The sequence below is a fragment of the Arachis hypogaea genome, chromosome 5 (assembly GCF_003086295.3).
Source record: "Arachis hypogaea cultivar Tifrunner chromosome 5, arahy.Tifrunner.gnm2.J5K5, whole genome shotgun sequence".
In the NCBI taxonomy this organism is placed as follows: Eukaryota; Viridiplantae; Streptophyta; class Magnoliopsida; order Fabales; family Fabaceae; genus Arachis; species Arachis hypogaea.
This window is the reverse complement of record NC_092040.1, coordinates 8,609,569-8,681,657: the sequence shown is the minus strand read 5'-3', so window position 1 is coordinate 8,681,657 and position 72,089 is coordinate 8,609,569. Positions and strand designations below refer to the sequence as shown.

Below are 72,089 nucleotides of genomic sequence, written 5' to 3'. Positions count from 1 at the left end.
CAATTCATTACTTATATTCCATAAATATTATGAATATTAGTGAGTTCTAAAAGGATAATAACTTAAACATTGAGATCAGATAATATAATACTCATGTTTATTATAAATCCTACGTTTCAATTGGTGTACCTTAAAATTTATATGAGTAAATTAATCATTATAAACACTAACTATATGATAACTTTTTTATTTTTTTATATGCAATTCATCACTACATTTTATAGATATTATGAATATTGGTAAACTATATAAAAAATATTAATTTAAACGTTAAGGTTAAATATGATAATAGCTTAGTATGGTTTGAATTATTAAATTTACATATATTCTAATTGATTAAACCATTTTTCTTTACTAATTATCTAATGTGAAGATTTTATGGCCTGAATCCAAAATAAAAAATATTAAATCCTATAATTGAATACTAAATTATTTAAAGATAACTTTAAAAGATAAGTTTACCATAAAGATAATAAAATTTATAAATATCACGTGGAGCTTAAGAAAAAAAATTCACTTAAAAACAAAATTTATCCTATGTCTCAATTAATGAATCTTAAAATTTATATGAATAAGTTAACCATTGTAAATACTAACTATATGACGATTCTTTTATTTTTTTATATGCAATTCAACACACACACATAAATTATATGAGTAAGCTAACCATTGTAAATACTAACTACATGACGACGTTTTTATTTCTTTATATACAATACAACACACACACAAACACACGCACACACGTACACACGCATACACAATGTTATTCTTTAAACTAAGTTCATCATTTTAATTTTTAATAAATTTTAATTACTAAGTTATTCTTTAAATTTTTATTTTGTTAGAAAAATTATTCTTAAATTAAACAACTAAAAGTTATGAATTTAATTTTTATGAAATACTGTAGTTCTAAATAATTTTAATTAGTGAAGTTATATTTTTTTTTGTAAAAATGTATATAATTATAAATTAAAATAATTAAATTAGCAATCCATTATTTCTCAATCAAATCAATATTTATTCTCTATCTAAAATTCATCATCATTTGTATCTAAGAACAATAATAACTCACCAATCACTTATTTTTTAAACTAAGTTTTTTATTTTATTTTTTAATAAATTTTAATTACTAAGTTATTCTTTAAATTTTATTCTGTTAGAAAAATTATTTTTATATTCAATCACTAAAAGTTGTAAAATATATTTTTATGACGTAGTATAGTTCTAAATAATCTTAATTAGTAAAGTTGTATCTTTTTCTAAAAATGTATGTAATTATAAAATAATTGAATTAGCAACCGATTATTTGTCGGTGAAATCAAATTTATATTGCTAATGGCACATGTTTACCTATTTTTAAAATTAGTTCTATATATCGTACTAACTTTGAATTGTTGGAAATGAGAGTTTGTACCACCTACGCCAGGATGGTGATTTTTGGGAATTTGATATTGAAGAAGAATACCTAAGTGTGGCTTGGTGTCTGAAAAAAATAGTTACACTTGGGATAGTGGTGCATATGTAGTGATTTCAAAGTGGTAATGCGGAATAAATATACGGGATCGTTTTGCAAAACAATTTTGTGGGGGTACAAAAGATAGTCCTTAATCCAAAATTTTTAGCTTTTTGTTTTTTTTTTTTCAAGCCATATGTTATAGAATAAGTTGAGTCATACTAAGTGTGAAGTCACCTTTTTTAATGACCCTTTTAAACAAAAATAAATATGCAACTATTATAAAATTGAGAAAAGAATATTTGGTTATTTGGACAATTAAATAAAAAACATAATAAATCAAATTGAATAATTTTATTTGAGTTGGGTAAGTGAATTATGATAATATAACGCTGTCAAGTTTATAATGCTAGATTTTAAGTATCTATAAGTTCAATAATTCATGCTATATATAGATAATATTAAAATTTATAAATTTAATTTTTTTAATGGTGTCAATTACATGAATTATAACTTTTGTAATGTAAAATATATATATATATATATATATAACACATATAATACGTGTTGTTCTTTTTTATTAAGTTATTAAGACTTAAAAATATTGATTTTAACATAATTTTGAATTAAAGTGACATTATTTAAATTTGAAATTAATATTTCAGTAAAGATTTTTCTTTTAACACATTCAAAAAATTATACATAATATGTAACAATGTTAAATTAAACCATTAAATATATTTTTAAAGAATAAATAATACTATTATTTCTATTTTTAATAATATAATTTCATATATAATTTACATTGTATGTTTGCATAAAGTCGTAAAAAAGAGTGACAATATTAAAATAGAAATCACGATATTCATTCTTTAATTTTAACGTTTAATCAAATATTTATATTATCTTATTTTAAAAAAGAAAAAGAACAAGATCAATTCAAAATTAATAAACAATTGTGAATATGTTATTAAAATAATAGAGCACCATTAATTACTATTGAAATAATAGGTTTCTAAGTAACTTGAAAAAAATAAAGTTTAACAACTAATTTAATTACTAACTTATTCTATAAACTAAGTTCTTTATTTTAGTCTTTAATAAATTTTAATTACTAAGTTATTCTTTAAATTTTTATTTTGTTATAAAAATTATACTTATATTAAATAACTATAAGTTGGGAAGTATATTTTTATGAAGTAGTGTAGTTTTAAATAATTTTAATTAGTGAAGTTATATATTTTTCAAAAAAATTATATAATTATAAAATTTAAAAAATTAAATTATCAATCCATTATTTCTGAATCAAATTAATATTTATTCTCTATCTAGAATTCATCATCATTTGCATCTAAGAACAATAATAACTCACCAATCACTTACTTGGTTGTATCATATATATATTGTGTCTAAAACATCTTAGTATAACGATTCTAGTGCATTCTAACATATAACTAGTGATGGTTCTCCTAATCTCTTCTCATTTCAGCCACAGATTATTAAGGCCAAAATCAAATTTATGTTGCTAATGGCACATATTTGTCTGTTTTTAAAATTAGTTCTATGTATCTTACTAACCTTGAGTTGTTGGAATGGAGAGTTTGTAGCATTTACACTAGGATGTCGGTGATTTTTGGGAATTTGACATTAAGAAAAAATACCTGAGTGTGGCTCAAGATTAGTAACATTCGGGATAGTGGTGCATGCGTTGACAGTGATTTCGAAGTGGTAACGGGGGAGAAATGTACAAGACAATTGTCTTGAAAAACAATTTGTAGAGTACAAAGGACAACCCTCAATGCAAAATTTTTAGTTTTTTATTTTTTTCTCAAGCTATGTATTGTAGAGCAAGTTGAGCGGCTCAGGATTCGGTGGTCCAAGAACCTTTGGACCACTTAGTGGTCCAAGTAAAAAACATGTTTTTAGAGTTTTTTTATTAATTGCTATGTAGTCCTTGAACTAATTTTAATTACAAATTAACCCCATATATTTTATTTAATTATAAAAATAATTTTTTATTTTATAAATTATTATTTTATCAATTATCTATTATATTTATTAACAATCAAATACAAAAATAACAACCAATTATATCCTCCATTCATCCTAATAATTCCAATTGATTAAAAAATTAATTTTGATCTCGTTACGTTCGTCCATGGCTTCCAAATTGTGTTTCCTTGAAATTCAATCAATTGGTTTTTCAAAACAATCGATTGAATGATAACTCAATCGATTGGTTTACACTATATCATAAAACAATCGATTGAAAGTTGTAAGGTAGAATGGTAAAAAGCTTAAACCAATCGATTGTTTATACTTTCCAATCGAATGAATGCCTCAAAACAATCGATTGTTGTTGTTACTCAATCGATTGAGTTCACGAAAATAACATGGATTTGCCAAATACAATCGATTGGAAAGTGATGACATTGGAGTTTTAGCCAAATTCAATCGATTGGTAATGTAATCCAATCGATTGGAAGGTGATGAAGTTGAATGTTTTGCCAATTTTAATCGATTGATAATGGTACCCAATCGATTGAAATGTGATGACTTTGAATTTTTTCCAAATTCAATCGATTGGTAATGCAATCCAATCGATTAAAAAGTGATGACATTGAACTTTTTGCCAAATTCAATCGATTGGTAATGTAATCCAATCGATTGAAATTTGAAAGCCATCGTATCTTGGTCACTTACTAGCTCTTCTTGTTGGTTAAAGTCATCGTCCTCCTGGTATTTCTCATTCATCTCAGTATCTGTAAATATATCTGACATCTTAAAAATGTCCAATGAAAAAAATTATTTAATACACACAAAGTTGTGGTAAAAATTAAAAATTAAAAGTAAATAATATTTAAACTTTTTTGTTTAACAAAATTAAAATAAAGTACAAAAATAAGAAAAAATGTGTATAGGAGTACATTCATTATGTTATAATTTTAATAATTAATGTAAATTTTAAAAAATTGGATAAATTTATATTTCTTGTGATTACAATCAAAAGTGAATTATATGTATTCTTATAATCAAGAAATATACTTAACTTCTTTTATAATAAGTAAGTCTGTCAATAATTTAATTTATTAAAAAAATCTCATTTTTTTATTTATTCTACAAAATAAAATTTCATATTAATAGTTTTGAATAAGACAATTAAAATAAAACTTAAAAATAAAGATTGAATAAAAAAATACAAAGTTTTTAATCTAAAAATATAAAATAGTTAAAAAATAGAATACTTATTTAAATATGATTTTTCAAGACACTCTATAACCTAGATGAATAAATATTATTTTTAAAATGAATCATGATATATTTATACAAAACTTATTGTATGTATTTTTTTAAAAAATTAATAAACCTCTCTCGTTAATAATAATATTGGAACCTAAATTTGAACGCTAATTGATATTATATATTGTGTAGGTACTTAGAGTATATTAAAAAAGTACGTTAATAATTTGAAGAGAAAAATTATTAGTGTAAATTTATTTTTTTAAAAAATTAATCCTTATTGAACTATTCTATTTTTATTCCTTCTAAACATATCTTAATAAAAATATTTGTAACAATAATTTACATCCAATAAGAATATCTTAACGAGTAGTTACATCATTCTATCATGGGGTAAAATAGGGGTAAAATAGAAAAAAATAATCGACACCTAACTCTCTGTATTCCTAATATAAATTGTTATAGATAAGTATAGTTTCTTAAAATTTTGGGGTGTCCGGGCCACTACTCACCCCCTCTAGGTCCGTCGCTGATTGCTAACTAATTAATTAATAATAAAAAATAATAACATCTATTTACTTTTTAGTATTTCTCAATTTCTATGCATTAATAAAAGATATTTTTAATTTTTTTTCTTACACAATCAATTTCACGAATAAAGTATCGAACAGAATAATTGCAAAATTAGAGATTCTATTCACTGACCTCGATTTTGTAATCAAAACGATGATTTATTTTTTGAACACTACAATGAAAAACTTGATTGGACCTTTGCTGATTGTTGTAACGGTGATTAACGATGAAGAAATAGTGGATATTAAATAGACGGATGAAAATTAAAAAAAAAATTTGGATATTGAGTAGATGGATGTTCCAAAGAAAAACAATTAATTTTTTTATAATCAAAGAAAATGATACACGATTTTAATGGTGGGATTAAATAATTAGTGATGGATTATTCACCAATTTATAATGTTAATATTAAGGAAAAGATAAGATTAGTTTATCTACATAAAAATAAAACAGAAAAAATTGAAGATAGAATTTTAAAGATAAGATAGATGAATAATAAGATAATTTCTAAAAAGATAACAAGATTGAAATAACCGCAGATCACATTTCAATCGATTGGGTACCATTACCAATCGATTGAAATTGGCAAAACATTCAACTTCATCACCTTCCAATCGATTGGATTACATTACCAATCGATTGAATTTGGCTAAAACTTCAATGTCATCACTTTTCAATCGATTGTATTTGGCAAATCCATGTTGTTTTCGTGAACTCAATCGATTGAGTAACAACAACAATCGATTGTTTTGAGGCATTCATTCGATTGGAAAGTATAAACAATCGATCGGTTTAAGCTTTTTACCATTCTACCTTACAACTTTCAATCGATTGTTTTGTGATATAGTGTAAACCAATCGATTGAGTTATCATTCAATCGATTGTTTTGAAAAACCAATCGATTGAATTTCAAGGAAACACGATTTCGAAGCCATGGACGAACGTAACGAGATCAAAGTTAATATTTTAATCAATTGGAATTATTAGGATGAATAGAGGATATAATTGGTTGTTATTTTTGTATTTAATTGTTAATAAATATAATAGATAATTGATAAAATAATAATTTATAAAATAAAAAACTATTTTTATAATTAAATAAAATATATGAGATTAATTTATAATTAAAATTAGTTCAAGGACCACATAGCAATTGATAAAAAAACTCTAAAAACACGTTTTCTACTTGGACCACTAAGTGATCCAAAGGTTCATGGACCACCGAATCCCGTGCCAAGTTGAGCCATATTAAGTAAAAAAGATGTTTTTAATTGTATTTCTTTATTCAAAATTAAAAAAGCATATTAAAAAAATATTTGAAATAATTAAAGAAATCAATTCCAATTTTTTAATTATTTTATCAAAAAAATTATTTGAAATAAAAAAATTAATAAATATATAACTATTTGAAATTTATTTGGCGATATTATATATAGTTATGTAGTTTCAAATCTAACAAGTTTTATCCTTTCTTAAATTGTATTTTGTATTGTACAATGACAATGAATGAAGGTAGTTTTTTTTCCCACACTTTTTTTCTCATCATAATATATTTAATTAGTTTACATACACAATAATTACATCGTATGAACATAAAAATATAAAAACATAATTAACGAAAAAATGAATTAAAATAAAAATGAGAATTCATATTGTTCAAATAAAATTTGGTGTATATAGTAGTAATTATTTATTTTTTATTTAATTTCAGAAACATGCTACCACTTTATTCTTTGTGTTAGTTTTAGTGTGTCTTTTAGTTGGGATTATAGTTTATATGAAAGAGAAATTTAAGGTTAATTCTACAAAAAAAAAATGATAGATGCTCTTTATTTTATATCAGTTACATTAAGTACAGTATGATATAGAGATGTTATCCCTCGTTATTCATGGAATAAAATAGGAACTATTTTTTATCTCTTTGTTGTCCTCTTACTTTTAATATTTTTCAAAGTTTCATAAGATGCTTTCTTGAAATGTTAGAAATATGCTCATTACAAAATTTGCAGAAAACATACCAAATGGGTGGATAGTTGAGCATAAGATAGTCCATAAGATAAAAATTTGGTCAGCCCTTATTATTGTCCTCTTAGTCATTGGCATTGGAACAATTATATCCTATCTTTTAGAGGATATAATTTGGTTTGATAGTTTTTATTTGGTTGTAATTTCCATGATAACGGTAGGTTTTGATGATTATTCATTTAGTACGGTTGCAGGAAGATATGTTTAAGCTAGTTGGATTTTATTTGATGTTGTTATATGTTAGGGAACCAAGAGGGCATTCAGCCAAGAACCTGCCAATTGCTCTTGGGCCGGGCCTCCAAATCCCACATCACTTCAGCAACATCCAAAAATTCACTCAGATAAATAAAATTCACCCTATCCAAAACCTCTCCTTTTCTTTTCCCCTTTCACCGAAGCAGACATTCAAAACCATCCACCGCGCGCCAGAGTACCAGTAGCATTGGATCAACGTTATCTCTGCCTTCATCCGACGCCACGCCACCGTCCACCACATGAGGGCAACAGGCGACCGCTGTTAACCGTTCCAAAACGCCGCGACGCTCCCATATTCTCCATGTGCTTCTTGGCGCGTTACCCAGAGCTTCCCCAATCTCGGCCGCGGCGACGTCGTTCCAACCAGGTGCGAGGGACAAGGTGTTTCTCCTACTCACGGAAGGCACGCCGCTGCTGTTGCATGTCCGTGTTTACAGCGCTGTTGGAGCCCCTGCTCTACTCCACCGAACGCTGAATGACGTCCACTGTCCCAGTATCAAAACCCCCTCACATAACTAATTGGTAAGCATTTAATAGTTGGTTTTGATTGATTTAGGGTTTGAGTAGCGTGAATGATACTTGTTGGATGTTGCCTCTGATTTGGGTACAAGGTAGGAATTGTTAGATGTTGCTTCTGATTTCATATGCAGGTTTCTATTCTGAAAAAAGGATTTTGGTGTTGTATACTGTTTCTTGTATCTTTTGTGTAACTTAAAAGATGCTACCAGTTTGATGATGCTTTTGGAAAACAAGAATCTTGAGTGAACTGGTTCTGGAGGATTTCCTGTCACTCTTTGTTTATTGTGATATCTGATTCACCCAGTGATTAGGTTAAGACTGAATAGATTACTTTCCTCTCTACGAGTAGTGGGGGTCGTGTGGTGTCTATGTCGTGTGCGTGGGGGGTTTTGTGCTCCCTTATATTTTTTGGAGAATAGATGTTTCTGTTCTGGTTTAGAGTTCAGATACTAGTATTGGTATTAATATGAGATATTCTTTGATTTTGCTGACTGACTGGACTTTTTGTTAAGTAATTTTAGATATTTGAGCGCATGATTTCAACTGTATTTTTCATGTTTCTAGTTCTGTGAGCTTTGCCAGATTTCTCTTGTATACGCTAGCTGTGTTCTTCTGTGTGGATTGGTAGTTTTGGATCCAAAAAGCTTAGTTATAAGGAAGTTTTTTTTCTTCAAATTGAACTTGGATTTGAATGTGAGTATTTAAAATTGCCGGTCCAAAAAGTGATCTTTTGGACAGATTTGTTGGACTTTTAACTCGATTTATTGTTAGCTATGAGATGATTATCTAGTTGGACAACTGTATGGTTCTTTTATTATATTTTGGATGTTTTTTTTTTGGTATTTTAAAACGGATGGTCTTTTCAGTTATGTGAACTGTCTTTTTCATTCAAAAAGTTTACATCATTGGTCTTTCGTTTAATTTGCTGAATTCTATTTGCACATGCTACGTTAGTTTTCTTATGTGGTTTGGGAGTTAGGGAAAATTATATTATAATTTGATATAATTTTGTTTGCTAAACTATGCTAAGGTTCATGAATTGTGGTTGTAGTTGATGTGATTTACTTTTGCTAAATTGTTGGATGTTGTTGAGTTGCTGTAATTAGAGATTGGATGTTGCTGAGATTAGTTTTGAATAGATATGTATCTGTTTCTTTTTTTCAAACCCTATATTGGAGGGAAGAAGTAATTGAGATTTTTTTCTATTGTTCCTTATCTGAATTGGTAGATTCCAGTAAATTTTTATGGTGACAATGTATGATTATTATATACATTTTCATGGAATCATATTGAAAGTTCTGCTTGTGTGAAGTCTTACACAAAGATCTTTGCAGATTATAAAATCACCTGATTTATGTTGCTGAAAAGCCTCACTGCCGACCATTGCACACAACCATCAAGACATTCACACATGTGGATTCGGCTATGGAACGTATCCTTCTCTTTCTTTTTTCCTTCTTCACCATCCATTGCAGAAGACATGAAATTTTAAGGTCATACCACAGATGAAAAAGGATACCTAGAAAACTCATGATAATGTATACATGAGATGTCGTCACCATTTGAGACACTTTTGATATATTTTTTTTTTATTTTTTAAATGCCATTCAGCATGTTTCTCTGTGTAGATACCTCATTGTTTTTGGAGAGATCTAAGTGGATGTTACTTCTGTTAAGCATCAGGATGTTCTTTTCGCATACTAAATAGAAGTTACTTTATACATGTTTCGAGTTTTCTTGTGTTGAAGTTGTGAATGTCTGTATTTCGATAAGAATTTTATGGCTTTTTTAAAAAAAAATCCTGCTCGACATGTTTTTCAATGTAGGTACTTAGTTGTTTTTGCATAGATATAAGTGGATGTTATTTCTGTTAAACACCAGGATGTTCCTTTTTCATACTAAACATCAGAATGTTCCTTTTTCATACTAAATGAATGTTACTTTAAACATTTTTCGAGTGTGTTGTAATTATGAAAGACTGTATTTCTTTAAGAATTGCATGGTCTTTTTTTTAAATCCTACTCGGCATATTTTTTCGTGTAGGTACCTGATTATTTTCGCAAAAATCTAAGTAGATGTTATTTCTGACAAGCATTAGGATGTTCTTTTTTCATATTAAAAGGATGTTACTTTATATATTTTACGAATTTCCTTGTGTAGCAGTTATGGATGCCTCTAAATTCCTTCACTACCTTTCCAAGCAAAATGCCATCTTAGTTTAAGAAAAAATCTCTAAACTACTTTTACAACAACATAATGAAAAGATTAATTCCATACAATGATACAAACTTCATTCAATTTGCTTCTGAAAATTGAGATACCTTCCAAATATAATATAACAAACATAATGAAATTGTTAATAGAATTGGCATTTAGGCTATTACAAATTTAATGGGATCAAGGCCATTATTTAGTTAAAAATTCATGCTCATTGATAGTCTCTAGCAAGATTTTTATTTTTTACACTCTCTGATGCACTAAACATTTTTTATGCTGATGGATCTATCTGACTCTTCACTAACTTGATAGTCATTTAAAATTTTTTCCTTGTACATCGTCCCTTTTAAAAATCTTCACTGCAACATCTTTCCAATCTTGTATGCGTACACGTCTAGGCAGGGTTGTTGTGTCGTCGGTGGTTGCTGCGACAACCAAAATTGTATTAAAAGCTCTTCGAAGCATAATTACAAACATTTGATGTATAACAACTTAAACCAAATCAAATAACATATCCAAGTATTTTCACAAAATCAGTTATAACATAGAGGATCAAATAATCTTAACAACTCTAGCAACAAATTCAGCAAAATAGCAATAAAACAGGAAATCTCTACACAACCCAACAATATTCACACTATGCTAGCAACAATTCCTCCATTAATTCAATAGAAAGTCAATTAAACCAGTTCAAATGAATTTAGTAGCATATTCAATCAATTCAACCAACAAACTCATAATAATTCCAAACATTTTTAGCAGCAATTTTTAAAAAAATCGTCAGTAAACTCAGAATATTTCCAATTTCTCAACAAAACCATCAGCAATTTCTCAACACAATCACACAATTAACCCAAGTGTTTCAGCAACATATTCTCGAAGTCGGGCAGTAAAATAATGAATCTCCAAATAATTAAACAAGTTTCACACAATCTCAACAGCCAATTCTTCATTCATTTAGCACAAAATAGCAAATCATGAATACAGTTAACCATGTCCAAATAATTCTAGCAGCAATTATAGCAAATCAACAATTTTAATGCTTCAACTCAAACGAATTTAGTAGCAATTTTCAGTAATACAATTCAATCCAAACACTTTTCAAAATCTAATAACCTAAACTAATCCTATCATACAATCTAGATCCACTAAAAGAAAATCAAAAACTAAGCTGAACTAATCATGAAATAGATTAAAAATTAAAACTGAATTCTAATTAAAACTAAACCAAAATAAACTGAAATAAAGGAATTAAAAAATTGAATTTGTTCAAAATCTGTACAGAATAACAGAGTAAAAAATTAGGGAAAATGTGAAGGTTGCAACGGTGGTGGAGAAAGCCAGAGTGCATCTCCAAGCTCGCTAGAAGGAGGAGGAACAGGGATTGTCTTCTGTTGTGTTGAAGCTTGGCTGAGATCAGGGAGCTTCGACTGTTCTACTGGTTCAGTGTTGGAGAGTGAGACAGAGGGGCACAGAGTGAGGGGCCGGAGCTAGGGTTTGATAGCCCTGAGGTTGCTGGTGGCGACGAAGCAGGGGCAGGTGCAAAGGTCTGGTTCGCGGAGAGAGGAGAAGAGGGTTGGTGTGGCTGAAGAGGATAGAGATGGCTTCGCGTTGGGTGGTTCAGTGACGATGACAATGGAGATGAGTGTGGACGGCGCTGCTCTGGGAGGGAAAAGGGAGAGTGGGAGAAGGGTTTCTGTGCGGCTATGGGAATGTGAGAGAAAGGGAATGATTTCTGCATTTTTAATTAGAATTTATTTAATTAATTTTTAATTATTCAAATTTTAAATTTAAAAAAATTTAAAATTAATTATTAAATAGAGTTGTTTAAAAAATTAGCTGATTAATGTTGGTTTCTTATACTTTTCCTTAAATGAAAAAGTATACCCACATATATAGATCATAGAACAGAGGACAAAAAGCGTTTGACAAATTAAACATACACAACCATATAGTTGCAAAACAAAAATAACCATAAAAAATTGCAATACCGATAACCATATAGTGCAACAAACTTATTTACTAATTAAGGGATATGTAGCTGCGTTTAACTTGGATTATTATTTAGTAAATACTAATTAATCATCAATAGGGGTGACCATGGTTACCCGGAGGGTCATAGTAACAAATAACAATGGTGCCTCGTTATTCATGGAATAAAATAAGAATTTTTTTATCTCTTTGTTACCCTTTAACTTTTAATATTTTTCAAAGCTTCATAAAATGCTTTTTTTTTTAAAGTTAGAAATTTGCATCATTACAAAATTTGCAAAAGAAACATACCAAATGCGTGAATAGTTGAGCATAAGATAGTACATAAGATAAACGTTTGGTCAACTCTTATTATTGTTCTCATAGTCATTGACATCGGAACAATTATAGTTCATCTATTAGAGAATACAATTTGGCTTGATAGTTTTTATTTGGCTGTAATTTCTATGACAACGGTAGGTTTTGGTGATTATTTATTTAGTACGGTTGCAAGGAAGGTATGTTTAAGTTAGTTGAACTTTATTTGGCGTTGTTATGTATAGTTATGTAGTTTTATATTTAACTAGTTTATCCCTCCTTGAATTATATTTTGTATTGTATAATGACAATGAATGAAAGTAATTTTTTCCATATTTCTTTATTTTTCTCCTCATAATATATTTAATTAGTTTACATACACAACAATTACATCGTGTGAACAAAAAATATAAAAACATAATTAACGAAAAAATGAATTAAAATAGAAATAAGAATTCATATTGTTCAAATAAAATTTTGTGTATATAGTAGTAATTTTTTTTATTTAATTTCAGGGAAATGCTACCACTGTATTCTTTGTGTTTGTTTTAGGGTGTCTTTTACTTTATTTTTTGGTTGAGATTATAGTTTATATGAATGAGAAGTTTAAGGTTAATTCTACAAAGAAATTTGTAGATGCTCTTTATTTTATATCTGTTACATTAAGTACAGTAAGATATGAAGATGTTATCCCTCGTTATTCATGGAATAAAATAAGAACTATTTTTTATCTCTTTATAATCCTTTCACTTCTATTATTTTTCAAAGCTTCATAAAATGATTTCTTAAAAAATTAGAAATATACATCATTACAAAATTTGCAGAAAATATACCAAATAGGTGGATAATTAAGCATAAGATAGCCTATAAGATAAAAGTTTGGTCAGCCCTTGTTATTGTTCTTTTAGTCATTGGTATCGAAACAATTATAACCCATCTTTTAGAGGATATAATTTAGTTTCATAGTTTTTATTTGGTTGTAATTTCTATGACAACAGTAGGTTTTGGTGATTATTCATTTAGTACGATTGCAGTAAGATGTGTTTAACCTAATTGAATTTTATTTGACGTTGTTATATATAGTTATGTAGTTTCATATCTAACTAGTTTTATCCTTCCTCGAATTATATTTTGTATTGTACAATGACAATAAATGAAAGTAGTTTTTTCCCACATTTTTTCTTTTCTTATAATATATTTAATTAGTTTACATACACAACAATTACAGCGTGTGAACATAAAAATATAAAAACATAATTAACGAAAAAAATGAATTAAAATAAAAATGAGAATTCATATTGTTAAAATAAAATTTGGTGTATATAATAGTAATTATTTATTTTTTTATTTAATTTTAAAAGCATGCTACCACTTTATTCTCTGTGTTAATTTTAGTGTGTCTTTTACTTTATTTTTTGGTTGGATTATAGTTTATATGAATGAGAAGTTTATAGTTAATTCTACAAAAAAATTTATAAATACTCTTTATTTTATATCAGTTACGTTAAGTAAAATAGGAAATGAATATATTATCCCTCGTTATTCATGGAATAAAATAGGAACTATTTTTTTTATCTCTTTGTTGCTCTTTTACTTCTAATATTTTTCAAAGTTTCTTAAAATGTTTTTGTGAAAAGTTAGAAACATGCATCATTACAAAATTTGTAGAAAACATACCAAATAGGTTGATAGTTGAGCATAAGATAATCCATAAGATAAAAATTTGGTTAGCCCATATTATGGACTTCTTAGTCATTGGAATAGGAACAATTATAGCCCATCTTTAGGAGGATATAATTTAGTTTGATAATTTTTATTTGGCTTTAATTTCTATGATAACGATATGTTTTGGTGATTATTCATTTAGTACGGTTGCAAGAAGATATGTTTAAGAAAGATGGACTTTATTTGGCGTTGTTATATATAGTTATATAGTTTTATTTCTAACTAGTTTTTTTCCACATTTTTTTCTTTTCTACTCGTAATATATTTATTTAGTTTACATACACAACAATTACATCGTGCGAACATAAAAATATAAAAACATTATTAACGAGAAAATGAATTAAAATAGAAACGAGAATTCATATTGTTCAAATAAAACTTGGTGTAAATAGTAGTAATTATTAATTTTTTTATTTATTTTCAGGAATATGCTACCACTTTATTTTATATCAATTATATTAAGTACAGTAAGATATGAAGATGTTATCCCTCGTTATTCATGGAATAAAATAGGAATTATTTTTTTATCCCTTTGTTGCTCTTTTGCTTCTAATATATTTCAAAGCTTCACAAAATACATTTTTAAAAAGTTAAAAACATGTATCATTACAAAATTTGCAGATAACATACCAAATGGGTGGATTGTTGAGAAAAAGATAGTCCATAAGATAAAAGTTTGGTCAGCCAATGTTATTATCCTCTTAGTCATTGGTATGGGAACAATTATAACCCATCTTTTAAAGGATATAATTTGGTTCAATAGTTTTTATTTGGCTGTAATTTCTATGACAACAGTAGATTAGGTAATTATTCATTTAGTACGGTTACAAGAAGATATGTTTAAGAAATATGGACTTTATTTTTCGTTGTTATATATAGTTATGTAGTTTCATTTCTAACTAGTTTTATCCTTCCTTGAATTGTATTTTGTATTGTATAATGACAATGAATGGAAGTAATTTTTTTTTACATTTTTTTCTTTTCTTCTCATAATATATTTTTTAGTTTACATACACAACAATTACATCGTGTGAACATAAAAATATAAAAACATTATTAACGAGAAAATAAATTAAAATAGAAATGAGAATTCATATTGTTCAAATAAAACTTGGTGTATATAGTAGTAATTATTTATTTTTTATTAAATTTCAGGGACATGCTACCACTTTATTCTTTGTGTTCGTTTTAGTATGTCTTTTACTTTATTTTTTTTGTTAGAATTATGGTTAATATGAATGAGAAGATTAAGGTTAATTCTACAAAAGAATTTGTAATTATTCTTTATTTTATGAGTTATATTAACTACAGTATGATATGAAGATGTTATCCTTCGTTATTTATGGAATAAAATAGAAACTATTTTTTTATCTCTTTGTTACCTTTTTACTTCTAATATTTTTCAAAGCTTCATAAAATGCTTTTTTGAAAAGTTAGAAATATGTATCATTACAAAATTTCCAAAAAACATACCAAATGGGTAGATAGTTGAGCATAAGATTGTGCATAAGATAAAACTTTGGTAAACTCTTGTAATCCTCTTAGTCATTAGCATCAGAACGATTATAGCCCATCTTTTAGAGAATATGGTTTGGTTTGATAGTCTTTATTTGATTGTAATTTCAATGACAACGGTAGGTTTTGTTGATTATTCTTGTAGTACAGTTATAGAAAGATGTGTTTAAACTATTTGTATTTTTTTTTGACGTTGTTATGTATAGCTATGTAGTTTCTTATCTAACTAGTTTTATCCTTCCTTAAATTGTATTTTGTATTGTACAATGACAATGAATGAAAGTAATTTTTTTCCCACATTTTTTTTCCTCATAATATATTTAATTAGTTTACATACACAACAATTACATCGTATGAACATAAAAATATAAAAACATAATTAACGAAAAAAATGAATTAAAATAGAAATGAGAATTTATATTGTTCAAATAAAATTTTGTGTATATAGTAGTAATTATTAATTTTTTATTTATTTTCAGGGACATGCTACCACTTTATTTTATATCAATTATATTAAGTACAGTAAGATATGAAGATGTTATCCCTCGTTATTCATGGAATAAAATAGAAATTATTTTTTTATTCCTTTATTGCTCTTTTCCTTCTAATATTTTTCAAAGCTTCACAAAATACTTTTTTGAAAAGTTAAAAATATGTATCATTACAAAATTTGCAGATAACATACTAAATGGATAGATTGTTGAGCAAAAGATAGTCCATAAGATAAAAGTTGGTCCGCCAATGTTATTGTCCTCTTAGTCATTGACATGGGAACAATTATAATCCATCTTTTAGAGGATATAATTTGGTTCGATAGTTTTTATTTGGCTGTAATTTCTATGACAACAGTAGATTTTGGTGATTATTCATTTAGTACGATTGCAAGAAGATATGTTTAAGAAAGATGGACTTTATTTGGCGTTGTTATATATAGTTATGTAGTTTCATTTCTAACTAGTTTTATCCTTCCTTAAATTGTATTTTGTATTGTATAATGACAATGAATAGAATTAGTTTTTTTTCACATTTTTTTTCTTTTCTCCTCATAATATATTTATTTAGTTTACATAGACACCAATTACATCGTGTGAACATAATATAAAAACATTATTAACGAGAAAATGAATTAAAATAAAAATGAGAATTTATATTGTTCAAATAAAACTTGGTGTATATAATAGTAATTATTTATTTTTTATTTAATTTCAGGGACATACTACCACTTTATTCTTTGTGTTCGCTTTAGTGTGTCTTTTACTTTTTTTTTTGTTGGGATTATGGTTTATATGAATTAGAAGTTTAAAGTTAATTCTACAAAAGAATTTGTAATTACTCTTTATTTTATGAGTTATATTAACTACAGTAAGATATTAAGATGTTATTTCTCGTTATTTATGGAATAAAATAGAAACTATTTTTTTATTTCTTTATTGTCCTTTTGCTTCTAATATTTTTCAAAGCTTCATAAAATGCTTTTTAAAAAGTTAGAAATATGTATCATTATAGAATTTTCAGAAAATATACCAAATGGGTAGATAGTTGAACATAAGATAGTGCATAAGATAAAACTTTGGTAAATCCTTGTAATCCTCTTAGTCATTAGCATCCGAACGATTATAGCCCATCTTTTAGAGGATATAGTTTAGTTTGATAGTCTTTATTTGATTGTAATTTCAATAACAACGGTAGGTTTTGGTGATTATTCTTTTAGTACAGTTGCAGGAAAATGTGTTTAAGCTATTTGTATTTTCTTTGACGTTGTTATGTATAGCTATGTAGTTTCTTATCTAATTAGTTTTATTCTTCCTTAAATTGTATTTTGTATTGTACAATGACAATGAATAAAAGTAATTTTTTCTCATATTTTTTCTTTTCTCTTCATAATATATTTAATTAGTTTACATACACAACAATTACATCACAACAATTACATCGTATGAACATAAAAATATAAAACATAATTAACGAAAAAAATAAATTAAAATAGAAATGAGAATTCATATTTTTCAAATAAAACTTGGTGTATATAGTAGTAATTATTAATTTTTTTATTTATTTTCAGGGACATGCTACCACTTTATTTTATATCAGTTATATTAAGTACAGTAAGATATGGAGATGTTATCCCTCGTTATTCATAGAATAAAATAGGAATTATTTTTTATCCCTTTGTTGCTCTTTTGCTTCTAATATTTTTCAAAGCTTTACAAAATGTTTTTTTGAAAAGTTAAAAACATGTATCAGTACAAAATTTGCAGATAACATACCAAATGGGTGAATTGTTGAGTAAAAGATAATCCATAAGATAAAAGTTTGGTCAGCCAATATTATTGTCTTCTTAATCATTGGCATGGGAACAATTATAACACATCTTTTAGAGGATATAATTTGGTTCGATAATTTTTATTTGGCTGTAATTTCTATAACAGCAGTAGATTTTGGTGATTATTCATTTAGTATGGTTGCATGAAGATGTGTTTAAGCAAGTTGGACATTATTTGGGGTTGTCATATATAGTTACGTTGTTTCATATCTAACTAGTTTTATCCTTTCTTAAATTGTATTTTGCATTGTACAATGACAATGAATGAAAGTAATTTTTTTTCACATTTTTTTCTTTTTTACTCATAATATATGTAATTAGTTTACATACACAACAATTACATCGTGTGAATATAAAAATATAAAAACATAATTAACAAAAAATAAATTAAAATAGAAATAAAAATTCATATTGTTCAAATAAAAGATGGTGTATATAATAGTAATTATTTATTTATTTTTATTTAATTTTAGGGACATGCTACCACTATATTTTCTGTGTTAGTTTTAGTGTGTCTTTTACTTTATTTTTTATTGGAATTATGGTTTATATGAATGAGAAGTTTGAGGTTAATTCTACAAAAAAATTTGTAAATGCTCCTTATTTTATATCAGTTACATTAAGTACAGTAGGATATAAAGATATTATTCCTCGTTATTCATGAAATAAAATAGGCACTAGTTTTTTATCTCTTTGTTGTCATTTTGCTTCTAATATTTTTCAAAGCTTCATAAAATACTTTCTTGAAAAGTTAGAAACATGCATCATTATAAAATATGCAGAAAACATACCGAATGGGTGCATAGTTGAGCATAAGATAGTCCATAAGATTAAACTTTGGTAAACCTTTGTTATTGTTCTCTTAGTCATTGGCATCAAAACAATTTTGGCCCATCTTTTTTAGGATATAATTTGGTTTGATAGTTTTTATTTGGATGTAATTTCTATGACAACGGTAGGTTTTGGTGATTATTTATTTAGTACAATTGCAGAAAGATGTGTTTAAGCTATTTGGATTTTCTTTGGCATTGTTATATATAATTATGTAGTTTCATATCTGACTAGTTTTATCCTTCCTTGAATTGTATTTTGTATTGTACAATGACAATGAATAAAAGTAGTTTTTTTTCCACATTTTTTCTCCTCATAATATATTTAATTAGTTTATATACACAACAATTACATTGTGTGCACATAAAAATATAAAAGCATAATTAACTAAAAAAATGAATTAAAATAGAAATGAGAATTCATATTGTTCAAATAAAATTTAGTGTATATAGTGGTAAACTGGTTACAACTTAAGATAATATCAGTAAAACAATTCATAAGAGGTCAATTTCAGCCATTTGCATGAAATGTACTGTCACCAAACTTATGTCTCTGTCCTAGATCAAATCTTAGATGAAAATAAACTCCCACAGATAACCCAAACCAAACATATAAGAATAGTTAAAGAGTGGTTACGAGAAACAGATGAGGCATGTGGTGGACAAGCAATTTGAATAACTGGAGATTAGAGTAACAATGATCTGGTAGAAGACAAGGCAGAGGATGATACAGATGTTGGGCATGGCAAAAGCAAAAGTGTGGATTCAGAAGGTGGAAGTTCGCTTAAACCGGTTTTCTTATCACACTTACAAACTGGACAAAATGTTTTTCATGTGGTAAGCCAAGAATCCACGCATATAGCATGAAACTCTGCAAATAACACATTATACACAATGGAATGAAACCTAAACGCAATAAGCGTCATATAAGCAATGTCAAAGAATAATGCTGAAATAAAATTGATCAATTTATAAAAAGAATATTTGATTTAATAACTCATGCTATACCTAGATAATATTAAAATTTATAAATTCAATCTTTTTAATCGTGTCAATTACATAAATTATAACTTCTGTAATGTAAGAAAAAATATATATATAACACATATAATGTGTTGTTCTTTTATTTATTAAGTTATTAAGACTTAAAAAGATTGACGCTAACATAAATATGAATTAAAGTGACATTATTTAAAGTTATAATTGATATTTCAGTAAAGATTTTCATTTCAACCCATTCAAAAAGTTATGTATAATATGTAACAATGTTAAATTAAACTATTATGTATAATTTTAAAGAATAAATAATACTACTATTTCTATTTTTGATAATGTAATTTTATATATAATTTACATTGTATGTTTGCATAAATTCATAAAAAAGAGCATAACGCATTTTGATGAGTGAGTGTGGGGGGTTTCGGCTATCATTCCTATCGTCAAAGGCAAAACCGTAAGGCCTTGTGTGCCAAAGCGAATAATATCGTGCTAGCGGGTGGTCTGAGTTGTTACAGATGGTATCAGAGTCGAAGCCTAGATCGATGTGCCAGCGAGAGCGCTGGGCTCCTTTAGTGGGGTGGATTGTAAGGTCCCACATCAGTTGGAGAGGGGAATGAAGCATGCCTTATAAGGGTGTGGATACCTCTCCCTAACATGACGCGTTTTGACGAGTGAGTGTGGGGGGTTTCGACTATTATCCCTACCGTCAAAGGTAAAACCGTGAGGTCTTGTGTGCCAAAGCGGACAACATCGTGCTAGTGGGTGGTCTGGGTTGTTACAGATAGGTACTGGGCTCCCTTAGGGGGTAGATTGTAAGGTCCCACATCGGTTGGGGAGGGGAACAAAGCATGCCTTATAAGGGTGTGGATACCTCTCCCAAGCATGACGCATTTTGACGAGTGAGTGTGGGGGGCTTCGGCTATCATCCCTATCATCAAAGGTAAAACCGTGAGACCTTATGTGCCAAAGCGGATAATATCGTGCTAGCGGGTGGTCTGGACTGTTACAAATGGTAAGGTCCCACATCGGTTGGAGATCGGGGAACAAAGCATGCCTTATAAGGGTGTGGATAGTGGATACATCTCCCTAGCATGACACGTTTTGACGAGTGAGTGTGGGGGGTTTCGGCTATCATCCTTATCGTCAAAGACAAAACGGTGAAGCCTTGTGTGCCAAAGTGGACAATATCATGCTAGCGAGTGGTCTAGACTATTACAGATGGTATTAGAGCCGAAGCCCGGATTAATGTGCCAGCAAGGGCGCTAGGCTCCTTTAAGGTCCCACATCGGTTAGGGAGGGAAACGAAGCATGCCTTATAAGGGTGTGGATACCTCTCCCTAGCATGACGCGTTTTGACAAGTGAGTGTGGGGGGTTTCGGCTATCATTCCTATCGTCAAAGGCAAAACCTTGAGGCATTGTGTGCCAAAGCGAACAATATCGTGCTAGTGGGTGGCCTGGGCTGTTACACGTTCACCCCTTACTAATAGTTTGTGGAGGTTTAAAACCCCCCCCCCCCACAAAATACAAATAAAACCCTCACAAAACTAATTTTTGTTATTATTTAACAGATTTTTTAACAGAGGGATCATATTGTCCCAAAATAAAAAGGTTGAGGGTCGAAGTGTCCCTTTTTTTTACAGGGATCGCTTTATCCTTCGTGAAAATGGACAAGGACTGGATTGGGTGTTTACTCTAAATTTTTATTATGTCGAAACTCTCTCATCTTGAATTTAATGCTCTTGATATATCTGGAAACAACTATTTATCATGGATACTAGATGCTAAAATACATCTTGATTTAATAGATCTTGAAGATACCATTAAGGCTGAAAATAATGCATCCCAGAAGGATAAAACCAAAGCCATGATATCTCACATTAAAAGATCCTGCAGATATGTGGAAAGACCTTGAAGAAAGGTATAATCATCAAAAAACGGTGATAGTTTCTCAAGCCCAATATGAATGGACGCACTTGTGTCTACAGGATTTTAAATCCATAAATGAATATAATTTAGCAATGTTTCGAATCATCTCACGAATAAAATTATGTGGGGAAAAGATAACTGATAATAACATGTTAGAGAAAATTTTTTCGACCTTCCATGCCTCGAATGTGCTCCTGCAACAGCAGTATCAAGAAAATGATTTAAAAAATATTTTTAGTTAATTTCTTATCTTCTTGTTGTTGAACGCAACAATGAGTTGCTTTTGAAAAATCATGAAGAGCGCCCAACTGGCGTCGCCCCATTTTCTGAAGCAAATGTGGGAAATCACTACCCCATAAGAGGTAAATGGCAAGGTTTTAATAACAAGAAAAATTATGGAAGAAAGAAGAATTATGTTCACAAGAAAGGATCTCACCAGAAGTGGGATAAAGAAAGAAATACTGAGCAAAATAAATCAACAAAGGATAAGTGTTTTCGTTGTGGTGGAAAAGGCCATTAGTCGCATACCTGTCGTACCCCAAGGCACCTAGTCAATCTTTATCAAGCATCTTTGAAAAAGGACGACAAAGAAAAGGAAACGAATTTTGTTTCAAATGATGCTGAAAATTATACCACTCATTATGATGTATCTAATTGCTTTGAGGATCCTGAAAAAAATATTGGTCAGTTGATCAATGATGGAATAATTTAATATGTGAAATTGTTAAGTATTCATGTAAATAAATAATGTAAGAAACTTCTTATTAAGTTTTATGCATTTAAACTTCAAGTGTAATGTATATGAATAATGTTTGATAAAATATTTGTTTATGAATTTCAAAATTAAAAAATGTGCAAAGTTCTAAAATAATAATAAAATTTTTAGTATATGATACTATATACAGTATTTTTTAAAAAAATAATCAAGAAAATAATTTTATGTGCATATACTTCTACTCATTTTATTATTTGTCTTTGAAGAAAATGGCAAGGACATATAGTGAAGATGTTTGCCTTGGGGATAGTACAAGTTCGCATACTATTCTCAAAAGTAATATATATTTTACTCATCTTGTGCCAAAAGAAGAATATGTTAATACTATTATTGACTCAGGCAATGTGATAGAAGGCTCTGAAAGAGCTATAATTTTGTTTTGTGGAGAAACAAAATTAATAATAAATAATGCACTATTGTCTACTAAGTCTCTAAGGAACTTATTGAGTTTCAAAGATATTCGGCGAAATAGATATCATATTGAAACAATGAATGAGAAAAATCATGAATACTTATGTATCACAACTCATGATTTAAATAAAAAGGTTATATTAGAAAAGTTATCCTCACTTTCATCCGGGTTATATTATACTAAAATTAGTATAATTGAATCACATGCCACTGTAAACCAGAAGTTTACTAGCTCAAATGAATTCATAACTTGGCATGATTGATTGGGTCATCTGGGAACAACCATGATGCGGAGAATTATTGCAAACTCCCATGGACATTCACTAAAGAACCAAAAGATTCTTAAATCTAGTGAATTTTTTTGTGCTGCATGTTCTCAAATAAAGTTAATTTTAAATTCATCTCCAGTAAAGATTGAATTTGAGTCCCCTGAATTCATAGAAAGGATTCAAGGCGATATATGTGGACCTATTCATCCACCATGTGGATCTTTTAGACATTTTATGGTCCTAATAGACGCATCTTCAAGATAGTCACATGTGCTTATTATCTTCTCGTAATCTAGCGTTTGCGAGATTACTTACTCAAATTATTCGTTTAAAAGTACAATTTCCAAAAAATTCAATCAAAGAAATTCGTCTTGATAATGCTCATGAATTTACTTTCAAGGCCTTTGATTCTTATTGTATGGCTAATGGAATAATTGTTGAACATCCAATAGCTCATGTTCTCACACAAAATAGGTTAGCAAAATCACTTATTAAACGCCTCCAATTAATTGATAGACCTTTACTTATGAGAACAAATCTCCCAACCTCGGCTTGGGGCATACTATTTTACATGCTGCAGCACTTATTCGTTTGAGGCCAACAAGTTATCATCAGTTCTCTCCTATGCAATTAGCTTTTGGCCAGCAGCCAAATGTTTCCCATTTAAGAATATTCGGGTGTGCGATATATGTTCCCATTGCACCACCTTCTCGCACCAAAATGGGACCCCAAAGAAAATTATGGATATATGTTGGATATGATTCTCCCTCTATAGTGAGGTATCTTGAGATACAAAATAGAGATGTATTTAAAGCCCGATTTGCAGATTGTCATTTTGATGAATCAAAATTTTCAATATTAGGGGGAGAGAATAAGCTTCCTAAAAAGGAACTTAATTGGAATCTATCATCCTTTATGCATTTAGATCCTCGATCAGGACAATGTGAACTAGAAGTTCAAAAGATTATACATTTGCAAAGAATAGCAAATGAATTACCTGATTCATTTTCTGATACAAAGAGGATAACAAAATCTTATATACCAGCGAAAAATGTCCCAATTCGGATTGATGTCTCAGTAGGACAAGTGGCCGCTGAAACAAATTCACGCCAGAAGCGTGGTAGACCAGTTGGTTCTAAAGAAAAAAATCCTCGAAAAAGAAAATAGGTAAATATTATTTCTGTTGAAAAAGATATAGTAATACTCCTACATATGCATTTAATGGATGTGGTAACAGCCTATTTATACGAATCATTAGATCGAGATATCTATATGAAAGTCCCTAAAGGACTAAAAATATCTAAACCATCCAATGAATATTCGTAGGGGTTATACTCAGTTAAATTGCAAAGATCTTTATGTGGTCTAAAGCAATTTGGACGAATGTCATACAATCATCTTACTGAGTATCTGGCCAAAAACGAAATCAAGAATGATGATATCTATTCATGTATTTTCATAAAGAAATCTGCATCTGGATTCAATATAATTATTGTGTACGTTGATGATTAAAATATCATTGGAATTCTAGAAGAGATTCCAACAATTATAAAAGCTCTAAAAGAAGAGTTTGAGATGAAAGATCTTGGAAAGACAAAATTTTGTCTCGACTTGCAGATTGAGCATACAAAAAATGGAATCTTTATTCATCAAACAATATACACAGAAAAGATCTTGAAGAGATTTTATATGGATAAGTCGTATCCATTAAGTACCCCAATAATCGTAAGATCTTTGGATGTGGAAAATGATCAATTCCGTCCTAAAGAAAAAAATGAAGATATCATTGGTCTTGAAGTACCATATCTGGGTGTCATTGGAGCGCTAATGTATCTTGCTAATAATACATGACCCGATATATCATTTGCTATAAATTTACTAGCAAGGTATAGTTCCTCTCCAACCAAAAGACATTAGAATGGAATCAAACAAATTTTTCGATATCTTCAAGGAATAGTTGATATGGGTTTGTTTATCCATATGAATCCAAGTCATAATTAGTTGGCTATGCAGATGCTGAATACTTGTCTAATCCACATAAAGATAGATCTCAAACAGGATACCTATTCACATATGGTGGTACAACTATATCATGGAGGTCCACAAAATAGACAATAGCGGCAACATCCTCTAATCATGTCGAAATACTATTGATTCATGAAGCAAGTCGCGAGTGTTTTGGCTCAGGAGTTTGATCCAATATATTCTGTCATCATGTGGACTGATTGATCAGAAGATAGCTCCAATTGTTCTGTTTGAAGATAATACAACATGCATTACTCAACTTAAAGGTGGATACATCAAAGGTGATAGAACAAAGCATATTTCACCCAAATTCTTCTTCACTAATGATCTTCAAAATCAAGGGACAATTGATGTCCAACAAATCCGCTCAAGTGATAATCTCACAGATTTATTTACAAAGCCTCTCCCAAAATCCTCTTTTGAAAGATTAGTACATTAGATTGGGATGCATCGATTTCAAGATATTAAATGATGTCGACAAGAGGGAGAGACTGTACTCTTTTTCCCTTGGTCAGGTTTTTTTCCATTAAATTTTTCTTGACAAGGTTTTTAATGAAGCAGTCTCCATCACAAAGGATTTTGTATTCTTTTTCCTTCACTAAAGTTTTTTCCTATTGGATTTTTCTTTAGTAAGGTTTTAATGAGATATAATCTTAAATGGACATCCAAAGGGAGTGCTGTGATAAGGATCAATGTGGATGTCTATTCTCAGGAGAGAATGAATTTAATGAAAGTTGAAAACAATAAATTTTTGCATGTATAAATAGAGGATAAATCATCGGGCAATATACAACAATAACAATAACAAATATTCTCCTCTCTTTCTCTACGATATAAAACTCTCTCCCTTTTCTATTTCTCTCTGTGGGTTTTTAAGTGGCAATATACTAGTATCTATATAAATTACTTCTATTATAATGAGATAATTATATTGGCAAATGTCAATATTATAGTTTTCTATTTATACTTATTTATTTGATATTTATTATATCTTCCTTATTTATTTTACAACAAAATGGTTCAAAAACATTGAGATTTTTGTTAGTTACTTTCGAAAAACTTTAAAAACTCAATAAATTAATACTTGAAATAATTTTTAAAAAAAGGTGTTGTAATTTAGAAAAGAGTAGTGCTAGGGAGCCAATGGCCTAAGTGTACAATGTGTACAATGGGCTAAATCTTTGATCCATGAATAGAATGAACATCACACATACTATCCAAAATAACCATCCGGATCACCCATACTATCCAGAATAACCATTCGGATACCAGGATAAATAAACATCTCATGTCATAAAACCACTCATCTCAAAAACTTAAGCTGATTTTGGGGTTCACCAAGGATCGAACCTCTAACCTTTTGAATCTAGAACTCTAATGTCATATCATGAAACCACTCATTCCAAAAGCATAACCTGATAGGATAATGTAACACTAATGATTATATCTCTAATACTTCCTAAACCTTCATTGTACGCATTGTACGCTTAAGCCATTGGCTCCCTGTACTTTCCCTTTAGAAAATTGAGAGTATTAAATAATTTTTTAAAAGAAAATTTGTTTAATTGTATACAAAATTTTAAAATTTAAATTTAACTTTTTATATGCACCGAGTTTAATGAATTGAAGTGCTTCTAAACTCACTTCCAAGTTCCATGTTGATATCATATGCATAGTTTCTACAGCAGTCAAACAGATTAGTTTGGCTTAATGGACTATGCTGTTTATTATAATTTTTTGCCCTTATCGAATCAATTGTCAATCAATTTTGATAGCCATCTTTATATATTATAATCTCTTACTTATGTTTGATCGTGTTAAGTTCTATTATAGCAATTAATATTGGATTAATAGTCAAAGTAATCTCATAAAAATTATGTGCGTCAACTTGATCTTTCCGTATGTTAAATAATGTGTCACAAAATAATTAAGCCATGTATCATCTTCTAACTGAGAAAAAATCAATTTGATTCATGGTTGTATCAGGATTAATTTGAAGCATAGGATTCAATGATAAATTGATGCACAAATGATCATTTGATGATTATTTTCACTATTAGCCCAAAGTGAGAAAGCAAAGATCATAAAAGCTGATATTGAGTAAAAGCAAATGCTCTTGTTTAGTTAAAATAATTAAGTGGTAATGGCATATACATGTTTCACTCAGCAAGGGGGTTATGAACAATCAACAGTGTTGACTTGATCAGGAGGTAGTGACACAGAAGGCAACAGAACACAGTTTGGAGTGTTCTAAGCCAAAATCAAAACTCTAGAACAAGATTTTTCCTGGGGGCAAAAAGATCAGTGAAGTTGGTATTTACACCTTTGGAGCAGTTAGAGGAGATTACCACTAGTAGTCAGCTTCGAGGAAACTCTCGTATGCGGTTCCTCGCAGTGTCTTGTTAACCTCATCCCAGTTTTGAATGTGGTCTGACAATGGCCCCTTGTGTATCTTAACCTGACGGCTCGATAACTCCATCGGAGGCAATCCTAGAAACTCTTGCACATCTTTTAGCTTCTGCTAGAACAGAACCAGTAAATCCTATGTAAGGCATTGTAAAGTAATATTGAAGAAGGAATAAGACGGTTACTCTTGACTTTACCCTTAACATAGAGACCAGGAAGACTCTGAGAACTTGGTAAAACAATGTGGTACAAAAAGTTCATATTCTTCATATTTATATTTGACACATTTGCAGCTAAACTCAATTCTAGTAACAGCGATAAATTAATTTACGGTTTTGATAAGCAAAAGTATTGAGTTCGTGGTGAGATCCTTACAGTGCGATTTCTCATGAGATCCTCATAGTACAATATCATATGCCGAGTGCTGTTGAAGTATTCTAAAGCGTTTGTGGCTCTCTTCTCCATGTCCTTTAAGTCATCCAGCAATGATGTAGAGTTTATGGTAGGCTTGTACCTTGAAAGAATATCAGCCTAAAATAAATGCGGATATGAGTGTCATTTCATTTATGTAACAGAAATCATGGGAAAGGAAGAAGGAGATACCTCTTCTGGAGAGTGTACATGAGATTTATGAGTTCCATTCAAAAGCTTAGCATAACGGTCATATGAATTGGCATGCATCGATACCATCCTTCGTAGTAAGTTTCTCCGGAAAAGAAATATGACCGAAACACTTCTTCTATTGAAGTATTCCACTACTTCCTTATGGTGCTCCATTACTCCCTGCACAGAACCAGACCGTGCCATGCCGTCAATGGTTTAACTCAAATCCTCCTCATCCAAATTCCAAAATAAAAGAAAGGCTGATAAATTACAGTGCAGCCTAAGCCCATTGCAGAACTACAGTATGGTGTAATTTTTTCTTCTTGTTGGATCATATATAATAAGAACGCAATTCTTGCTTGTAATTTAATTTGCAGCCAATTAGTCAATGATGCAGAATATATTTAATGATTGATATGTCATGTCGGAACTGAATCCGGGCGTCAGTAATGAGTGACTATTGAAATGTTTCATGAGAAGTATATAGAATCTTCCAGGCCAATATATCTAAGAACCTCATAGTTTACACAACAGCACAAAATTGAAGCAAAGTCTTATAACAGTTCGTTCAGCGTAACAAGCCAGAAATTCCATAAGCCATTGACCAACATTAACAACAATCAATGTGTGACTATTTTGGGAACAAACATGTACCTGATTAAGCATCCACTTTAATCCGGTTGCAGCAGAACATTCATTCTTGGAAGCACTATTGAACCAGTCTAAATTGTAAACTCTATCCAACGTCTGTATAATAGAAGAAGCATTTTGCCTTCTCTCTTTAGCAGAAAAGACTTCCCCATTTGAGCTTACATTAATGTGACTATTTAAAAGGGTCTCAAACCACCCGCTGCCTGATCTCTGATTCGACAATATGGCAAAGAATAGTACAGGATTATGAGAACACTCATTCCTGGAAACGAACTAGGTGATTAATAAACCAAACTCGAAAATCAACTGATAACGATTTAACAGTTTAACAGAAAGTTCCTATTACCTGTTAAATGATACAGGTTTGGGATAATGTAAGTACGAAATGTTGATTAGCCTCATTCTGCTCTGATAAGGCTTCTCAACTACATTGAACTCCACAAAGTTGGTCCTTGCTTGGGTGCTTATCTGCTTTAGACATACCGAGAAGATAAAAATGCCACAAACCACGGAAAACACCAAGACTGCCATCCTTAATAGCGTTGGTGATTTCATTGGAGGCTTTATAACAAGAATGTCCTGCAATGGGGACAAGTTCCATTCCTAGTAAGGGCATCAAATAGGTAAAACGGTGGAACCTACCCTTTTGCAATCCCCAAACCCCACTCTCCAAATCCCAGAATAAGAAAAAATATAAACATTGGAGATTATCAAATCGGAACTGAATCTAGTACTAAATATCCAGATTTCAAAAGCCTCAGCAGAATATAGACAAACTTCCTATATAAACATACATAATGAAGAATTAGGAAGCCCACAATATTCAGATAGAAACACGCAAAGGATTCAACTTTAATCCAATAAAAGTATGACTTAATTCTTCCCCGAACTAAAAATGGAACCCGCTTTCACCATCTCTTCCCCAAGTTGATCGAGTCGAAAAAGCACCCAAATTTAAGCATAAAGAATCGAAGTTAAATAGGAAAGAAAAAGAGCAGCACATTGTTAGTGAGAGTAAAAATAGAAGGTGGAAGTAGTGAAGATGGTACCTTGTGGAAGAAACACACGTCTTCTACCATTTCTGTAGGTGAAGAAGAGAGAAGAGTGAAAGGGTTCAGCTTTGGGACTTGTTTGCCAGAGAGAGGTAAAACCCAGATGGCATTCAAGGCCCTCAAGCCAAACCCCAATCTAATCCCAATCTTAATCCAATCCTCACCGCCAAGTACCAACACAGCTACAAGCCAACACCAACAACAACAACCACCAAGGTACCCTTTTCCCTATGCTGGGTTCTCTCTCTCTCTCAGATTATTATTACTAAGCAAAATGATGATACAAGTGTTATTATTGTTAGTGTTGTTTTAAGTTTTAAAAATGGAAACAAAATTGCCGCGTGTAACGGCGGTGGCGTAATGCAATTAAATGGAGAGAGAAAGTGAGCGGGGAGACCCACCAAGCTAAAAAGACCGGAGAGAGAGAGAGAGAGAGAGAGGAAAAAAAGGAGCTAACTTTGGAATTCGTTTCTTTCTTCACTTTGGTTTCATCATCAATAACCATCATGTTGTTGTTCTAAGTATATTATTCATTAAACTAAGTTCAATTTGAATTAATTACCAAAAAAAAAATCAGAAATGACTAAGGATTAACGAGTCAAACAAGAAATAAGGATTAGTATCCGAGTAATGGAAGTAGAAATGGATCTCTCCAATCTTTTAACACTTGAGGAAATAAAATTTGATTTTTTATTATTAATTTTATAAATAGAATCAAAATTAAATATGAGAGGAAATAATAAAAAATAAAAAATTATAGTTAACACTATCTAATTTTTTTTTTATTAAAAAATATTCACTTTTATGCAACTAAAAAATTATAAATACTAAATAAAAATATATTTAATAACATTTTTATTTATAAGAGAATATATATTATTTCTTTTAATTAATTGATACAATTAATTTTTTTGTAATTATTTTTTTATTTAATTACATCACGAATCAATTCAAATTTATGTAAATCAAATTTTAAAAATCTCTCTTTCATTATATACACAATTATACCATCTTTATTTCAATTAAAAGTCTTTAGGTCCAGTTTAGATAAAATACTTAATTAAATTTTTTTAAAAAAATAGCTTAAATAATAAATAACTATATTAAAAGTAGTTTATAAATAAGTTATTTTGTGTTTGAGTTTTTAGTTCTAAAAGTAATTATTTTATAAAAATATGATAAAAAATAATAATACTACGAGAGAAGTCATTTTTTTAACTTCTCTATAAGTTCCTAAATAACTTCTTAAAAAACTGCTATTTAATTTTAAAAATTACACCAAACATTAATACTACAACTTTTCACAAGTCAAAAGCTCAAAAAAATTATTTTTAAAACTTCCCAAACAAACCCTTAATCCTTTATCATTAACCCTAAAATTTTTTCAAATCATCACATCACATTTTATATAAAAAAAGATCAAAAGTTCAAATTCAATTAGTCTTAATTTATTAAAAATAAAAAATTAAAAAAATATTAGTTTAGGACGACCTGCAAAATAAAAAATTACAATTCATTAATTATGATGTTATCCATATCAAATTATAAATGTTAAAATAGAAATATTTTAACAACTTCTATTATATAAATATATTTTTACATATAGATTATACATTATAAATTAAAAAATAAAAATAAAATATAAAAAAAATCATGAAATAAATTTTTAAATATAATTATTAACTAAACAGATTAAAATCAATAAATAACCATATATATGAATATCAAATAAAAGATATTAAAATAATTTGAAAAATACATACTTTGAGAATGGATAATATTAATTATAAAAATTTGTTAATTATAGATATTATGTAAATAAAATTATGGATGTTATTTGTGTGAAATTATAAATGTATGTGTGTAAAATTATATAGATATTAAATTAATAATATTTTTACAAATTTTATTATACAACTTATATTTTTGATCAACTGTTATAAAACAAAAAATAAAATATAAAAATTATGAAACAAAACTTTAAATAATACAAAAAATGCTAAACTGATTGATATTTGACAAAAGTTGGAATACAAAATATAAAATTAAGAATATAAACTAATAAATTAAAAAAAATTATAACACGAAAAAAGAATAAGTACATGCGCAATATAGTTGAATGTGAAATCAAAAAAAAAAGTGTGTTGTATTATTTTAGAATTTTAAGGTTGAGAACACTGTATAACTCATTTTCTAAAAATAAGCATATATGTAAATAATTAAAAAATATAAAATATATATTTTTGATATATTAATACAAATTAAATATTATACATGAATACATCATGAGAGAAATAAATGTATAATACTTTTCCTATATGATATATGTTATTAATGCAATTAATGTCAATTATATATGTATGCGCGGGACGTGTATCATTGTGAATATATTATATTGATATAAATAAAACTAAAATAAAAAATATTTGGCAGTTTTGAGCTGAAAATTCTTGTTTTCCAGACATTTTTATGAATATACATAATGAAATGAAATTGGGTGAGGACTTTGGAGAAAATTTCCTCCAACAAGCATATAGATAGATATTGCAGAATGTCACATTCAAAGGTAATTGGTCTACACTTTAGAAAAAATAAAATGTGGCTGAACATTCAAAGCATAAGACACACACGCGCACACACACACACACATATATATATATATATATATATATATATATATATATATATATATATATATATATATATATATATGTGTGTGTGTATGCTAGACAAGGACATGATACGCATACGCGAATTCAATAATGGGATCGTTGACAATACATTTAGAACTTACAAGAGATCGTGTCAACGTTGTAAATGCCACAGGAAACTAGTATTCATTAAATAGATTTAGAGAAGGTTTGGTTAAATTAGTTATAACGATGATCGCGTTAATAGACTAATAGTAATAGTTTGCACAAATTGGTTGCTATTTTTAAAGGTTATAATATTTAATTTGATCTCTATACGAAATTTAATTTAATCTTTAAAGTTTTAGTTTTTTTATTTAATTTTCAAACTTTACGAATATCATTTATGTTAGTTTTTTAAATAATTTTTAACGTATAAATATTAATGAAACGTTATCATGGACAGTCAGATGTCATGTTAAATTCTGTAAAATAATATTATTTTGATTTTAACACTTAAATAATCCAAAATCAACATCATAAGTGGTATTTATTAAAATTTTACCTAATAAAATTAGTGATATAATGTCGTTTTTGGACTATTTAAATGTCAAAACTAAAATTGCATCATTTTATAAGTTTCAATATGGCAAATTATCTATATTAATGCTCCATTTAGGTTGTACTCAAAATCATCTCAAAGACCATGTAAGGCATGTTTATAAAGTTTAGAAATTAAATAAAGGCAATTAAAATTTTAGAAACTAAATTGAGGCTGGCGTGTAAATTCAGACAATAAATTGAATATTAACTTATTTTGAGTATTTTTTTCAACACAGTAGATCCTAAAAAAAATTTCTTGAATATGATGAACGCCGGACACTCGCTCACACACTGAAAAGATCCGAGCTCTAAACCCACCCGACCAAATTATCCTGAATTTAAACTACCTCTCCCTTTTAACATTCATCTCTCATCTAACACACTGAATTAGAAGAAGCTAATTCCCCAAAACTAACATCTTAAAAGATGAAAGATGTTGTCACTGTAGCGATGACCAAGCTTGCGCCTGCATTCCGGCGGATGGAAGACGGAGATCGCATCATTTCAACGCTAATGAAAGGTATGTTTATGTGAAGTGCTACTTCGTTTTACTGTTTCAAAATTGTTGGAAGCGACTTGTGCTGTTACAGCTCCGATATCATCAATGTTTAAAATGGTTGTTGAGCCTAGTTTGATTTTGGGTTGATTAATGATGACAAACATTCAGTTGGGTTGAAAGTCCAATATTGTCTAATGTGTGTCTTATTGTGGCAGGCCCATTAAGTTTCTCACAACCAAACAATGTTGCTTGTTTATTCCTTTGAGGTTCCAAATAAATGCAGGAACCCAATACCTCATCCTTGTTGCAAAAAGAAAAGGAAGAAAAGGACATCTGTCAACATCAAGGATAGTTGGGGCTCTAGCAAAGCAACAAGACACAAGGACCCCCACTAACCCAAGGACATCAGCAATGCACTGCTGTGGATAGTGGTTGTGCAAAACACAAGCTTGCAAAGAGCAGTAGCTGCAAGAAAATGGAGCAGAATACAAAAGAAGAAGCATGTCAAGGAAGAAAGCAAAGAAAAGACCACAGAGGTGGTGGACGAACTCCTCGGACAGCAGAGGTAGTGGAACAAAATGAAAAAAGGACTGCATGTCAGGAAGGACAACTCAAACGAGCAGCTGGTACAAGAAAATGGAAGAGGCAACAATGAAGCAAATCTGAAGATATATAACAAGCTTCATTCCATCTTCAAAAAAAAATAAGAAAGAGAGCACACACACTCAGAGCACCATCTCTCACACTGAGCTGGAATCTCTTTTTTCTACTCAAGCTTAATTCTGATCTTTGTGTTATGGATGTCTTGCGTTATTTTCTGTTTTGAGAAAAGGCAATTATGTGAGGTTTAAAAGCCAAGAGAGAAAAGGCAAGAGTGATGCAAAATAACCACTATTTTTCTGATGTAATTTGGGTGTATGAACTATGATTAATTCCCCTTGCCTAGTTGGGATAGCACTGGGTGAAGTCTGAATCTGTTTGATTCCCCTTCCAAGTTGGGACAGTACTTTGGGTTGCTAAGCTTTGGAAAGAAAGCTTAGGGGTAGATACTAGTTAGGAATTAATTCAATAGTATTGGTGTATGTAACTTGAGAATTATAGTGAAAATTCCACCATGGTTTGTGGTGGAGACTGAACGCAGGATTCATGGCACTGAGAATCCGAACCAAAATACATGATGGCCTCCTTTTTCTCTTCTCTGCTCTTTTAATGTTCTGCATATGAGATAATTTCAAATAATCTCCTGCAACTTAAGCTTCCACTGCAACAAAATTTGAAATTCTAAATTTTAAACTAACTTGATTCAACTCCCACTTCTTAAGTTCATCTAGAACCATCAATAATGACTCTGCTCCAACAAAAATGGATTCAGATGGAGTTACTACAAACTTACATGGCTGAGACAATTCTGTACTAATAGTGTCTTTTTCTTTTGCCTAATCTATTCCTTAAGTACTGAGTCTACCAATTTAATTTTTTTTAATGTTAATTAGTTAAGTTCCATTCTGTTTTATGTAATATTTTTTTTGGTAATACTATATATATATATATATATATATATATATATATATATAACCGTGACCAAAGCTATGCTAGCGAGTAGCGAGGTGAGCTCTAGGCAGTAGATCGAAAACAAAAAACTTGTATCAATCTCACTAAAATCTTGAAAGTGAAGTCCTGACCCAAAAGATAGGCCAAGCCTAATTCTTATTGGGCTTTTGGAGCCCAATTATTTTGTGGACTATTAAGTACCCACACAAGCTTGTGGGCTATGAAAAAAGCTAAGAAGTTTTTATTTTGAGCTCATTTTATTTTTAGAGTAAAGTATAGTTTTTGTCCCAACGTTTGGGGTAAGTCCTAAAGTTGTTCCTAACGTTTCAATCGTCTTATTTAAGTTCCTAACGTTTCAAAATTGACTCAATATTGTCCTGCCGTCAGGGATCCGTTAACAGAATTGACGGCAGGACAAAATTGAGACGATATTGAAATGTTATGGACTTAAATAGAACGAAAACGCTAGGACAAAAATGATATATAGAAATAAATTTTAATTTTATCCTTTAATAATATCAATTTTTACTATACATAGTATTCAATTACTTTTTAATCACATCTACGTAAATTTAACTTAATCATATTACTTTCGTTTTAAATAAATTAATTTTCTTTTATAATTTTACTCTTAAAAATTTTTAGGTATCATGAAATGTTTGTAGAATGATTATTATATAAACTTGTAGAAAAGAAAAAATAATATATATACAATAAAATATAAATTATATCTTTTGTCTCTAATGTATCAAAATTATTTAAAATTATAAAAAAATAAATTTATTTAAAATAAAAGTAATGTGATTAAATGTAATTAAAAAATAATTGAATACTATGTACAGTAAAAAAAATTAATATTATTGAAAGATAAAGTTAAATTAAAATTTATTTTTATGTATCGTTTTTGTTCCTAACGTTTCAAAATCGTCTCAATTTTGTTCCGCCGTCAATTCTGTTAACGGATCCCTAATGGCAGGATAACATTGAGTCAATTTTAAAATGTTAAGGACTTAAATAGGACGATTGAAACGTTAGAGACAACTTTAAAACTTACTCCAAACGTTAGGACAAAAATAATACTTTACTCTTATTTTTATTATTGTTTATTGTTGTAATAAAATATCGTTTATTATTAATAATATTATTCGAGAGGGCATCGCATCACGTCAGCGCTATTTCCATAATCCCGTTTTATAGATTACCTTGGTTTAAGGAAGATCTCACCAGGATAAGACACCATTGAGGGGTTAGTTAAGAGTGAATACAGCCATACAGGGTTTAACATTAAATTTTAACAATTACATGTAATAACTATGGCTGTCTTTAGTTGCTACATTTCCAGAGACAGAGACATAGGCTTTGGTGAATATCTTCGCTGTTTATTTAATAACAACACGAATTTTAGAAAATACTATTAACACACGATAATTCATAAAATACATGTATTAGAGTTTTATCAGAAAGTTGGGGCGCAAAACTTAAACACGAAACATATATTTTTATTTAAAATTTTAAAAAATTCACTTTCTCCCTCATCACTTTCATAACCAACCACAATAGGGTAAAAATTGATTTTTAATGACAAATGTACTTATATTTTTTTATTAGTGTCTTAACAATGAGGATATGTTTATAGTAGAATAAAAAATTTAAGATTAAATATATCTAACTCAACCTTAAAAGTAAACTCAATGGATGAAGGATGTTTTTTGTTTTACATATATAAACTACTTAGAGGTCATATTTTAAGAAAGATGCGAAAATTATAATAACAATTTTAAAGCATATGATAGCAAAATTTATAATTTATTTTATATAAATATAAAATATTATATGATATTTTTTATGGTAGGAAATTTGGTGTTTAACTAACGGATGCTGTATTTTGGTGTTTTAGGAAGTGTGTAGTGCACTGCAAAAATTATCTTCCACGATTTTACCTTGTCAATTTTTTGAATAACACAGATTGTCTCCGTAGATTTGGCTTTTTAATTTTTTTCTTCTAACCCCAAATCGCCCCTATCGTTTCCTGTAGGAAAAATGTCCCCACATATAAAAAAAAGACTGCCGATATTGTAAGTTTGTAACTTACTTCAATTCTCAGTTCTCCGTGGCTTGCACTAACTTCTATTATTTATTGACCATTAACTTCCCTTAATACGTTGTTATAACTAGGGTTAAGTACGATTTTAATCTTTAAAATATAGACTAAAAATTTTATTTATTTTTTATATACAAAATGGTACTTTATTTTAAAATTGTCCATAAAATTTAATTTAGTATTAAATTTTTGGCAGTAAAAATAAAAACAAAAATAAATCATAAACAGATTCTTATTATTTTTTTCCTACTTTTTTTTTATTTTTTCTTCGCAAGAGCAGAAACATTTTTTTATTTTTTTATTTTATAATTATTTTTGTTATGAGTAATTTGGTCTAAAATTTTAAAATTTAAGTAAAAACGAAGATTTTAAAATTTAATTTTAAATTTTAGGAACGATTTTATATTAAAAAAATTTAAGAATGAAAAAAAATTTCGACCAATACCTTAGATACCAAAATTGTACTTAACCTGTAATTAAAACTCATTCATTCGAAATTCAGTTTGTCGTTTATCATTTTTTCACTGCAGGGTCACCATTGCTATATTTAGAAAACATAAGCCCTACATACTACATAAGTACATATATGGTGAAATATAATGAAACTATGAAATCAGACATGATTTTACACTTTAGTTACAACAATTTGTACCACTTTTATATGTTCATAACATTTGCTGGTGTTTGTGAATTTTTTGTTTAAATTATCTAAAAATAAAGATAAAAACTGTTAGAATTTATCCTTTTATTTTTAAATTTTATGTATAAAATTTAGACACAATAGAAAACACGTTTATGTTATCTTGATAATCATGTATGTCGAAATATATAAAGAATATAATAATAAAAACTGACGATAAGTTTCCAGTCAACATAGCTAGAAACGTTTCAAGATAAACAAAAAAGAGGCAAAGGATAGAAATTAAACCCCGAGCTGGCTGCTATTAATTTTTATATATTAAGTTAAAGTACGCAATCTCAGTAACATAGTTAGACGTACGTGCAAGTTTATAGAAGATAAAGATATTATAAATTAAGGGAACATACTGCAGATATATACAAAATAAGATCAATGATAAAAAAATATGATCCACCATCTACGACTAATTATTTAGCAGCCCTGATATACATTTAAATTTGTTTGACAATTAAATTTAATTAAATTAGTCTAAAAATTATTTCATTACACATAGTGTATATATATACATATTTTATTAATGTAAATATATCTTTTTTGTTTTGGTGTTTTTTTTTCTTTTTTTTTTTGCATATTTTCTTTCAACTGTCATTATTTTATTATTACTGTTGTTAGATTTTTTTCTTTTTTTAGTAATTTTATATTATTAATTTTTTTTATTCTTTTTAAAAGAATAAAACAAGAAGAATTATGAGAAAATAAAATAAAAAGAAGAAAAAGACGAAGAAGAAGCAATAGAATACGAAGAAGAAGAAAAATTTTGAATTATTCAAAATTTATTAGAATAAAAATACACTAAAATATTTTAATAAATACACATAAATTTCTTAATTTTTATACCAAAATTTTGTTACAAAAGCACAAAAATATATTTTTTAATATTGTATTTTTTTATTTTTTTCTTTCTTTTAGTTGAATAAATGTTGGTTCATCATCTTCCTAGTAATTTTATAGCATTATGTATTTTTTTCCTTGTTTGATTTTTTTTATTCTTGTTAAGGAATGAAATAAAACAAGAAGAAACTTGAGAAAGTAAAACAAAAAAAAAGATGATAAAAAAGAAGAAGAAGCAACAAAAGATGATCGAGGAGGAGGAAGAGAAAGAGTTTTGAAATATGTAAAACTTATCAAAATAAAAATACACTAACATTTATTAACAAATACACATAAATTTCATAGTTTTTACATCAAAATTTTGCTACAAAGATACAAAAATGTCTTTTTTAGTGCTATATTTCTTTTACTTCTTTCTTTCTTTTAGTTGAATAAATGTAGGTTTATCTTCTTCCTAATAATTTTACAACATTTTGTGTTTCTTCTTTTTTTTAATTCTTGTTAAGAGAGCAAAACAAGAAAAAAACATAAAACAAGAAAGAAAAGATGAATAAAAAAATTAAGATGATGAAGAATAAATACACATAAATACATCATTATGTATAACTTATCAGAATAAAAATATACCGAAATTTCTTAATAAATACACATAAATTTCTTAGTTTTTATACCGAAAATATTTAATAATTGCGAACGCAAACTCAGTTTAAAAATAATTATACAAAACAGATTGAATCATGAACAAAAATATATTCAAATTAATTTTGGATCTCAACGACAACGATAATAATAATAACGACAATAATGATAAAAAGAATGATGATAATAACGATATAATGATAACGATAATAACGACGATGGAAAAAAAGGAGGAAAAAACGAATAAAAAGAAGAAATTAAATAAAAAAAAAAGAGAAGGAGAAGGTAAATGATAATGATGACAAAAAAAAAATAGCAACTAAAATTTTGGTGAGAAAAAAAAGAAAAAAGAAACAAAGAAAAAATAAAAAAATATATAATTTAAAAAATAATTATAATCATTTAATTAGAGTTAATTAAATATTTTTGTTTGCACTTTAAAGTTTGAAAGCAACAAAAATCCCAATAATAATATGTTGGATGTAGCGTGTGTTTAGCGAAAGACGAAGTCTAACTGCAGACTCGTACATACATAGTTCCTTATTCTTTGTTATTGCTTGATTACTTTGAATATAAATAATAATAAAAAAAAGAATTAGTACACCAATCAACAATGATCTACTTAGAATAAATATTTAAAACAATTAATTATTTATGTTAAACAAAAACAACCATCAATATAAAATATATATTAAAATAAAAATATTATATATACATAAAAAAATTAATCATTATCATATATATATATATATATATATATATATATATATATATATATAATTTACTTTTAATATATATTTTTATATTTTAACATATAATTTATATAAATAACTAATTTTTAGTATTTACATATCATTGATATTAGAACATAAAAAATATATATTAAAATATATAAATAACATTTGTAAATACAAATAAATATAATATATATATATATTTTTTTTTGCGTCCTACTTTTTGTTACGCTGAATCAAATAGATAATAAAATCCAAGGAAGTAAGTAATAATGTTCGTTACACATACAGAGAAAAATAAATAATAAGTATGATTTTTACCAAAAAAAAAATATAATAAGTATGATATATCCTCTTCCCATCATTATTAAATTTATTTGAAATATAAACAAATTACAACATGATAAAAAAAAGTCATGAGGAAAAACAGAATATTATTAGTTATTGATTTGTCATTATTCTGGGTGGTATTACAAAATAAATGAATGAATAAAAATAAACTAATATGTATTACAGATCAAGTGTGTGTCTATACACAATATAGAAAATTAATATATTCATTCTAAAATTAAGTACAATAAAATAAGTTGTTCATCAAGTATAAAATACATATATGATATTATATTTTACTTTTCACATTGCTATAATATAGAGTATAGTAGCTAGTCAAATACTTTATAATAAATTGCATGATAATATAAAAAAAGTTGCATGTACAATATTTTTTTTTTCTTATCACTGTTATACCAGCATTGCATTAAAAATGGAATTATAATTATATGTATATATATTAGTCTTGGTAGATGGCTAGATGAGATTACTATACTCCATACTCAACGTTAAGTCTTTTTGCTTTATCATCTGAATTCGGTTTGCTTATAGCAATGGAAAACCACCCAACATTATTATCTTCACCGGAAAATCTTCCACCAAAATATGGAAATCTTATAACAGTTCTTAGCATTGACGGTGGAGGCATCAGAGGAATCATTCCCGGTGTTATTCTTGATTTCCTTGAGTCCCAACTCCAAGTGCGTAATAATTATTACAAAACCACTTTTTTCAAAAAGTTTAAATTTATTTAAGAAGCAAAATTTAAATAATTATATTTTTAGTATTTTTTCTTAAAATAAGAGTTTCAATTTAGGTTTATTATTTGTATAATTTTTTTTTTTCAAAATTTAAAGAGACATAAATAGGTATATATGTCTAACAGAAATAACTTAGGATATAATTAGTACAATATTATATGCCTAATTAAAGTGTATTTTGTTTTTCATGAAAATGAATATTGATATATATAGGAGCTAGATGGTGAAGGTGCAAGAATTGCAGATTACTTTGATATAATAGCAGGAACAAGTACAGGTGGTCTTGTTGCTTCCATGTTAGCAGCTCCAAATCCAAAGGCCACAAATCGCCCTTTATTTGCTGCTAAAGATATAGTACCATTTTACCTTGAACATTCTCCAAAGATTTTCCCACAAACTAGGTAATTAGTTCACAAAAATTATGCATTATTATTTATTACTAACCAAAAATATATATATATGTAAAGATTATGATGATATACTATATTTGGCATGCAGTGGAATATTTGCATGGTTGATAAACACAATTAAGGTTTTGTTAGGATCCAAGTATGATGGAAAGTACCTTCACAAACTAGTTAAGGAGACGGTAGGGGACACAATAATGTTAAGCCAAACAGTCACAAACATTGCTATTACAACTTTTGATATCAAAATACTTCAACCTACCATCTTCTCCTCTTATCAGGTTTATTCATTAATTATTCAGAGCTTATACATTGTTGTATTTGTTTAGACCTATAATATTCAAGTGTTTCTGGAACATCAGTATTCCAATAATTTTAACGGTTAAATTTAATATATATTCTAAAAATAGTTGAAATTCTTTCTATAATATATGTGTTTTGCAGCTGGAAACAGAGCCAGAGTTGGATGTTCCAATTTCAGACATTTGCATAGCCACTACGGCTGCTCCAACTCTTTTGCCAGCTTATTATTTTACAAAAAAAGATGAACATGGAAACATCATCAAAGAATTCAACCTCATCGATGGTGGGGTCGCGGCTAACAATCCGGTAGTAATTAACTGATGATCATAATATACTTAATTATATTTGCTGGTAAATTGTTAATATTGGTGATCATATTTCATCAGACTTTGGTTGGAGTGAGAGAAGTGAGCAAGAAGCTGCTAAGGAAACCAGGTGAAGGGAAGATTAATCCATTGGATTTTGATCGGTTTCTAGTGCTATCGCTGGGGACAGGAACAAACAGGAATGAGCACAAATACGAGGCTAAGAAGGTGGCCAAATGGGGTATTTTGAATTGGTTATTGGACTCAGGATCAACTCCCATAATAGATTGTTATAGTGAAGCAAGTACTGACATGGTTGATTATCACAACTGTGTCATCTTTACTGCTCTTCATTCTGAAGACAATTACCTCCGAATCCAAGTAACTAATCACAATTATTGTTTTTATTTTGGTCAAATTAAAGTTCATTTAATTGTAATCAACCATACTAGATGTTTATTAAAATCAGCTACTAATACAGAATATACATTAAAAATATACAAATATATAGCGATTGATTTTAGCGATTGATTTTATTGGAAAAATAATATTTACTAAAAATGTGTAGTTGTTATTTCTCATTTTTCTTTTAACTTTTGTTACCAAAAAATTTCTTGTGAGTTTATCTCTTTTACAAACATTTTTTTACCTAATTAAATAATTTTTTCATTGTAATTTTTTTGTAACAGGGAACATTGGATGGGGAATTAGCTTCCGCAGATAAAGCAACAAAAGAGAATTTAGATAATCTCGTCAAAAAGGGTGAGGAGTTGCTCACAAACCCTGTTACACGTGTCAATCTAGATACTGGTCGATACCAACCTGTTCCAAATAAAGGCAGTAATCAGCAAGAGCTCAAAAGGTGAGTTCCTTTATTTATTTTTATTAATATATTAAGTTAGTTATTGCAACCATGAGGTTCAACAAAAACTTCACATACCATATTACTAAATATATATTAATAATTGCAGGTTTGCAAAATTACTCTCGGACGAAAGAAAATTAAGGAACTCCACTCGCATAAAAATAGGGAACTGAGAAAGATCACCAGATTGCAAGTGAATCCATTGTTCAACAAATTCGTTTGCCTAATAACTCATATAATCCCTCTTGGGATTAAATTAACAAAAAACCCCTCTCTATAACTCTATTAGCTTGAAAAGCAAACATAAGGGTATTTTTCATTTCTTTTGGTTTCTTAATATGATTAATATCTTTCATAAGAATTTTAATAAGTAGATACATATAAAAAGAATAAAAATTAAATAAAATAAATTCGACCAATATGAGAATGACAATACACTTGAAAAAGATAATACAGCACACGGTTCCTTCTTACTTGCATATAAGGTTACTACTAAGTATACACAATCTCAAAACCTGAACCCATATTTTTCTCCCCAAATTTTGAGAAAAACTGTGAAAGAATATGTGTCAACTATAATTGGAAAACCATGATGAACTAACCTGCAGAAAGAATACAATAATCAGGGGAGACTATCAACAAAAATTATAAGAGTTCTTTTAATCTTTCAGAATCTACTCCCTTTCAGTCTGGAAGTGATTAAATCAATTTAAGTTTTCAATAATAGTGGTTCTCCAATTGGCTATCCGCAAATATTAACTGTTGTGTCCGTCAGCATCGAGTCATAATCTCGACTCCATCCGAGGTTACAAGAATGGTGTGTTCAAACTGCGCCGAAAGACTTCCATCTTCCGTCACCACCGTCCAGTTATCATCCCACAAAACAGGCTTGATGCTGCCTATAGTTAGCATTGGTTCTGTAAAATTTGTCATGTACAAAAATGTTATAGTGAAATATCATTGCAACTTAGATCATGGGAAAAAAGGAAAAGAATGTGAAGTTTCCAGTTCCACTAATTACCAATCACAAGCATAAGGGTTCATAACAATCTATATTATAGTCATGGCAACAAATTTTTTACCGATTGTAAAGGTTTGATTTAGCATCATCCGTCCGCATTCATTGTTTCCTGAAGATAATACATATGTTACAAAATACAAACACAACAGTGATTGAACTTTGACAGATAAGAAATCAAATAGAAGACTGCAGAAGTAGAATGTTATAAGTTAATTACTATAGTGAAGAATAACTGGATCAGCATGAAAAACTTTTCCAACTCCATGACCAACAAACTGTCTCACGACCCCATAACCGAATTTATCTGCATGATCACTAAAATAGAATAGATATCAACATTAAGCACTGGACAATCAAGAGCCGTCAAAGCATATTAACAGAAGCAGATAACTGCTTCGAAGTAAGAAGATGCGAGGGTAGGGAAGAGAAAATGAATGGAGTTGAATTATACAATTTCTTAGACCAAGAACAACTGCTATGAGAATTGTATAATTGCTCAACAAGACTCTTCAACTAGAAGCCTTAAAATATAATCAATATAAATTGCCTTCATTTTGGTTTTATTCCTCAACAAGCTAGAAAAATTATTCAATCCTCCTCAAACGGAGGTGAGGAAAAATTCAACGTATAAGTAGAGACCGGAACAAGAAAAATATGTACAACACATGACAGAGTAAATAAGAGAAGTTTCTTACTGAATTATTTTGCCTATCTTTTTGTATTCCACACCCGGACCGCATATTGATATTGCTTTATCTAAGCATTCTTTAGTTACCTGTATCAATATCAAACAACCCGCATAAGCATGAAACAAATGGAGAGAAGACAAACCACCACTCCACAAAATCGAAGCCACAACAGAGAATTCTAGAACAGTATCATCTTGAAGCCTTCTGAAAATCAATAGAAGCAAAACAAAAAATAAAAGTGACTATAGCTGAGCAAAATATGATTAGTGTTATCAGAACAGGCCCAAAGTACAAATAAGACCTGGACAAAAACTTCCAGAGTAGACAGCTAGGAGCAAATATTTATCTACGGATACTAATGTTCAAAATTGGTACCTGAACTAGTTTTCTTGCCTCATCATCAACATCTCCACAAAAGAAAGTTGCAGATGTGTCACCATGATGGCCCTGCAACTCATCGATATGTACACTTAACAAACTAGATGCAACTTTTTCTGATAGGAATTGCAAAAACACGAGAATACGAAACTTTTATGATATCAATGCAACATGCAAAAGTAACAAGATACTTGATGAATTAGAAAACTCAAGGAAAAAGTTTTTTAATCAGAATAATCTATGTTCAGCAAATACCTAATAGCGGACAACCACTTCATGAAAAAAAATTTAATACCGATTATATCAAATAGGCTGGTAGAAGCCCAGCAAAGAAGAAATAACCAAGCAAATTACATAGAAAATGAAATTCGATGGCTATCCCACTAAAAGTACCCCAGCAAACATTACTTACATTTAAATAAACGGTAACATCAATGTTGATTATATCACCATCCTGCAAACATAAATAAACAAATAAATGTATCAAAATATTCTTCACATAGGATACATGATCTCATTTAAAAGGAAAAGAATGATCTTGCAGACAGACCTCAAGCACACGGGAATCCGGTATTCCATGGCAAATGCATTCATTCACGGATGTGCAGACACTCTTTGGAAAACCACCATAGCCAAGAGGTGATGGGTATGCACCATTATCAACTATCATTTGGTGAACAGCTTGGTCAATGTCATCAGTTGTTATGCCTGGCTGTCAACAGAAGTTAAAACTAACATAAAATCGATTTTTTTTCCCTCTAAATAAAACATATCAACCGGTGTATTTATATAAGCAAAAGGGACATATAGGGATCAGGAATTGCACCATTCACCAATATCACGAGAGTAATAATAAATTGGCTATTTAGTTTCATAATGAGCAGTCAAGATTATATCTAGGGGACATACTACGAGTGATTGATTGGCGAAAAAAGCATAAGCAACTCACCCTGACTAAGGTGCCAGCATATTGAAGAACCTGTGCAGCAAGCCTTCCAGAAGCTCTCATGCATTCTATCCCCTTCTCATCATGCACTTCAGGGCCAGTCACAAGTCCTGCTGGAGTTTTAGACTTTACATATGGAGGCCTAGGAATATCCTTCGGAACTTCTCGACGAGGAGAAACATTTCCCGGCCTCAGACGTTTGCGCTTGCCTGGCAATTCATCTACAGTTCTGCGAAGCCATCATCCATGAGCTTAACCAAATTGTCAACAGATTACCACTGATTCCGAAATGCTATTGTCTAAGGACTATAACAAATTTTAGTGCTACAGATGCAGAACATAAACCACAGTTCCATAAACCTTTGTTCCTAAAGTATAGCTAGATGACTTAATGCTACACGGTCATGGTAGTAATAACAAAAGAACATTGACAAAAATTGGAAACAATAATTTGGTGTAAAAAGGGAACATTGAGTAGTGTACCTTCTATTGAATAAGAGATTGGTGATGCCAGAAAATGTTCGAGATAACCGCATGGAAACATGCTTGCTTCCTGTCCGAAAATAAATTAAAACAGAAGCTGATGATAAATTTGGAGGGAAAAGAGGGAAGTGAAAAAGAAGGTGCCTGAGTTGTAACGAAATAGTTGAGGAAGGGGTTGTTGCAAGGAGCAACGTCGGAGACGAGTTCCGACGAAAGAAGACATCAACCTCGGATGCACTGACACGCCGCCCGCCATCTTTTTCTTTATGGCTTCTCCTCCTCTTCCTTCCTAAGTTCCTTATCCCTTCATCTTTGCTAAGGTGCCACTGCGAGCATGCGATTTTGAAATGGACTTCAGAAAAATGTGGGCCACGTAGTGGATCTTTTTCCATCTAAGGCCCTGGGCTGGCCCAAATATGCATTAAAAAAAATGTATCGATTAATTAATACCAGCGGTAGCTTTTTTTTTATTATTGTTTATAAGTTGTGTTAGTGTTCAAATTTTTAAAAACTATTTTATGAATAATTTTTTTTCTTTGCAATGTCATCTATTTTTTTATATATATTTCACCTATTGGGCACAATAGCGGCGATGAGTAGATCTGGATTTAGGACTAAATATTAAATAGTATGAAATATATTCGTTTAATTTTTTGTTGATAATATATTTTTACACAATTATACTATTTGATTACATCTTTTAGTTTAATTGCATTTGATGCCCACCAAAATTTTGGTCCATCCATATAGATTGTTGTGTTGTCCGCTAAAATTTATATATTAAACATATTTTATTAGTTGATATCAACATTTTAGGTATATAATCTTTTAAAATTTTTTATTAAATATTAAATATTTTGTGTTGTATATCAAATTTTTAATGCTCTACATCAAAATTATGTACTCTAATTTTTTAAATATATATATAAGAAGAAGGTAATGACAATGATAATGACGATAATAGTAAAAGAGGATAAAAAAAAAAGAGAAAATATTAAATTAAAAAAAAAAGGAGACGATGGTAGTTGTGGGATGATGTTAAAGAAGAAAATGTGTAGGATAAGATAACCAAAAAAGAGAAATAGAGAAAGAACTTAGTTGAAGACTTAGTTTAAAAAAGAGTTAAATCTCTAGTTTTATTGTTTATATTTGTAGTTATAAAAATTAAATTATTTTTAATATATTAAATATACTAAAAAAAATCAAAGATTACTCTATTCAATATCTTTAATAAATGTCATTAAAGTACTTGTATTAGCTGATTTCATATATATATATATATATATATATATATATATATATAATCAAATTGTAGCAGTGCCGTCGTTTAGTTGCTTTTTGTCCGAATAAACTGTTGTTTAGTTGTTGCATGCCTGCCACTATATATAGTCCCACTACTACTTACTACTATTTTGTATTGAATAAATAGTCTGCTGCAAGATATTATTACCTTAAAAATTAATAGTTAAATATAGCTATAGTACGATGAGTGCAACTTATTTCATTTTTGAGAAAAATAAAAGAATGAGAATCCACCCAAAAAATTATTAAAATCGATTCATAAAATTATATATATTTTTTATATACTTAAAACTTATTACAATAAAAACAAAGAAAATTAATTGAAGCATAAAAAAGGTACATATACATGACATCATGATGAGAATCGAAGGAGAAGATAAAACGGATTGAATATCAGAATTAACGGAGGGTTTGTAGAAGTTTGTGAAGACATAAAAAGAAGCAGAGCAGAGGCTTTTGTTAGGAGATGAAGACAAATTGAAAGAGAAAACGAGAGGGAAAGAGAGGTATAAACTAAAACACAACGCTTCAAACAATGCGTCAAATCAAATATAAGCATTATTGCATGGCAAATAGGGCAATGTGGCAACGCTAAACGACAACACTACTATAGTAGTACTATAATCCAAGGCAAAAGGGGTTTGTGAGTACTTGCTGCGTTTAGAGAGAGTGAGATTTTTTACTTGTAATAATTGATTAAGGTCCCCCGCCCAAAATGCGGCCAAGGCCATGCCAAGACGACATGTCGTTTTCTCCTCAATCCATCCGCGACAAATTTTGGAATCCAATGCCAGTTAACTCTTTCTTGTTGGGCCCATCTATTGGGCCCACATGTACAAACCGGTTTTGGGCTAAGCCCTTAGAACCCATACCTAGGTAAATGAGACTTTCAATTTCGTGCGGGAATACGGAAGAGGTCCATACCACGTGTTGGAACTTGAAATCACGATGCTTCACAATATCTGCATAAATTTACAATAATGGCCATTATTCGCATAAGCGTGTCTTTTAGATAAGGATAATAATAATAATAATAATCTAGAATTATTAGATAATTTAATATATCTAATTAAATTATTAGCTTTAAATAAAGGCATAAATAACTGCGTAATGACTAATTTTGAGACATTGTGATTGGAGCAACTTATAGAAACGAAGATGAAAGGAGAGCGGGGGGACCGGGGACCAGATTAGAGGAGGCAAGAGCATGATGGGAGAAGGGAAAGGTGCGTTGGTTTCGGCTTTCAAGTTTGCGTTCGAACCTAATTTGGAATTTTGGACTTAACAATTAACATTAGCATGCACCTCTGCAGCTGATGAATGCACAAAAGTCCACGCATCGTACCTCATTCATTATAAATATTTAAAATGTTGCTAAATTTATCATAAACGAGCGAAATTAATGAATAAAAATGATCAGAGCTTAAAACATCAAAATTGCTCGTTAAAATTTTATTATACTGTTACATAACTCTAGTAGGTATATCATGACGTACAAATGGTGGATATTAAGTATTTTTTTAAGGTTAATACTATGGTACTGAAATGAAAATTTTTTAGCACATGCTGAAATAATGTAGATATATGTTACAAATGATGTGTGTTAGCGTAAATATGATAGGATAAGAGATGAATTCAGTGGAAGCAGCGGTTAACAGAAATTTATTAGACACATGAGGTAATTCTGTGAGTGATTAATTGAGCAAATTGGGTGATTAATTATTTTTCAATTTTTGAAAGAATTGGGTTTTTTTGTGAAGATTGTGTGTGGGCTTTCTTTAAAAGAAAAATATTTGTCTAAAGACTTTTATGTAGTTGGAGCTAGGGCTAGAAGTGAGTTGAGTTGAGCCAAGTTAGATCGAGTTTAAGTTTGACTCACAAAAATTGAGTTTGGCGCATGACTCGACTTATTAACAATCGAGTTTATTTTTTAAACTCAAACTCGACTCACCGAAAGCTTACGAACTGACTCGAACTCACGAGTTGACTCAAATAATAGAAACATAAATATATAATCTATAATTCTATATCCATAAATTATAACTTATATATTTTAAAAAATATTTAAAAAGATCAATTTTATATATTGTTATCTATCAATAAATTATAAATTTTTTATTTATGTCCTACATCAAAATTATATGTAAAAAATAAATAAAAAATTCTGAATAATTAAGATTATTAATATATTAATATATATAATTATATAGTACTATTTCATATGTACATATATAATATTAAAAGTATAGATTAAATGCATATATGATACGTGTATATATATATATATATATATATATATATATAAACGAGTCAGCTCACAAGCTAATGAGTTGAGTTTATCCAAGCACAAATTTGGCTCACTAGCTCACGAACTTAGTTTATCGAGCTATTAACGAGTCGAACTCGAGCTAACTCATGAGCTAGTTTGACTCACTTCCGGTCCTAGTTCGAACATAACCTATGAAATCCTCTCCACTAACTTATATGTAGATGCTTCCCAAGACAATCTCTCATAATACGTGTTAGTCACCTGATACATAAATAACCAAGTCTAGTTTATTTTTTAATATTTTACCACAATAATTCAAACATTATTTAATCCAAATTACTTAATTAACATTTTTGAATGTACTAAAAGAATATATTTTTTCAATTATAATGCCTTCAGATCATATCAATCTTATAATTGGTTATAGACAGGAACAGATCCAGAAATTTTAATATAGAGAGATCAAATTTTAGATAAATTTTTATTTTTTATTATATTTTTTTATTCTATAAAAATAATTAACATATAATTATTAAATTAGTTTTGTAAAAGGTTTATCAAAATATATATATATATATAATTATAAATTCTTTTTCACATCAACAGTATAAAATATAATAAATTCAATAGTATATTATAAATTATAAAATATCAACAATTTATAATGTGTTTAGTTAAAAAATTATCACGTATCTTATTAATTAAAATTAATTCTTTTAAAAATTTTAAAAAGTTTGAAAATAAATTATAAATTATTAATTATTTGAAAAATATGATACTTTTATAAAATACAAGATATATTTTCTTTTAACAATATAAATTTAGAAGAAAAATAAATAATTTTTTATAAGAAAATATTATCTAAAATATACAATGTGATGATCAAAACATAACTATGTAAGTCATTATTAATATTCTATATAATAATATAAATGTTAAATATATTAATATGAAAAAATTTAAAAAATAGATATAGAAATTATTATATAAAATCAAATTTAAAAAATACAAAAACTTGAGAGTATGATATTAAATTAATTAAGTTAAAAATATTAGTAAGAGATATAAATTCATCACATAGTAAACAATAATATATATATATATATATATATATATATATATATATATATATATATATATATATAAACTACTAAGTTATATAATATTTTTTATTTCTTTAAACACATATCTCATATATAAATATAATTTTTTAAAATTTTGGGAGAAACCCTCTAAATCTGTTCATAGTTATAGTACTTTTTTAAGTATTGCTAAGTTATTAAAAAATAAACTTTTAATATTTTTTATTTTTTAGTCTGTTTATAAACAGTAAAAATAAAAACATTAAAAATATTAAAAAAACCAACCTTTTGTATCTAAAAAATATTTTAAACATAAGGCTTGATCAAGACTTCTTGGTAAAAAAAAAAAAAGGAATATATGCCACTTGAGTTAATGCTCATTGGCATGGGTTGTGCTCAAACCATATAAAAGTCTTTTCAAAGAGACATTTCTTTCAAAAAAAGCCCACACACAACCTTAAAAAAAAAATCACCCAATTCTTTTGAAAATTAAAAAATAATTAATTACCCAATTCAATCAATTAATCACTCACATAATTACTTCATGTGTCTTTGACAAATTCCTGGCAACGACTGTTTTCACATCAACACTAACACGCGTTATTTGTACTATGTATCCACGTCGTTTTAGCATGTGCTGAAAATTTTTCATTTCAGGACCATAGCATGACCTTTTTTGTAATTGTTTATTTATATTTAATTAAAAGAAAAGGTTTAAAAAGCCAATAATAGTATAAATTAATTCAAGTCAATTCTTTTTTATTTTTAATTTTAAAAATTTAAATAATAAAAAATTATTATTATTTTAATAATAAATTTATTTTTCAATTATTTGACTATAATTTGACTATATTCTTAATTAGTTCCTAATAGTACTCAAATAGAAAAGTTTGCCACAGCTCCGCATGATGAGTGATGAAAATGTAATAGTATTGATATTTCACTCGTGCTCAACAAACAACATGCATAACAGGAAAATCACTACTGGAGAAGTCAAAAGAGACTAATTAAATATATAATCATGTGAATATATTTCATTGATAAAGGAATAGACAGTGACAAGTACTAATGAAAAGAGCTTGCCTCTGATTCATCAAAACAAACGATGATCAAATCAGGTTCCTTTTGCATACTTTATATATAATAACCTCATCTTTCTTCTTTACTTGTAATCATGTTACTTTGTTGGTTTTTAGAATATTAAAACAATAAAAATTATTATTTAAAAAAAGTATAAATAGACTATGAGAATATTAAAAAATGTAAATAATAAATATATTGAATATTTAATTTAATAGATATGCAAATAATTATATTTATTTTTTTAATTGGATAATTATTTCTTTTGATCGATTTACTTATACACAGTTAACAATGACTGGATGTTCAATTCACTAGGTGTGCAGGTAATTATCCTAATGTTAAGTTTTAAAAGGTAATTAGAAATAGAATATTTTTTTATTTTATTGGGTCAATTCTAAAATCTATTGATCAGTATTCACATTATTTATAAAAATCATTACCTACTTAAGAAAATCGTATTATTTATGGAAATATGTATATCGTTTGTTATAAACTTGCGTGTAAATTTTCATATTTATACGTATTATTTCATGTTATATAGTATGATAGCGGGTACAAAATTCGATGGAGATAAAAGTTTCTACTTTCAAATCCATATGGAGGAGCGTTAAAAAGTAGCACCACCAGAACTGAATTGTGATTTGTGCATGCATTCAAAATTTTCCCGTGAATGAGAATAAAAAAAATAAAGAAAAAAAAAGTTAAAAAAAGGGAGAAGCCGAAAAGCCCTTAACTTTATATAAAGTGATGATTTACAATAGAGGGACGATGGATCGTGTTGAGAAAATTAAACAAGGATAGGTATTCGTATAAAGATATTTTGATGAGAAAAATAAAAATTTGAAGGTATGTAAATGGTGATGATAGAAAGTGAAGTATATGCTTTTGGATAATAAGAGGGCCATTGATGTACTTATGGAACAAACATGTCTATGATCTGAATGGAATCCTTGCCCTCAACACATTCACTCTCTCATCTTCTTTCGGACACAAACATTACCATCATCATCACATCAATTGAATTTCTGCCACCCATCTTGAGATTCTTCATTTTGCTTTTGCTCCCCACTTTCCATCATTTCTTCATCTTTTCATCTTTTTCACTCTTTCCACTCTCTACCATCTGAAAGAGATAGCTCAACCTTAAAGTTCTTTGGTCGTTTTAGATTGCGACCATGGTAAAGTAGACTATCAATTATATGCACCATTTTTTGCTCTCCACTACTATCTATATATTATATTCTTTTTTCTTTTTCTTTTTTCTTGCACATTCTTTATCTAGTGTTGGATCCACCACCTTCTGCCTATACATAGTTTTATAGCTTGGACGAGTTGTGAGCCATATATATATTTTCTATAAGAATGTCTTTTTTTTTATTAGAGAAATGTTAAGGGTTAATATTATTTCTTTTTATAATATTTTTCTCATTTTGTCAATATTTCAACTTGGTCTATGTCAAGCAATTAAGTGGGTGGAGGATGAATGCAAAGGAGTTAAAAGACATGTTAAGATTCAAGCTTTGAACTATAGGAAAGGTGAAAAATAAGAATGGATTGAGCATTATCGTCATATGCATTAGAAGAATGATGTGGTGGAGACAAAAAGTGCTTGTGATAGATCGGATTATTACATCTCTTCTAAATGATTCTACACTTGCCATGTTTCTTAGTTGGTCATCAGCCAAGTTTTAAAATGCACTTATATTTTACATTGAAGCTTTGTTTAGTTGGGAATAAAAAGAAAATAAGAAAAAGCCATCTCTTATAAATAAATTATGTGTAAAAAATATATCATATAGAGTTCACTCATCTTTGCAGAGGATAAATGAAAGTAGTTGCAAAGATAACATTAAAATTTGGTGTTTAAGTGAATTTTAAATCAAGTTTAATTAGGATTCGTTTATTATACATGTGCTCTTTTTTAATATTAAAATCTTTGTAGTAATTTTACTTTTTTTTTACTTCTTTTTTTTATGCACTTTTTCTTTAACAACGTCCTCATTTTTTTGAGCAGAATTACTAAGTATATAAATTTTGGTATATAATATAAAAGTTTTTAAAAGATTTATATTTAAAATATTCACACTCAACTACTAAAATACACACAACTAAAAAATAATGAGACTAAATATAAAAATTTTAATGTAAAACATATAAATTTTTAAAAGGTCATATATTCAGAACATTGATATTTAACCAACAAAATATACGGACCACAACATTTTTAATGCATAAGATAATTTTTTTAAAAAAAATTATATGTCAAAAAATTTAACTTATTCAACCAATAAAATATAATTATACCAAAAATTATATATTATGTATAAAAATTATGTATTATATATAAAAATTTTATATTATATTAATATATTTATTTTATGTATAAAAAAATTTGTATTATATAAAAAAATTATTGTGCTATATCCATAAGCTTCTGCGTTTTTTTAACAAAGATTTTTGAAATGCCAAAAAAGAAAAACAGTGACGTATATACACAAATAATGAGTGCAGGAATTACAATAGGAGCCAAATTTGTTGCAGGGAATTTGGATATGAATTAGTTGGGACCTGGTTGGCCTTATTATAATTGACATTGAATAGCCGCGCTCCGTTTGAATTAATTAAAGTCTAGAAAAAAGCACTTTCCAATTAAAGTTAAGAAAAAGTATAGGTAGATAATGAAAATATTAAATAATGTGAATAATGAATATATTAAATGTTTATTTTATTAGGTGTATAGATGATTATTTTAATATTAAAATTTAGATAAATAATTTAAAAGTGTAGTATATTTTAATTTGATTGGTAGTTGTTTAAAAAAATTATTAATTATCTAATATAACATATTAAGTTAAATAAGTTTAGTTAATATGTGTCGTAATAAAATACAATAAATTTACTATTAATAAAAGATTTTAAATATTTTTATTTAATAAAAACAAACTAAAAATTTAATTTTTTATATTTTTAATAAAAAATTTTTGTTAATAATAAATTTATCATTCGTCTTTAGAACACATATTAGTTAAATACAAGTTAAACCAAAGCCATATAATGAGCTCAATAATGAGTGGAGCCAGAAAAGCATGCCTAATTAGAATGAAAAATCTATTCTAGTTTTCTGTGCCCACCCTTCAAATTAAGGTTACATGCCATGTGCCCCCCCTGTCCATTCACTTTACTAATCCTCATGGGAATCTTACTTTATATTTATAGTTATCTCGCCTTTGATTTAAAGGGCCTTATGATGTTAGGTAACCTTTATATTGAAGCTGGATGTACTAGTACAAACATTCACTAAAGTTGCAAGTTTAAGTTACTCTAATTATAACTCCTCCGAACCCAAAAAAAAAAAAAAAGGTTACTCTAGTTATGTTCCTCTTACTTCTAGACTAATAATCAAAGTGAATCATCTCCCTTTTCAGCATCATAATTCCTCTTTGGATAATCCTTAACTTTCCTCCTGTCTTACTTTAATATGGAATCATAATTATAAATTTTAAATTAGGTTTAATTACTTTATTTATTTTTATAGTTTTACTAAATTTTTAATTAGGTTCTTATATTTTTTTCAATTAGGTTATTGTATCAATTTTTTTTTTCAATTGAATTTCTATATTTTTTTATTTAAGTCTATCAATTTTTTTTAGTTATATCTTTATACAATTAAGTCAATTACTATTAAGAGGGACCTAATTAAAAAAATTTTATACAATTAAGTCAATTACTATTAAGTAAGACCTAATTAAATAAAATTGATAGACTAACCCAATTAAAAAAAATATATAAAAACCTAATCAAAAATTTCAAAAAAAAAAGACCAACAGAATAATTAAACATTCACATTATTGCATCTAAACACGTCTTGTGCCTTAATCAGAAGATAAACTTTGAGTCTTTATATATTTCTAAAACAAAAATGTTTAGTAACAAATAAAATAATAAAAAATAGTTAAAATTTATCTTATTTAATATTTATTAATTACTATCAATAAAAATTAAATACAATAAATTTTAGTTTTTTTTTCTTTATCATTACTGTTTTTATAATTAATTGAACCTTTAACTTATAAATACTTGCAAACAATAAAATATTTTAATTTTAATATATTATTAATATAAATAATTTTATACATATATTAATTAAATAACGTCACGTTAACAAAATTCTTTTTTAAATTTGCTAATGCTTAATACATGTATAATTAATATCTATTCAATTTGATTAAAATACTTATTGATATGTCCATTGTAACGTTATATTATGGACCAACATATAGCTCGACAAAGTATATATTATTATAACTCGGTCATAGCCAGTAACTGATACGTTTTTAAATCACCTAATTAAACACATTGATTCACATTATTAGTATGTTTGTAACTACCAAATAGTAATAAAACACACTTTACTTATAAAATAATAAAGATTCAAGGAGAATAAGTATAAAAAAATTCATCATTTATTTATATTTGAAACATTTTATTTTCATATTCTTATTTGAGCGTTAGAGTATTTTGTGCAAGTATCCATTTCTTATTCTACAGTGATCAAGGTATAACTCATTGCATTTGAAAACAAACTATATCTACTTAATTTTAAGATTGCTCACTCCAAAAACACTTATTAGTTGTAAATATAATATATGTTATTGATATTCATTAATTATTAGAAAAGTAGTAATGTACATACTCCGAAAAAATAAGTTTAATTTTTTTTATAAGATACATCTATTGGAAGATATTCCTATAAAGAGAAGAGTAGATTCTCTCCATTTTTTTTCAATTATTTGATAAAATGTGATATTTTATTAATTAAAATATTTTTTTATCTCATTTAAAGAATATAAAATAAAAGATAATATTTTATAAAATAATTAAAAAAATTTAAGAAAATTTATTTTTTCTTATGAGTATATCTTTATATGAAAATAACAATATAAATTGTTAGATGATTTAATTAAATATGTTAAATTATCTAATAATATGTGAAGATGTATCATATATAAATATGCACCATATATAAATATTATAAAGATGTTATCGATGAGTATTTAATTATCTTCTCCAAGAAAATCTATAAGTAGATTTATAAATAATAAATGGAATGTTTGATTTCAAGTTTTTTTACCAATTCTTTTATTGTTAACAAGGACCCTTACTTTAATTAGGTTGGTAGTGTTGTAGAGATTTGCTCACATTATCTCTACCAAGAGGAGTAACTAGTTGATGAAGTTCTTGTCTCCCATTTGTCAATTTCTTACAGCTTATTAATTTATGGTGAATTTGTCGGCTTATGCTTTTGTTACAGATCGTGCATGTAAATCATGGTACTTTGTGTCTGTCCACACATGAGAATATGAGATAGTGCATGCAATGGGCCCCTTCAAACTTCAAACTGCTCCTTAAACCTCATATAGCCCACAATGACAATGAGCTTCAGGCCGAACCAAACAAGGACAATGGAATTAACAAGAGTTCTCATAAGTCAAATGAAAAGTTTTCAAGAAATTATGCTGAGAAATCAAAAAAAAAAAAAAAAGGGAAATGAAAAGCTGGCTTTGATCTATGTAGAAAATGTGGTGAATTTATGGCAAAGGATACGTTACTTTTTTCTTCCCCTTTGATTTCCGCGGTTTCTTCAACTTTAACATGCGTTCCACATTTGCTCCCAGGTTCTTAAAAGCATTTGGAAGAGTCTATTAAATTAGTTTGGCTAAATGATACATATTGTGTATGTGCATGAAAGAAATTTATTAAAGGTGGCCAAATAATATAGATTACAATCCGATTTGATAAAGCCTTTTGACTTTTTAAAAATTGTAGTTATTATATTTGGCAAATTAGATGCTTTTAACATTTAAATAATTTTAATAGGTTTAAATATAATAAAAGATAAAAAATGTAGATTTACAATACATTCATTGTAATAAATAACAGATTTCAAAAGAAAATAATATAAAATTCCATACATCTCCATTAATGTCATTTCAGTTCAATTTTCAAACATTCAATTAATATAAATTAAAAGGCACTTGATAATTTCACATCTTACATGGATTTTGTGGGTGTTTTTTTGTTTATCCGCAAGAACTAGTTTTTATCTCTTAGAGATTTTGTAGATAATAGAACTATACATAAATTCACGATATCTATTTACATTGGATTCGTATTTTGCGGATATTATCCGATCCGCGTTCTGCTAGAACCTGATAGCGGATATTGCATTGATGATCGGATTTGCATATCTGCACCTATAATATAAATACCGTAGTTAAGAAAACACAAATCATAATCCAGACACCTCTCTACAAGGCACTACTCTCACTCTCGGCCTCTCCTCTCTCACCTAGACAGAGTCCTACTCATTGTCCAAGACTAGCCTCACTTCTGACCTCATCCATAACCCTATTTACCTTGGTCACCAATGTCTCGTTCATTGTCGCGTCTCCTCATACTACGTCTCTTAAGGTCGTCTCCATTATCGCATCATTGTCTCCTCCATCGGAGTGGTCGTCGTCTCATCGCATCTCTGTCGTCCGTCCTCATTGCTGCTTTGCATCGCTTTCTTTTGTTTGTTTGTCACCTTTATTCGTTGCTTTGTTCGTCAGCTCAGACGAATCTATTAATCATGATTGCCATCTTACTTCTGTCACCAACTACTTCTGTAGTTCTACTATGCTTTTGATTTTTTGTTTAAATTGTGCTTTATGATTATTTGGCTTAAGATTTGGTTTTGGTGATTTTTTCTGAATTTTTTAATTTTAAGAATAATTTTATGATTGAATTCGAGCTTAAAAATATGGATATTAAATCCGACCTAACCCAATAATTTTAATGCAAATCTAATTTAATTTTAGATCATATTCAATTTGAGCTGTGTGCAATCATAATGAATAATCTGCGTGAGTATCTAATTCGATGTTTTGTTTTCATTTCTTTACATTATGTTCTCATCTCATACACTTTACCTCCTATGTTCTCAATTTTCTGGTCATCAAAGTTGACATGGAAGGTTCATTGCAGTGATTCCACGTTTATATATGTATATATAGTTTTTACTCTTATTATCTACAATCTATCTATAATAATAATAATAATAATAATAATAATAATAATAATAATAATAAAACGATAATTATATAAAAAAATAATATACATGCCATAACTTTGATTAATAGTGCAACATATTTCGTTTTTTTAATAATAATTATGATAAGAGAGTAGATTAAACCAATTTTAATTAGTTTACTAGTAAATTTATTAATTTATTTAAATAAATATTAAAAGTTTACATATACAAAGGAAACATCTATATAAAAAGGAAATGTTGGGCATGTGTTAATTATTTGAAATATATCATATTCAATTGATATCTCTTATTTGAAAAGAAAAAAGAACAAATTGTGAGCCAAGCATGAAATTTTAAAAATAAAATAAAATATTGCATGGAACTAATTAGGAATGAGCGTAAGCAGCAATTGAATGAGTTGATCGATGTATGTGACCCATGAGTACCTCAATGTACATGTGCCACGCAAGTATCACAAACCATAACCAAATTGGATCTTATTATTATATACCTTCAATTAATGCACTTACCTCACAGTTATTATAGCCGTCATGGCCCTAAATTTAATGACCATGTGTGCCATGTCCCCTTTGGCTCCTTTCACCGGTCACCCTTTCAAAATTAACAAGCAATGTTATTTCTGTATCTAGAAAAAGCAGCTCTCTTTTTAAATAATTATATAATATATGTATTAAAAATGAGATCATAATTTAATTATTAGTATAAAATATATATTAAAAATGATTGATTTTTTATGTATTTATTTTATTTTTTAATAAATAATTGTGAATATATAGAACTTAAATTAGATTTAAAAAGTTTAAATTTAGTATTTCGGTTGATGAAAATTTACATATAATTTCTAATATAAAATTTATATTTAATCAATTTAATTAAATTATTATCTAATAATTAATAATTTTTAATTATTAATTTTATATACGAATCTTTACCATTTCGATTTAGTAGATACTCATATTAACGGAAATTCATGAGTTCTAGGAAGTGAAAAAGAGGCAAATCTTAAGGTAATGAGAGAAAACCAGGAAAAAAATTGGTTGAGAAACGAAACTACTTTTTCATTTTATCAATAATGATGAATCACAATTCACAAGGCTAAGTAATAATTGAAAGAACCTAGCAGCGGAAACGACACAAATGTCCAACACAAGAACAATATAGTAGCAACTATAACGAGCAAATATAGCAAGTAAAGCAATAACAAGATACACCGAGATTTTAACGTGGAAAATTTTCTCAATATGAGAGGTAAAAACCACGGGTCGTCCAGACCAATAAAATAGTTCCACTATAATCAAATGAGGTACAAGAGAGTCTCAAACAAAACACAAAAATGTGCAAATAACCAGCCAAAACATCAATGCACCAAATCTTACAAGTAATAGGCAAGAAGATGAAATATACCCAAAAAACAGAGTTGATGTCGAAGCCAATTTCTCTCTTTGTAGACCTCCAATTAAAATCTCCACCGTTCAGAATGAATAACAAGATGTGAAGAGTCTACAGTTCAAATTTCATGTCGATCCAACGGTGAAAGAATGAGAAAATGCCGTTCCAAGATTGCTGCTCTGTGTAAAAATGGGAAACCTAATTTCTCTCTTGCGAAACCAATTTCTCCTACTGCAAACCTCCAATCAACATCTCCACCGACCAGAATGAAAAAAAAAATGATAGGAACATGCAGTTTAAATTTCAAGCCGATCCAACGGTGAACAACTGAGAAACTGCCATTTGAAATTTACTGCTTTGGGCAAAAACGAGAATTCTGTTTTTCCCTCTTCTCTCTCACTTGGTGGGTATTCTCTCTCTCAAAAAACCTCAAAAAACTGAATTAGGGTTGTGACACTATGGTGTAAGAATACACCCCCAAAATGTTGGGTTTAAGCCTCACAAAGAAGAGAAAAAAACCCAACAATAATGTGTATACAATCTACACGTTAATCATAAATACAATTGCATTTGCATATCTACAAGATAGAAATTCAAATGCAGTTAAAAATTAATAACTTTAGATAATAACTTAGTTAAATTTATTAATTTAATAGTTATGAACTATTAATTTTATATAAAATTACTTATATCTGAATTTTTAATTCTCAACAATTACTCTAACCGCCACTTTCTTTCTATATAACTAATTTGCTAACAAAGCAATTCAACCAATTAACCAAGAATCTAACCGTCAACTCATCTAGTGTTAGCAGTGTAGTTATGGTTAGTTGATGACGTTATTTCTCCAGCCAGTTGGCTAACGTTACATATTAAATGGAAAAGAGAATATAGACCAAAGAAAAAAAAAACAATGTAAGTGGAAAAACAAGAGTTAATAATTTTTATAATTAACTTAATTTGTTTGAGATTAATAATTTTATACTCTAATTAGTTTTTAATATATATAAAACTAAAACTGAACATTTATTTTTATTTGAGCATGAGGTAACAATAATCTAAAACTTTTAAAATAATCGGTTAGAAATAAACTATGTTTCTAACTCAAAATTAAAATGTATAATTGTAAGAAAGGAGAACCAAATACGAATTTATTTATTTGTATTTCTCTTTCTACTATTTTAATACAGAGAATGTTCGTATTTCGGTTTACAATTATCAATTTTACAAGGTAACTATATTAAAATATTTACCTTTTAATAAAATGTTAGAAAATCAAACATTCTTCTCAAAACAACGTAGCAACTAACGGTTTGTACATCATTTTTCATATCAACAACTATTTATATCTCTTTCTACTTTTATTTTCCTTCAGAACTACGGGAGATATTTTAGATAATTTTTTTTATTTTTATTTTAAATTTTGCGACATAGTTGATGATAGAAAAAGAAGCAAAAATAAAATAAAAAATAATAGAGATTAATTGTGCAAATAAAATAAACGACAATGCTAAAAAATAATAATAAAATAATTTAAACAAATTAAATTTATTTTATTTAATGTTCATTAATTCTATTTAATAAATATTAAATAAAATAAATTTAATTCATTTTTAGTTAATTTATTATTATTTTTTATTGTTACTGTAAAATATAATGCTGTTTTAGAGGAAAACGTCAAATCAATGCTCGTGTGGATGATGGCGTGACGACAGAGAAAGAGAAGGCAAAGGGCGTGTGGGTTATCGAAAATGGCATTTTCGCGTTTCATTATTAAGGGGAGGGTCATATCCGTAATTAAGTTTAGAACACAATTATTTTGCTTAAGACCTGTTCTCCACCAAACGGAATTCGCCAACGCAACGCAAATATATGATGATCGTTATTCATCGTAACCGCATGATTCTCTAATTCCTTTCTTTCCACACTCAGGATTCAGGCGCTTCGTTTCTTCCATACTGCAGCCTCTGACAAGTCACCAACTCACCTTAATCCTCTTCCAACACCACCAAAAGCTCCCCACCCCCCGTTCTTAGCCTGTTCCGTCCACCGTCAGTTCCAATGACGTGTCGCTCCTCCATTGGCCAGACCTTCGGCGCAACCCACTCCTACCCCTCATAACGGCGCCGTCAAATCCTTCCGTTTCCAGATTCCCCCGTCACTGTTAAACGGAGTCTGGACCACCACGATACAACGCACCATCACTTAATAAAATTAAACATATAGTGTGCTAATTACCCAATCACAACCGTTGAACCCATTTCGTCATTATCACTATTTTTTTCGTCGTCTCCGTACTACACGCGCCACCAAATTACGCACACACACCCCACACACACACACACACTAACACTTTCCCTTCCCCTTCCCCTTTTCTCTCTCTCTCTCTCTCTCTCTCTCTCTCACACACAATTACATTAACGTAATCAAAATAAATAAGGAAGAAAAAAAGAAACAACGCAGCATCACCTGAAAAGAGAGAGTGTAAGGAAAGGAATCGCGGGAGCACGTGGTTGCGTTCGAAGCCAGCAATGGAGATTGCTCAGGTCGGTGTGAGGACAAGGGCTCAAGCTGCGTTAGCCATGGGAGCTGCCACGTCACCTCCAACAACACCTAAGAGAAGGAAGATAAACAAAGCCAGGAGCAGTAATGAAGAGCGAAAATTATCAACGGCGTCGTCTTCAGCAATCGTTAAGCTCGGGAGAAGGAGGAGAAGCGCTGCTTCCGTCGTTGAGGCGGTTCTGCCGGAGGCGGCGACGGAGGAAAGGTGCTCTAGCCCTAACTCCGGTGAATTCCCGGCGTCTTGTTGTTGCAGCAATGGATCCGTTGGGCTTGACGAGGAGAGGATCGAGTTGTCAGATCTGGAGGTATGAGAAATTGACTAAGAGCTATAGCTAATAGCTCGTTTCGTTTTCTATATAAATTCTCTGAACTGAACAAAAAATAAATGTTGTTAGTGGAGCTTGCAGATTTTTATTGAACTTTCGTTTTGCTCGCTCCTTACTTAATTGTTTCTCATTGTCTTCAGTATTTTTATTTATTTCTCCAAATTTAATGCACCGCATTACCTTTTTATTATTTTAATTTTGATTTATTTTGTGTCTTTCAGGTGGAGAGCGCGCAAGTTGAAACATCTACGTGCAATTGTGGAGACGAAACTGAAAGGTTTTGAATTGAACGGATCTCTAACCATTAATTTTTAAATTTGAAATTTCCTCATCAGACTTCATTGGATTCTCTTTTTGAAACTCTTCAATAATAATCCAACTGCATTGAGTAGTTTTTGAAAATCATATTTAAAAAAAAAAAGCATGAAATAAATGGGTCTCAACAGCCATAACTCCTTCCGTTCAAAATTTGCATCTCACTATATCTATTGAATGTGCTGTATTAACTTGTAACTCAGTAACGGAACATACGCAGAACTGCACATAACGTTTGGTTGCATTTCCGCCATCATTGGTGAGTGCAGGAGAGAGATGAACCATGGAGGGCGAGACAATTCACAAGAGCTGGAGTCAGTGGAAACCGATTCTCGCCGTCCTTCGTCAACGGCGCAAAACATGCCAACGGAGTTGGAGCTCGAAGAATTCTTCGCCGCAGCTGAGAAAGACATCAAGAAAAGGTTTCAAGAAAAGTGAGTTCAGAATTAGCCTCCTCACATTTCTCTTCTTACTCTTACTTTTATAAATTTTGCTATCACATTCTAGACGTCATCATCAGCATCATGGTTTTCATTCCTATTGAAAAATTATTTGCAGGTATAACTATGATATTGGGAATGACGTGCCGTTGGAAGGACGATACGAGTGGGTTGAATTGAAGCCATAGAAGAGGCCGGTAAAAGCATCACAGCATTTTTAGCTTATTGCTCGCACCATTTCCAACACGCTATCAATTAAGCCAACCTCATGAAGAAAGAAGACACACTATTACTATTACTACTGGTGAATATGATCCCGTCTCAACATGCCACTTTGCTGACTCTATTCTTACGTTTAGTTTAGGTATTTTAATTTCACATCTTATCTTCTTCTTCTTCTTTACGCTAGACAACCAGGACTCTCTTGTTCTGGAGTACAGCTTTAATTTATATATGTTCGTCGTGCTTAAGAGTGAAAAAAGAAAATTCCGAAATTCAGCTTCGTTCGTTCTTTGTACTACGGGTTATATTTTATATTAATGTGCATAAATTATGTTAATTCCCAGTTAATGTTCTCTGTCTCGTTCTTTTTTTCTTTTCCCCCCGAAACTTTCGTTTGTTTATTTGCTGGCGTCAAGTCAATGATTGTATGATTAATTATATCTTTTTCACTTTTTGATTTTGGACATTTCTTTTCATATAGATACATGTATGAAAAAGTTTTGTTAAAGGGGAAAAGGATAAAAGAGAGAAATGAGGAGGAAGAAGATTAATAAGCAGCAGACAGTGAAAATGGAGAAATTAGCGAGTGATAAAGAGCAGGTGGAGGTGTGATACTGTGATGTGGGTTGTGTTTAATTGTTGGGAGTGGGAGGGGCAGGTACACGCTCCATGCCGTGTAAGCTACGGGCACGTGTTTGCGAGGGTGGGAAAGCTGATCCGTTTTATATCCACCCATGTGAGAGTCTTCCAATCTTTGGAACCAAATCAACTCCACTTTCACAAGTACAACAAAATTGGTACCGGGGAGTAAAAATGTAGAATATACGTTCATAATATTCTTTACTCACAGTCCCACACCTACCTCTTCTCCCTTCACTTCTCAATTAAATTAACCAACACATACACCCCCCGGCACCAAACTACACACACACATACTCCAATTTCATTTGTTGTAGATAGAAAATAAAAGGATGAGGAGCTAGGAATAGAATGAGATGATGATCGTGATGAGAGGAAATTTAAGGGTGGAGAAGCAAGGAGTGGTGATGAATTGATGTGGCAAACATATTTGTGGTCCAACTATTCCAACATAGCAATATGTATAGGTTGAGGTTAGGCGCCTAATGGGACATGGTGAAGTTATTCGGCCGTCGTTTTAATTAGTTTAGCCAAATTTTAATTAATTTTTTTGCATTGTAGTGAGAGAGAGATAGAGAGAGGGAGAGAGAGGAACGTGTCTACCACGTACTATCGTAGTAATAATAGGCAGCATATTAAGGAGAGGCTATATAGAGTGCAAGGTAGCTAGCACATGGGTTTGAGGATTGAGTAAGATTCCCTGCAGCATCAGCGTGTGGATTTCATGATTTGGTGTGTGGGTTGTTTGGGGGAAAATGAAGGGAGAGAGAGTATGAGAGGGTCAGAGACGATATCTCTCGACCAGCTGCTTCCTGCTTTTTTCGTTATGCCATAATCATTGCACTGCGGATCACGGCAGATCAGAGTATACATATATGATTCTACTGCTGGAATATCAGATACGACCCATCACCCACATTCTTATTATTCTTCATACCACCAAACCTACCTTTTCAATTCAAGCACTCCTCTGATCATTCTGAAAAATATATATTTTTCAATTCAAAGATTTGTCTATCTATGTCTAATTTACAAGGGAATGTATGTATCTAGATAAGGCACTTATGTTCAAGTTTTAGTTCCTTTCAAACATTATTGGCCATTATTAATTTTGATTGTTTTGGGGTCAATAATTTTTTTATGGATTATTCTATTTTATCATTTGGTTAATTATTAGATCACAAGTTGTGCCTGTACGTATCTATATCGATGACAAGATAAATTTTTCATCCTATAACCATTTATCACTTGCAGCTTGAAATAGGAAGGACAAGAAAACAAAAAACAAATTCAAATTAATGGGATAAGATTGTTCTTTCTCCTAATTGGGACGTAGGGCCCTCCGGGATATTTTTTTTTTATTTTACAGTATACACGTCATGACAAGGTGATGATGCAAGATGTAATTCACAGATGGAATAGTATTCCATATCCACACAAGCTATACCCAACTCCTTATTTTGTCCTTCCCCATCATCCAGTGCCAACAGCCACCAATTAAGAGCACAATTTGTTAGCTACGAGTACATGTACGTGAAACCAAGATCCCTGACATCCAATAAATAAATAAATAGTATTATTGATGATTTTTTCTTTCTAAAGGCTTCATTCATCCCCACTTCTAATTATTTACATTTTGTCTTGGTGTCTTCAATTTATTGTGGCTAAGAGAGTAGCCTTCTATATCATATTCGTTAGTTGATAATAATATAATATTTGGTGCAAGCTAGTGGTCAACAATTTGGACGAGAGTGAGATATTGGTATTAAAGTGATTAATAAAGGTAACTAATATAGGAGGGTTAGTTCTTAATTAGGATCGTATACATATATAAAAAAGACACATTATATATGGGAGACAAAGCCATATGGGTTAACCTTAAGTTGGCGTTAAATTAATAAAACCTAAGAGAGAGTACAATATACATAGGTAGAGGCAAGTACGATGTATAATTTGATTTGAAATGGTAATCCGCAGCTACAATGAAGATTGAAGAGTACAGAGGGGGCATGTGGAAAAATTAAAAACATGAAGTGAGAGTAGTAGTGGCGGATGATTATTAATAAGAGAGAAGAGAGATAGCTGGGGTGGTAGGGGGTAGGGGCCAATGCATGCCATGTCATATTGAAAGAGGGGGTTGGTTGATAGTGAAAAGTTCTAAAATTGGTGAAATTGGTGTCAGTGAGAAAGGTGAGGGTAATGTATTTAGAAGAGGAAGTTGAATAGTGTTGATGATTGAAAGATGGAATATTAAAGAAGGAAGTGCCAAATGGGCACAAACATTAACACTAATATTTAGAATGGCGTCACGCTATACCATTCTTCTTGGATCTTGTGCCCTCTGCCTATTCTCTTCTTTTCATGCTAGTTTTGGCCCCCTTCATACCCACGTGGAACATTATTCACTTCCCAACTGCCTCCTTCCAAACTTTACATGCATATGCTTACATGCCATGCACCCCAAACCTTTCAATTTCAAATCTCTCTTCCCTCCTTATTTTTCATTTATTCTTCTATTTCTGCTTAATTAGCTTATGAGAAATAATAGACTACCACCGTAAGAATAGATTTGTAATAACATATCTAAATAGTACATGTATCGGATTATTTTCGTATGAATAATATAGAACAATTTCATATATTTATTCAATTGTGTATTGTCAAATTAGTAAAAGAAAACTCATTTTTAAATTTATTATTTAAAACATTATTTTAACGCATAAATTTAGTTGTTGTTAGATAATCAAGTAATTTTTTATATTATCAATACATCAAATTAATTATTAATATGTTTAAATAATTTTTTTAATATATTACTCTTTTATTATTAATTATACATAGTTTTAACATGAATAACTTTATTTGAGATCTACAAGGTTAATAAAGTTTTTTGGGAAATTAAATTACGAATATGATAATAAATTATTTACATTTCTAAAAGATATTGTAATTTATGATAATTTTTTCTTGAGTTTTTTATATGTATATTCAGTAAAAGAAAAAGAAAAATTGGCAAAAGTTAAGCAATACAGAACAACAAGAATAAGTGATAAAAAAATAAGAATCAGTAACAAAAAAGAAAGAAAGGAGAATCTTGATGAATTAATGGAGTAATTTTTATTCAAGGAGAAAAAAACGTTTACAGAATGAAAAGGAATCACATACACAATCTTAACAAAATTGATCTCTTTTTATATACCCACACTTGTGTTAACTATTGTTAAGAGGTATTAATTGATGGACTGCTGCTGACTCATTGAGCTGCTGTTGACTATTACTAGTTAGGCTTACACTTTGGGCTATTGCTGATATATTGGACTATTATTGACTATTATTAGTTAAAATAGTAGTTCTTTGGAATAACTCTGAGTTTGTCTTTGAGTCTCTCACAAATAGTTATTAGCAAAGTTTTTATTAAAATATCAGTAATTTGTTCAATTCCAAAAATATGTACAACTTGTAATGATTTATTGTTGATTTTTTCTCAAATAACTTGGATATCTAATTGAAAATGTTTTATTTTGTCATATAAGACTGAATTTACAGTGAGTAAAACAATGCTTAAATTGTCACAAAATATTGATGGAGCAGTAGTTAATGTAATTTTCAACTCAGATAGCAAATTGTTCACCTATGTAATCTCTGCTTCACAGGTCAGGCTTCAAAATTTTGACTCAGTTGAAGACCTACTTATAGTTGTTTGTTTCCTACAAGATCAAGTAACCAAATTAGTTCCGAAAAAGACACAATAATCCAAAACAGACCTCCGATCCTCAAAATTTGCTGCCCAGTCAGAATCAGAAAAACCATACAACATATAGTTGTTGCATTTATGTAAGAGCAAACTATGTTCTTATGTTCCTTGAAGGTATCTTAAAATCTTTTTCACAGCCTTTCAGTAAGCAAGTAAAGGGCTGTGCATGAATTGAGAAACTTTTTTTCACAGCAAAATTCAGGCCAGGCCTTGTGATGGTAACATACTGTAATGTACCTATAACATATCTGAAGAGCTTCAGATCCTCAAATTGTTTTAAACCTGTAGACAGTAACTGCAAAGAGAAGATCATAAGAGTAGGCATAGAACTTCTTGCACTCATTCCTAATTTAATTAGACAGTAGGTCTTTAATATATTTAGTTTAAGATAAATGAAACTATCCAGTTTCAGTTTTATGAGCCTCAATACCAAGAAAGTAGGATAACTCTCCCAAATCTTTTAGAGTAAAAATCTTATTTAATTTTTGTATTATAACATCAATTTCAAACGAATCATTACCAGTGATGATAATGTCATAACATAACATAGAATAAATGACATAATAAGAGTCATGTTTGATGAATAAAGATGTATCAGACTTAATACTAACAAAACCAAACCTATTTAGAGTATTGCTAAATTTTAGAAATTATTCTCTTGGAACCTGCTTGAGGCTATAAAGGATTTTATTTAATTTACACACTAAACTGTTAGAATCACGAGAGAAACCAGTAAATTGATGCATATATATAGTTTCATGTAAATCATCATTAAAAAAATATTATTAAAATCTAATTGTCTTATAAACCAGTCTTTAGATAGAACTATACTTAACATAATTCGAATGGTGACAGGCCCAATAACAGGACTAAACACTTGTTCAAAATCAAAGTTTTCAGATTGGTGGAAGCTCATTTTGAGGTTTCGACACAAGTGTCCAAGTATGATTTTTGATTAAGGTATCATACTCCTTTTGTATAGCATTTTGTTAATGAAAAACAACTAATATTTCAATAACTAAGTATGGTTTTTGATTAAGGTATCATATTTCTGATTAAGGTATCATACTCCACTAGGTGTTTTAGGAGGTATTTCATGTAAAATATTTAAATCAACATTACTAATTAAGGTTTTAGATTTACAATTTTCAGTTTTAGATCTAATGAACATAGAATGCCGATTTTAAGGTTTAAGAAATATAAAAGCATCTGCAGATGTAGGAACGAGTGCAAAATTATTATTATTATTATTATTATTATTATTATTATTATTATTAGAGTCAATAGGCAGAGGACAAATTTATATCTCAAAAATGAAAATAGGATGTTGTGTTTCAATATCACATTGTATAGAATTAGAATTAGTAGTAATACTTGGATTATGACTATTAACATCTCTAGGATTATGATTAGTATACTGAATATTTGAAATAGAAGAACTGTGAGATGAAGAGCCTAAAGCAAAACCTACTAGGAATAAAATGATTAAAAGAACTAGATTTATCAAAATCTTTAGAAGAGTCATTCTTATTAGTTTTAATAAATAGTTTTTATCAGGAAATAAGGTTTCATCAAATTGAATATGTCTTGTGGTATAAATTTTATCATAAGGTTTAAGATATTTGTAGTTTTTTGAGTTTGAGTCATAACCAAAAAAGACACATTTATGAGATCTAAAATCTAACTTTATTTTGTTGTAAGGCCTTAAAAGAGAAAAATAGTTACTACCAAAAATTCTTAGAGAAATATAATCAGGTACAGTGTTAAACAAGGTGTCATAAGAAGATTTGTTGTCTAAAATCGGAGTCAGGATACGATTAATTAAGCTAGTAGCTGTTAAAATAGCCTCATCCCAGAAAATAAACGGCATAAAGGCTATAGATAACATGGCAAGACTCATTTCAAAGAGGTGCCTATGTTTTCTCCCAGCCCAGCCATTTTGTTCTGGAGTGTAAGGACAACTAAACCTTTGAATAATGTCTTCATTGGTTAGGAATTGACTGAACTGATGATAAGTGTATTTTCCATCATTATTAGACTAAAAAGCTTTTATTTTATGGTCTGTAAGATTTTCCATTTACTGTTTAAACTATTTGCAAGCTAACAGAACTTGAAATTTAGAGACAAGTAAAAAAAAGTATACCGAGAATATAAATCAATAAAAGTAACATAATAACAAAATTCTAAGTGTGATACAATGGGTGCTAGACCTCAAATATAAGAGTAAACAAGTTGAAGAGGTGCATTATAGACAGTAAGTAAGGAATTAAAAAGCAATTTACGCATTTTAGGATGCATATGATTTTCACACACATCAGGAAACAAAGTATTTTTATTCTTGTCCATGTCAATATTACAACTTGATAGAATGATGAGTACATTTTTTTTAGTTGTATGACCAAGTCTTTTATGTCACAAGTCCAAAAAACTTTGGAAAAAATAAAAGCACAAGGTTGTAAAGAATCTAGAGAAAAATTAGAAAATGTAACATTGAAAAATCTGTAAATACCACCCTGTCTATGTCCTTGAAAAATAATTTTGTCAGTTTGCTGGTATTTAACAAAACACACATAAACATAAAATTGAAAATAAACATCATTATCTTCAGTAAATTTGGAGACACTAATAAGACATTTGGTAATTTTTGGAGAATAAATTAATTATTATAATCTGAAATATTTATTAGAATCATAAGCATATAATAAAGAAGTACCAATTTTAGATATATGCAAACCTAAGCCATTCCCAATCT

General features: G+C 29.1%; 4 protein-coding genes and 1 long non-coding RNA gene across 6 annotated transcripts in view; 2 read left to right on the top strand and 3 right to left on the bottom strand.

The window, feature by feature from the left end:
- Positions 1-27,469: 27,469 nt before the first annotated feature.
- Positions 27,470-30,584, bottom strand: LOC112800598 (uncharacterized). The gene is made up of 6 exons (XM_025842931.3): positions 30,083-30,584; positions 29,380-29,612; positions 29,037-29,295; positions 28,383-28,562; positions 28,155-28,310; positions 27,470-27,891 (listed from the first exon to the last, which is right to left on the bottom strand). The coding sequence occupies exons 1-6, from the start codon at positions 30,110-30,112 to the stop codon at positions 27,724-27,726; spliced, it is 1,026 nt and encodes a 341-aa protein (XP_025698716.1). The 5' UTR covers positions 30,113-30,584; the 3' UTR covers positions 27,470-27,723.
- A 10,582-nt stretch (positions 30,585-41,166) lies between these two features.
- On the top strand, positions 41,167-43,663 carry LOC112800595 (patatin-like protein 1). Its single transcript, XM_025842929.3, has 7 exons — positions 41,167-41,404; positions 41,678-41,865; positions 41,963-42,152; positions 42,316-42,480; positions 42,561-42,860; positions 43,169-43,341; positions 43,451-43,663. Exons 1-7 carry the CDS (start codon positions 41,258-41,260, stop codon positions 43,515-43,517), a joined length of 1,230 nt encoding a protein of 409 aa, XP_025698714.1. The 5' UTR covers positions 41,167-41,257; the 3' UTR covers positions 43,518-43,663.
- Positions 43,664-43,765: 102 nt separating this feature from the next.
- Positions 43,766-47,216, bottom strand: LOC112800596 (methionine aminopeptidase 1D, chloroplastic/mitochondrial). The gene is made up of 10 exons (XM_025842930.3): positions 47,006-47,216; positions 46,862-46,931; positions 46,382-46,607; positions 45,983-46,144; positions 45,845-45,886; positions 45,430-45,501; positions 45,061-45,140; positions 44,583-44,680; positions 44,427-44,474; positions 43,766-44,261 (listed from the first exon to the last, which is right to left on the bottom strand). The coding sequence occupies exons 1-10, from the start codon at positions 47,115-47,117 to the stop codon at positions 44,116-44,118; spliced, it is 1,056 nt and encodes a 351-aa protein (XP_025698715.1). The 5' UTR covers positions 47,118-47,216; the 3' UTR covers positions 43,766-44,115.
- A 15,612-nt stretch (positions 47,217-62,828) lies between these two features.
- Positions 62,829-66,815, top strand: LOC112800594 (cyclin-dependent kinase inhibitor 7). Of its 2 annotated transcripts, XR_011881762.1 has the most exons (5): positions 62,829-63,946; positions 64,189-64,244; positions 64,552-64,716; positions 64,841-65,086; positions 65,426-66,815. XR_011881762.1 is itself a non-coding variant. In XM_025842928.3 (4 exons), exons 1-4 carry the CDS (start codon positions 63,611-63,613, stop codon positions 64,908-64,910), a joined length of 627 nt encoding a protein of 208 aa, XP_025698713.1. In that variant the 5' UTR covers positions 62,829-63,610; the 3' UTR covers positions 64,911-65,292. The 2 variants fall into 2 exon arrangements, 1 of the variants encoding a protein (XP_025698713.1); XM_025842928.3 differs by lacking the exon at positions 65,426-66,815 and having other exon boundaries at positions 64,841-65,292.
- Positions 66,816-68,451: 1,636 nt separating this feature from the next.
- The window catches only part of LOC140184552 (uncharacterized), a 4,168-nt gene continuing 530 nt past the window's right edge, over positions 68,452-72,089 (bottom strand). The window contains exons 2-3 of the long non-coding RNA XR_011881618.1: positions 69,575-69,632; positions 68,452-69,290 (exon numbers count right to left, since the gene is read on the bottom strand). This is a non-coding gene — a long non-coding RNA (uncharacterized lncRNA). The remainder of the gene's footprint in view (positions 69,291-69,574; positions 69,633-72,089) is intronic.

Bases quoted from the DNA above. Each gene is read 5' to 3' on its own strand.
- LOC112800596 (XM_025842930.3), bottom strand. From the start codon at position 47,117: ATGGCGGGCGGCGTGTCAGTGCATCCGAGGTTGATGTCTTCTTTCGTC. The intron at 45,502-45,844 runs GTAAGTAATGTT...GATGAGTTGCAG, and splicing joins ATGTTACCGTTTATTTAAAT to GGCCATCATGGTGACACATC. The intron at 44,475-44,582 runs GTAATTAACTTA...TATTATCTTCAG, and splicing joins TCCAGTTATTCTTCACTATA to GAAACAATGAATGCGGACGG.
- LOC112800594 (XM_025842928.3), top strand. From the start codon at position 63,611: ATGGAGATTGCTCAGGTCGGTGTGAGGACAAGGGCTCAAGCTGCGTTA. The intron at 64,245-64,551 runs GTTTTGAATTGA...TGGTGAGTGCAG, and splicing joins TGTGGAGACGAAACTGAAAG to GAGAGAGATGAACCATGGAG. The intron at 64,717-64,840 runs GTGAGTTCAGAA...AATTATTTGCAG, and splicing joins AAGAAAAGGTTTCAAGAAAA to GTATAACTATGATATTGGGA.
- LOC112800598 (XM_025842931.3), bottom strand. From the start codon at position 30,112: ATGGTAGAAGACGTGTGTTTCTTCCACAAG. The intron at 28,563-29,036 runs GTACATGTTTGT...GGTTCTGTGCAG, and splicing joins TAAAGTGGATGCTTAATCAG to GGAGTAATGGAGCACCATAA. The intron at 27,892-28,154 runs GTAAGGATCTCA...CTGTTCTAGCAG, and splicing joins ATCTCATGAGAAATCGCACT to AAGCTAAAAGATGTGCAAGA.
- LOC112800595 (XM_025842929.3), top strand. From the start codon at position 41,258: ATGGAAAACCACCCAACATTATTATCTTCACCGGAAAATCTTCCACCA. The intron at 42,861-43,168 runs GTAACTAATCAC...TTTTTGTAACAG, and splicing joins ACAATTACCTCCGAATCCAA to GGAACATTGGATGGGGAATT. The intron at 43,342-43,450 runs GTGAGTTCCTTT...TAATAATTGCAG, and splicing joins AATCAGCAAGAGCTCAAAAG to GTTTGCAAAATTACTCTCGG.